The sequence below is a fragment of the Solanum dulcamara genome, chromosome 7 (assembly GCF_947179165.1).
Source record: "Solanum dulcamara chromosome 7, daSolDulc1.2, whole genome shotgun sequence".
In the NCBI taxonomy this organism is placed as follows: domain Eukaryota; kingdom Viridiplantae; phylum Streptophyta; class Magnoliopsida; order Solanales; family Solanaceae; genus Solanum; species Solanum dulcamara.
The window spans coordinates 22,992,018-23,064,106 of record NC_077243.1 but is presented as its reverse complement, the minus strand read 5'-3'; the positions used below and the strand labels follow the sequence as shown (position 1 = coordinate 23,064,106).

Genomic DNA, 72,089 nt, shown 5'->3' with positions numbered 1-72,089 from the left:
TAAGTTTATCTCTATGTTGAAATAACTTTTGGTAAATGTTCCTTTAATAGAGGCACTAGAACAAATGCGGGGATATGCCAAGTTTATGAAGGATCTTGTCACAAAGAAGAGAACGATAAACTTTGAATCGACCGATAACTTGCATCATTGTAGCGCAATTGTCACTCGCTCTCTTGTGCAAAAGAAAGAAGACTAGATGCATTAACCATACCATGTAACATTGGGGTATTCAAATTTTCAAAAGCATTGTGCAACTTGGGTGCTAGCATTAACTTGATGCCGCTAGCAGTGTTCCGACAATTGGGCTTAGGAGCCCCTAAATCGATGTCAATGCGACTCTTGATGGCAGGTCATACTGTGAAGAAGCTCGTGGGAATTATTTATGATGTTTTAGTAAAAGTCGAATTATTCAAACTCCCTGCTGACTTTGTCATTCTTGACTGCGAGGTAGACTTTGTTGTTCCGATCATTCTAGGTAGACCATTCTTGGCAACCGAACGTGCTTTGGTAGACATGAAAACTACCTAATTAAAGTTTTGACTAAAAAATGAAGAGGTGATTTTTGATGTACGGCGAGCAATGAAGCATCATAATGATATACGAGTTGTTTTCTTAATTGATGTTATCAACGATTTGCAACTAGAAATACCTATTGAAGAGAAGTTGGGTGTTGAAGCTCTAGCTGCCGTTATCATGAACTTCAATAAAGATCACATTAGGGAGTATGATGAGTTATTTGTGCACTAAATGGCCTTGGGACTTTCAATCACACACCAAAGAGACTCGACTTAGACTTGAAGAATAGAGCAACTCCTTCCGCGAAACCATCCAACGAGAAACCTCTAATTTTGGAACTCAAAGTGCTGCCATCTCACTTGCAATATGCTTGCTTGGGACCCAACAACACATTGCCGATCATAATAGCTACTGATCTTCACCAAGAGCAAGTGGAAGCTCTTACATCTGTCTTGAGGCATTTCAAAAAAGCAATAGGATAGTCTATAGTCGACATCATAGGCATACCACTGGGCATATGTACTCACAAAATCCAACTCATGCCGAATTCCAAACCCAACAATGAACACCAACAGCGTATCAACCCACTTATACAAGAAGTTGTCAAAATGGAGATCATCAAGGGGTTAGATGCTGGAGTTGTTTATCCAATTGCGGATAGTAATTGGGTAAGTCCTATCTAATGTGTACCAAAAAAATATGGTATTACTGTGGTTCCAAATGCAAAGAATGAACTCATTCCAATGAGGCCTATCACTTGTTGGAGAGTGTACATGTATTATCACAAGCTAAACTCATGAACTGAAAAAGATCACTTTTCAATGCCTTTCATAGATTAGATGCTCGATCGTCTAGCTGGAAAAAATGGTATGTTTTTCTTGATGGATATTCAGGCTACAATAAGATCTCGATAGAACCCAAAGACCTAGAGAAAACCACTTTTACATGCCCATATAGGACGTTCACCTTCAAAAGAATGCCTTACGAATTGTGTAATACACCAATGACCTTTTAACGCTGTATGATATCTATCTTTTCAGATATGGTGAAAGATACAATTAAAGTTTTCATGGATGATTTTTCAGTGGTTGGTGACTCATTTGATGGTTGTTTGGCTCATCTCCAAGATGTACTGAAAAGGTGTGAAGAGTGCAACCTTGTGCTCAATTGAGAGAAGTGTCACCTTATGGTGAAAGAGGACATAGTGCTGGGTCACAAGATTTCAAACAAGGATATTGAGGTAGATCGAGCAAAGATTGAGGTAATCGCAAAGCTACCCCCTCCCATCTCTGTCAAAGACTTCTCCAAAATAGCTCATCCTTTTTGCAAACTACTAGAGAAGGAGATGAAGTTTTTTTTTGATAAAGCTTGTCTAAAAGCGTTTGAAGAGTTGAAGAAAAGGTTAGTATCACTCCTATCATCATTGCAGCGAATTGGGAGCAGCCGATTAAAGTCACGTGTGATGCAAGTGGAGTAGCACTTGGTGTAGTATTGGGACAAAGGAGCAAGAAGATTCTACATCCCATATACTATGTTTGCGAATCCCTTAGTGTTGCTCAAAGAAACTACACCGTGACCAAACAAGAGTTGCTTGCCGTTGTGTTCGCTTTTGAGAAGTTTGGATCTTACTTGTTGGGAACCAAAGTCACTGTACACACAGACCATGCAACATTGAGATATCTCATGGCAAAGAAGGATGCCAAGCTGAGGCTTATTCATTAGGTATTGTTGTTACAAGAGTTTGACTTCGAAGTGAAAGATTGAAAAGGGACAGAAAACCAAGTTCCAGTCCATCTCTCTAGATTTAAAGAAGAGGCGATGTTAAAGTTGGAAGATAGAGTTGAGATTGATGACACCTTTCTGGACGAACAAGTGTTGGCAGCATCACATGACTTAATTCCATAGTTTGCCGATGTTGCTAACTATTTGATGAGTGATATAGTCCCATCCGATTTGAATGTTTACCAAGGCTGCAAGTTCATGTTCGATGTGAAGAAGTTCTTTTGGGAAGAACCATACTTGTTCCGTGTTTATGCTGATGGGATTATTTATTATTGTGTACCCAAAGTAGAGATGATGAGTATTTTGGAACATGCCATTTGTCGCCCATTGGAGGCCATTATTGTGGTATCTGGACAACATACAAGATTCTACAATGTGGGTACTACTGGCCAATAATTCATTAAAATGCTCATGATTTCGCCAAGTCTTGTGATTGTTATCAATGGGAAGGAGGAATTTCAAGGAAACATGAGCTCCCACTCACTCCTATTCTAGTCATTGAATTGTTTGACGTATAGGGAATTGACTTAATGGGGCCTTTTGTGAGTTCGAGTAGAATGAAATACATCCTCATTGCGGTTGACTATGTGTCTAAATGGGTAAAAACCGTCGCACTTTCCAACAATGAAGCAAGGAGTGTCATCGCTTTCCTTAAGTGTAACATCTTCTCAAGATTTGGTACATCAAGGGCTATAATCAGCGATGGAGGTTCCCACTTCTGCAATCGATTATTCAAAGTGTTACTTGAAAAATATGGGGTTTGACATAGTATAGCAATTCCTTATCATCCACAAACTAGTGGACAAGTTGAAGTCTCCAATCGTGAAATCAAGTAAATACTTGCAAAGGCGGTGAGCACAAATAGAAAGGATTGGTCAAGGAAGCTTGACGACGCTCTATGGGATTACCACACTGCAATCAAGACTCCCATAGGTATGTCGCCTTATCAACTTGTCTTTGGGAAATCTTGTCATATGGCCGTAGAGTTGGAACACAAAGCTATGTGGGTGTTGAAAAAATTGAACATGGATTGGGACACCGCATCTAAACAAATGATGAATCAAATAAATGAGCTCGAAGAGTTTCGCCTAAATGCATATGAAAGCGCAGCCTTGTACAAAGAGCGAATGAAGAAATACCACGACCAAAAGATTGAAAAGTGAATGTTTTCGCCTGGATACTTAGTCCTTCTTTTCAACTCAAGGATGCATTTATTTCCTGCCAAACTCATGTCGAAATGGTTAGGACCGCTCCGAGTGAGTCAAGTTTTTCCATATGGCCAAAGAATCAAAGTATACATGAGCACAGAAGATGAAATCAAAACTGTGGAAACATGGAAACTTAGTGAAGTCTGAGTAACTAAGCTTATATGCTTTGTGCCGCAACGTTAAATCAAGCGCTACTTGGGAAGCAACCCAATTTACTTTGTCATTCATTTAGTCTATTTTATTTTTATCTCTTTTTATTTTTACTTGTTAGTTTTTAGGATAGCATAGACTTTGTTAGGATTCGTGTCAAATTAGAGTCATAAAAAGTATAAAACAATAGGCCACAGGTTGAGTACGTGCCCATGTCGAATTGAAAATACTGGAAACTTAAAGGACTCATAGAGACACACAAGTCATTTTTACGTATTGTAGAAACTTCTACGGCTCATAAACGTGACTCGTCAAACCACAGATTTAAGACATGATGCAATTTTAATTTTATGAGTGTACTCTACGACCCGTAAAAGCTTTGATGACTCTAGCCTATACTCGTGGACTTAAGGTATGTTTTCTAAACTTATCTAATTGAAAAAGCTAATTACAAAGCATGTTCACGACCCGTAATAATTATTATGAGTCATAACTAGCCATGTACGGGTCCAAAATAATAAAACCAACCTGACCCGTACAACCAATACATAAAAGAAGTGAAAATTTGAAACAATTAACCTTCATGTTCCAACTTACACCAAATGACCCCTGTTCTTCCACCTTCTAACTAAAACTCTCAATATTCCACCTCCATCAACTTTCAGTTAAAATCAAACCCATTGTCAATTTACACCATTTGAGCTTCAAACAGTCAAAATTCAAATACCGTAACTCCTCAAGCATCTAGTAATACCAGTCCAGGGACAAACTAAATCAAAAGATTAAATACACACTTGAGGTAAGTTGATATATCACTATTATTTCATTTCATACATGCCTTACTTAACTCAATTGGATAGTGGGACTAGAAGACTAGTTAATACGAAATTAGGGCTTTGCAATTTGATCATTAAACTATTTGTGAATTGGGGATATTGAGAAGTGTATAAATTATGGTTAAACGAATTGATTGATATATTATGGGGTGATTGAAATTGATTGTTGTACTATTGCTGTAAGTTCACCCTAAGAACTTAAAATTTTCTTTAGACGGGGTTTTTTGATGAGTCGTAGATAACTCTACGAGGCGTAGTACCCCTCATCAAGGAGATTTCAAGTTTAGTTATGGAACCTTCACATGTAATGACATGTATGAGTCTACTTACGACTTGTAGATTCTTCTACGTCTCATCAGTTAGACTCGTCAATAGAATAGGCAAACTTCTAGAGTTTGGGTGTTTTGAGATTATGGTTTTAATTTGTTGAAATAATATGTAAATTGAGACATTGAGGCTATGATGCAAATGTTATTTAAAATCAATGGTTTGAAGTCCTTTCACTTGTGTTGTTGTGCCAATATTGAGATGATCACTGATCTTGAAGTTTGTAAATAAGGATTTTCTACGGGTCGTACACTACTCTACGAGTCGTAGTTACCCTCGTAAATAATGAACTCAAGATCAGTGTTCACAAACAAAGAAGTGTTCCGAGTCCAATTACGAGTCGTATAATTTTCTATGGGTCGTCAATTGGACTCATCAAAACTAAATGGTCAAATTTCAGTACCTTAGTGTTTTGTCACTCTACTTGTACGGGTACATCTTACGAGTCATAGACTTATCTACGAGTTGAAGGATTGACTCGTACAAGTCAAGTACCGAAACCCAGTGGCATAGTATTGAGTCTACGACTGAACCTTACGATCTATAAAAAGCTGTACGGGTCATAAGGTCCACTCACAGAAAAACTTTAGAGACTAAAAACTTGCAGGTCTGATTCTACGAGTTGAGTCTATGGGTCGTAGACTCTTCTACGACCCTTAGATCTTTCCTTGTAGAACCAAAAATTGTTACTCCCTAGTTATGTTTTGTTTTGGTTCTCTTTCTTTATTTCTTTACTTATTTTTTTTGTTATGTTTGGGTCCTAACTTTTCCTCTACAAGTATGATGCCTCCTAAACAAACACCGAAGAAGGGTGGTGGAAAGAAAAAGCCTTCAAAGAAGAAAGCCGTGGAAAACTTTAAGACGCCTCAAGGATTTTCCAACAGACGCCGAATTTAGTACATCCGAAGAGGAGTCTTCTCATGAAACAGAAACACCCTTGGTAAGGAAATCTAAACAAATCATCTCAGTGTCGGAGCAAAATAGAGGCTCTTCCCTTATGCATACATCAACAACCTCTACTCCCCTTCAGTCTTGAGAGGGGGGTTCAGTAGAGGCGGAGGGGAGAGATGAAGACTCAGTACCCCAATTCACTTCAAGATCTGTGTTCCTTACGGGAAAGTCGACGCCTGAGCATCCCTCCATACCAGTCCACATAGGAGGAAAACGTAAGTGGGGGTGTGTTCTAGGACTACTTGACTTCTACAGAATGGGGCAAGAGAGGAATGATCGCCATAACTTATAGAGGCCCATTATTGAGGAGTCACATGTGATCACAACTAGGTTGAAGGTAGTCCCAGAGATCCGTGCTTTACTTTATTGCCATAAGCTAGACTAGATGGCAGAGCACCTTGGGAGCTATAGCAATAATATGGTCCGCGAGTTCTATGCTTCATACGCGGCAACGATCAAATAGATGGCTCGTTCCAAGGCAAATGAGCTGGAGAAGCCGGTACTCTTGACCATGCTAGTACAAGAGATCTCAATTAGTCTATAAGAGGAGACAGTCCGATGGGTCCTTTACGGCCCAAACTTTCCAACGGCTGCCTCAATGGTCGAGTTTGATCAGAAAAAAAAAGTTGTGAGGATAAAAACATTATGCGAGACCCGGTGCAATATGGAGAGCTACTTATATGGGTAGCAGGTTATATAGCAAAGCATGGCATAGTAGCGGATTGGGTATCATACCCAACTCCGATTAAGAAGGCATCCCTGAATTTTACTTCAAAATTTTGGTGGGCTATTGTTTGACATCGCCTCTGCCCAACAAATGGAGACAACCATTTGACTCCAGACTGAGCTGTGATTATAGCTAGTTTGATGGCTAGGTTTGAGGTTGATTGCATAAAAATTATCATTCAGAGATACATGAGCGAGCTATTCGGCGAAACACCACAATACCTTTCCCATGTATTGTGTTTGCACTATATAGGGACGCCATAGTTCCGTTGATTGCAGGGGTTGACCCACTGATTAGAGTGAATAGGACTATAGACCCAAGGCTTATTAAAGATGATATAAACCCCATCGAACAACAGTGTGCTCCCTTTCCAGCAGTGCAACTACCTGAGTTTGAGCATATTCAGCCACTTGTGCAAGCTAATTCAACATCTACTCTGAACCTTGAGACTCCTCCCATGAAGCCATCTGAGGCTGCCCGACTGCCTCAGCAGTCTCATCTACTAGTATGCCGTGTTGACAGCATATAAGCTTGGTCACCATCTTGGTCGAAGCCTTACACACTTTGATACAGTGGCAAGCACAGATTAAGTCCCAATTTGGTCAATTGATTCAGCAGCTAAAGCCATGGGTGAGAAAAGCCATTACTGAATTAGAGATGTGTGTGGCGGCAAAGTTTGATGTTGTATTGGCTGATTGAGAGCGATAGATTCAGGCGTGTATTGATGTTTTTGAGTTGAGGGTGAATGCGAGATTGCAGTCCTCGTCTAGTACTTACATTTATGTCATTCGGACAGAGCTTGGAGCACTATATGCTGAGGACACATCTTTGGCTACACCAGCCCCTATACCATTCACTTTGCCAGTCGTTTATCCTCCACACTAGTTTTATTTATTTTTGGTTGATGAGTCTGATGTGGTCCAAGCCAAACGGCCACATACTGAGGATGACACTTTGAACAGGGATGAGTCAAGGGAAAGAAAAAGAAAGGAGTGCCATGATATTGAGGAGGCCACTCAGGTATCTAAAGTGACCGAAGAGATACGACAAGAGAAGGAGAGGCAGCGTGCTATTGGATCTTTGAGATCACGAGTTGACGCTCGTGATGATTCATAAACTTCCATAGAGACACATGCTGCTGCATTGAAATAATCACCTATGGACCCGGATTCCACCATATTGACTTTGACACTTATGCGCCACATGTTTTTTTCTTATCCTACGTACTTTTTAATTTTTGTTTTATTGCATGGAGGACAATGCAAATCTTTTCAAGTAGGGGTGATGTGGTTATGAATGAATGCATGGGTATCTTGGCAAAGTCTGAGTACCCTAGATACTCAATTAAATCCTTGGAGTTTTTTGCCTGTATTCTTTTTCCCCATAGGACCTTTTTAATTTATGTTGAACTGGCATGTTTAGGATGTAAATGTGAAATAAGAGTAGGGATCTATGGTATGATGGCTAGAAGGTTTTTAAATGAAAACAAATAGGCCCCTCTAAAATTTACTTGAAATATTATGACTGGTTCTTTGATATATTGACTATGTAGGATCTTTGTGTGACATGATGTAAACCGGTATATTATAACACATGATTTAGACTGAAACATGAACTAAAGATTGATGACTGACAATGAAAATTAACGCCAAGTGTGTGAGAGGTATTTGTGTGTTCAGACTATTTTGCCCCGTTGGTCATTCTGTGATAATTGAATTGTTGCTTAAGAAAGGATCATAGGCCATTTTTTGAATCAGCCCATTTAGCCTTAAAAGAACCAACCAAACATTTTTTTTATCCTTTGAACCAAAGATATGATCTTTTAAAAGACCTTTTTTGACCAAATAAATGCATGTTTCAAAATATCCCTAATCCTAATTATAATCTCTTGTTTGGTCCTGGTCCCTCTTAGGATAATGTGCACCTTAAATCAGGACAAAAATCTAAGTTGAGGGTCGCTACTATGAGAGGAAAACAAGAAGAGAAGGGCCATGAGAAAAGAAAACCAAAGAAAGAAAAGATTTGAAAAGAGATATGGGAAAAAGAAGAAAAAGGTGTTTTGGCTAAGATGAATAAATGGTTTAGTAAGATTTAGCATTGAAAAGTACAATACATAAAGAAAAAAAAGGAAAAAGCCACACCTAAGGCAAAAGAAAGAGAAGAAAAAGAGTGAAACAAAATGTGGCTTGTAAGATGTGGATTCAAGGTTAATGTAATGTTTGAGGAGGTCCAAAAGTCACTAAAATCTAAATATACCACACCAATCCCCGATCCTACATTACAAGCCAAAACATTCCTATAGTGATCCTATTTCAATGGTTCAAGAGTCTAAGTATTGAAAATTAGGGTAAGCCTATGGTATTGTGCATAAAAGTCAGAATTTCTTTTGTGAGCGTGAGTGTTTTCCACTTCCCTGAGTTTAAAGAATATTTTTAAATCATGAGTGAAAAAAAAAGACTTCTTTTCAGTGAGACCACAAGTGGCATTGTCAAAATAGTCATGAAAATGGTGAATATTGTTTTTGGTATGTTAATTAGTCTACTGGTGTTGAAGTGTGTAGAGTTGATCAACATAAGTTAGTTTTATTTGAAATAATGGTTGCAATGGTATCATGAATGGAAATTGGAAAGGGTCGGGAGTTAATAAGCCTATGATTGTTGTACATTCTTAATCCTTTTTTATATTGTGTCGTTGTAGTATAGTAGTGTCGCTTGAGGACAAGCAACCATTTTAAGTTGAGAAATTGATGTACCGTGTATTTACGGTACTTTTAATTCTTTAAACTTAAGAATGTGCATGTCTTCTAAGTATTTATTAGCATATTTGATGTTAGTTGTGCTTATTTTGCAGGAAACTAAGTCGGAGAGTTGGTTGAGGAATCACAACACTAGAGGAAGATATTTTTGGTGTTTACGAGCTCACACTATGACTTGTCATTGTTTATAATCAATCGTCAAAAAATAGAAGAGACAAATAAAAGTTGAATTGAAGTTTATGACTGAAGTAAACGACTAGTTTTCATCCTGACAGATCGTCAAGAGAAGTCATTAAAGTAGAAGTAAAAGAATGAGGGAAAAATGAAGAAGACGAGTAAGTTATATGGATCTTCTATGTTTCTATGAGTCGTAGATCACACTCATAGATTGAAGTTACAGATGATAAAGCAAGGAATTGTAGAGAGTGGTCGTAAAGAAGAAGAATTCCTCAGTGCATAGTGAAGGATTACGAGCTGGATCTACTACTCGTCTGACTTGTTACGATCCATAGAAATAAGACGTAGACCTGAACTGAGTTAAAGTTTCCTATGTTCTCCAAATTCATATTTACTTAGGATTTTTTGTCTATAAATACACTTCTTAGATTTAGTTTAGTTTATGCACATTTTTGGGTTTGAAAATAGAGGTGGAACTACTTTTGGTCTTTTATTCTTAAATTTCGGTTTTTGTTAGCGATATTTTACGTTTGGATTTTATTGAAGATTTTGGATTCTCAAAGTGACTTTGTAAGCTCATGATTGCTTTTAACATTAACATTATTGATTGTGATCACGTAGTTATGAGTAGATAATTCCAGGTTGTGGGAACCATGAGGAATAAACGACGTATAACTTAAAAAAATTCTTGAATAGTGTGCATGCATATATTGTTTTTCCCTTTATTTTGATTGTTTTTTAACAATGGCTAACATTAGAACTCACTTTATCCTTACTTGTCGGATCAAAGACGTAACATATGAGAAAAAGGATTAAACAACGAGATTTAGCGCTAATCATCCTTATCTAATTAGCTTGAACGGATCAAGGGATAGCTAAATCTAGGATCATTGGTAAGGGTTAGTAAAACATACATTCATAGACGGATCAAGTTGCGTAGTGAAATTCACTTATTTGTCGGAACAAGAACTCAGGTGAAATTAACTTACCGATTCTACATGTAACACTCTAGTAAATGATTACTAATAAAAAAGGTCTACTTAGTTAAGGATTCATGGGGAACACATAAAACCCTAGTTTCACTTCATATTGATTTAAATCACATTAATCCATATTTTTTTCGCTAATGCTTGTTATTTGATTTGTTCATTAGTTTATAGAAATCTCTCCTTTCTTTACGGAAATAAATTGATTACTAAAGCAAATAATAAACGATTGATCTAAAGTCTAAATCATATTCCTCGTGGGATCGACCTTAACCTTTGTTAGGTTCTATATTTGGTCAACGGTCGCTTTATACTTCTTTTGGGAGGTGTAATTTGAACGTATCAGCCCGTCAGGATGACTGGGCTCAATTTTATGCATTTTCAAGCAAGATTAAGGCAGAGGTGTCTGACACCGTTATCACAAGTACTATTTTATTCTGTGACCAGATGGCTACTATTTTGTTTGATCCAGGTTCCTTTTATTCCTATATGTCTGTAAAATATGTCTTGGGTTTTGATGCACTGTGTGATCTATTAGATGCCACTGTTCATGTTTCTACCCCTGTTGGAGAGTTAGTCATAGTCACTTATGTGTATCGTGCTTGTTCTGTTGTGTTTATGGCATACCAGACTTGGGTTGAATTAGTGATATTAGACATGACAAATTTTGATGTGACCTTAGGCATGATTTTATTGTCCCCTACTTTGTTGTACTTAATTGCAATAAAAAAACTATGGCTCTGGAGATCCCGGGAGGAAAAAGTTAGAGTGAAAAAGGGTGTATAAGCCTAAGCCATCTAAGGTTATATCCTTTCCCCATGCTAGAAAAATGGTGGGACAGGGATGTTTGGACTACTTGTCCCATATCCGAAATGTGGAGGTAGAGTCTCCTTCTATTGAGTTTATTCCAGTAGTGAGTCAATTTTTGGAAGTATTCCCTTCCGATATTCCTGGTATGCCTCCTGACCGAGATATAGATTTCTAGATTGACTTAGACCTGGGTACTCATCCAATTTCCATTCCTGTCTATCGTATGGCTCCGACAGAGTTGATGGAGCTTAAGGCTCAGAATCAAGAGCTTATTGACAAGGGGTTCATTCATCCTAGTGCTTCTTCTTGGGGTGTTTTAGTGTTGTTTGTTAAGAAAAAAGATGGTAACTATGAGAATGTGCATTGACTACCTACAACTGAATAAGGTTACCATCAGAAATAAATATCTTTTGCCTCATATTAATGACCTTTTTGTTCAGTTACAATGTACTTCAGTCTTCTCCAAGATTGATCTCAGGTCTGGGTTTCATCAATTGAAAATTAGGCCTGAGGATGTGTCCAAAACAACCTTTAGAACCAGGTACGGGCACTATGATTTTTTTGTGATATCCTTTGGGTTGACCAATGCACCTGTAGCCTTTATGAGTTTGATGAATGGGGTATTAAAGTCATTCCTGGATTCATTTGTAATAGTGTTTATACACAATATATTGGTATATTCAAAGAGTGAACAGGACACATGCAGATCATCTTCGAATTATTTTAGGTGTTTTGGGAAAACAAAAGTTGTATGCAAAATTGTCCAAGTGTGAATTTTGGTTGCCTTCAATTGCCTTTTTAGGCCATATTGTTTCAAAATAAGGGGTAAGAGTGGACCTACAAAAGATTGAAGTAGTTAAGACCTGGGTAAGGCTTAGTTCTGTGGCTGAGGTTAGAAGCTTTGTGGGACCGGCTAGTTATTATCGCCGGTTCATGAAAAACTTGGCTTCTATTGCTACTTACTTGGCTGCTTCTATTGCTACTCACTTAACCAGACTGACTAAAAAGGAGGTGTCATTCGAGTGGACTGATAAATGTGAAGAGAGCTTCCAAAAGCTTAAGACTCTTATGACCACATCACCAATTTTGACTTTGTCTGTCGAAGGTAAAAACTTCATTATTTATTGTGATGCTTCACATTCTGGTTTCGGTGTTGTGTTGATATAGGATAAGAATATTGTAGCATATATTTTGCGACAATTGAAGATGCATGAGAGGAACTACCTGACTCATCACTTAGAGTTGGCAGAGGTAGTGTTTTCACTAAATAACTGGAGACATAATCTGTATGGCGTCAAGTGTGAGGTGTTTACTGACCACTGTAGCTTACAACATGTGTTTACCCAGAAGGACTTGAATTTGAACAATGAAGGTTGATGGAGTTTCTTAAATAGTATGATGTCACTATCCAGTACCATCCAAATAAGGCTAATGTGGTAGAAGACGCATTGAGCTGGAAACCTGTGAGCATGAGTAGTTTAGCTTATTTGGGAGCCCTTAAGCAACCCCTAGCTAGATAAATTCAGGCCTGGGAGTCTAGGCATCTTAGAGAAAGGTGGGATAATGGACGGAGTTGATCTAAGACCCACTTTTATAGAAGAGATCAGGACCAAGCAGTTTGAAGATGTTAACTTAAATGAAATTAGAGGAAAAATGTTAATGGGAAAACTCAAGACTCAACACTTGATGCAGGTGGGGTGCTTCACTTTAGGGGAAGGTTTTGTTCCCCGGACAGAAGGACTAATTCAGAAGATCCTGTCTGAATCTCATGGTTCACAATACTCTATTCACCCGGGAGTGACTAAGATGTATCAAGACTTGAAACAGTTATATTGGTGGCCTGGTATGATGAAACACATAGCTGAATATGTAGTCAAGTGTCAGAACTGCCAATAGGTGAACTATGAGCACCAAAGACCTGTAGGCTTGCTTCAAAAAATGCTCATTCATGAATAAAAGTGGGAGAGAATAGCCATGGACTTCATGGTGAGACTTCTCAAGACTTTGGGAAAGTATGACTCCATTTGGATGGTGGTTGATAGGTTAACAAAGTGAGCACACTTTATCCCGGTTACAGTGGACTACAATGCACAACAACTGGTCAGGATTTATGTGAATGAAGTAAGGCTGCACGGGGTGCCTCTTTCTATCATTTTAGACCTTATGCAATTCACTTCCAAAATTTGGGGTAAGTTGCATGAAGAGTTGGGTACTCAACTCACTTTCAGCACAACTTTCAATCATAGATAGACGAATAGTCAGAAAGGACTATCCAAGTGCTGGAAGATATGTTGAGGGCATGTGTGATAGACTTTGGGGGACATTGGGACAAGTTTTTTCCTTTGTGTGAGTTCTCCTACAATAATAGCTATCACTCCAGTATTGATATGGAACCATTTGAAGCCCTGTATGAGAAGGGATACAGGTCTCCCATAGGGTGGTTTAAAGATGGGGAAGTGGAGCATTGGGGTAGACTTAGTGAAGGATGCTCAGGATAAGGTAAGAACATCCAAGTTAAGCTCCTAACGGCTCAAAGTTGTCAGAAAGTGTATGTTGACCAAAAAGTAAGGGATATGACATTCGAGGCTAGTGAGAAAGTACTTCTAAAAGTGTCACCCATTAAACAGGTAATGAGGTTTGGCAAAAAGGGAAAACTCAGTCCTCGTTATATTATCCCTTTTGAAATTCTTGACTATGTAGGGCTAGTGGCGTATAGATTGGACTTCCACCTAGCTTGTCTGGGGTACACTCGGTGTTTTATGTATCCATGCTGGAAAAGTACCACGGGGATAGGGACTATATCATTAAATGGGACTCGGTGTTGTTAGATAACGAACTCCAATATGAGGAGGAGCTAGTTACAATCTTTAATCGTGAGGTATGGAAGTTGAGGAATAAGAGATAAATATGGTCAAAGTGCAATGGAAACATCGATCTGTAGAGAAAGCTACTTGCGAGACTAAAAACTACATGCGAGATAAGTATCCTCAACTGTTCACCAAAATAGGTACTACTTTATCTCTACTTTAGCTCTGTTTTCCCTAGTTAGTAACTTGGGTACGAGTGATGGGTAAATTGGTATCTATTGTAATGGCCTATCCCCTTTTTTAGGAATAGGACAATGGGGAAGGATTTTGGGCCAAAAAACTTTGGGTAGTAACTTCGGAAAAATTTAGCCTAGGCCAGACTTAGACGAATTCAGAGTTAGGTAAAGTCTAGGGTGATTATGTGAATAATGGAAGATCAAATACCTAATTTGATTGGATAGTCTAATATTCAATATGATATGGAGCATTTACGGCTTCGCAGAATCGCATTCGGGCGAGTAAAGTCTAGGGTGATAATGTGAATCTTGGGAAAAAGGGTATGTCATAAAAGGGGAAACTTGGAGACTCTTTATGGGCTCTCTGTCTCCACTTATCCCGCCATAGTGGCATTACATCCGTCAGAGCAGGATGGGTCTCACTTAAGCAGGACAGTAGCGACTTAAGTCGGGAGAAAACCCCAGAAATGGTCTTTTTCTACAAAATCAGTTTCTAAGACTTCAGGAGGTGACCTAGGGCGAATTCCATTAATTTTTTATGGATTTCAACACTTAAGGTAAGGATTATACTCCCTAAATTCAACCTTTGATTCCTAGAACCTAGAAACTATGATTGGTAATCATTGGGGGAGGTTTGAACTGAAAACTAATGGTGTGAAATAGCCTTAAGGTGGGGTTAGGACTATGAGTTTGGCCTAGGATGAGAATTGTGTTATTTTTCATGATAATTAGGCCATTGTGTTAATCTTTCATATGTATTTACTGTTTTCTAGACCAAGAACGAAAGGAACGAACCCAAAAAGGGAAAGCTCTTGCATTGTAAAGTTGTTGAAACGTGAATTTGAGGTAGGTGATGGTCTTGTTTTCCGTATGTGTTTCATTTGCTTGTTAAATTGCTTCATGCTATGCATATGTGTATGTGAATGGGGAGACATGCTAGATTATAGGTGAAAGGATCACTTGCTAGCCTGTTTTTGTGATGAACTTGTTCTTGGTGATATAATGTTGTAAATACTAAATATATTTGTGATTGTGGTATATTTGGATCATGTGTCACATTCTTACACATAAAGTAGATCAGGTGTCACATTCTGGCTCATATATTGATAGGGTGTCATGTTCTGACACAAAGTTAATTGTTTGTAGGTCCCCTGCAAGGATCCTTGTGTGAAGTTATAGTATGTTAAAGATATTGAGTTGTGATCTTACTGAATATGGTTGAAGATGAGCCTGGTTAACTTATTCTATATATATATATATATCTTATTGTGTTGAGTTTACTTATTTATGATCCTCTTACTGGCTAACCGCGTGATCCTACCAGTATACCATTATTTTTATATACTGATACTACTCTTGCTCTACCTTTTGTTGAGTACAAGGCATATTTAGCCTATTACGGAGAGACCTTATTTAAAGGAGTGACAATTGGTTGAGTTCAAGGGTGAGCTATTCTTTCAAGCTGCCGTGGACTCTCTTATTTTCTACTCCTTTTTTCCAGGACTTAGATTCAAACATTGGTTTAATTCATGAATATATTTCTTCTTCTTTTGGGGTTGTAACCCTTTGTTTAGTTTAGAGTTTTGGTACGAACGACTTTCGATTCCTAGAATGTGTTTACTTTCGCATATTTTAGGTTAATAACTAGTTGTTTTATGAGGTTATGGGAACTCAACATCTATTCTTGTTTTACACATTTTTGCATCCTTATATTTGCGATTTCTTTGCGATTAGGGTTGTTGGGATGTTTACAATGGTTCTCCCACCGGAGAGTTAGTGTTGGTGCCAGTCACGGCGGGTCGAAATCATGACAATCTATGATATATAATAAATCATAACCTACCTCCACCGAAGAACCAAAATTAAGTAAGCTAGTTCACTAATGCTTTTCCTTTCTTAAATGCCTTGGAACGTTTTCAATCTATCAAATATATAATATTCGTAAGCAAACGAGTCTGTAGACACTCATATTACTATATGACTAGCCTAGACCCAAAAACTTACTCAATTCTATAATAAATTTTCTAAATTCTAAGGCTAGGATTAAGTCTTAATTCCTCTAAATAACATAATTTAATGGTATTCATATAATACAATAATCCTATTATTTAATTACCTATCTCATATATCAAAATACAAATCATAATATGATAATTAAAAAAATAATTTAAATTGAAAATTAACTAAAAATTAATATCGCAGCAAGAAAACAATTCTTACCCTATATTATATATATATATATATATATATATATATATATATATATATATATATATATATCAAAATAACCTAATCATTGCCTCAATCATTAGGCCAAAATTGCCCACTAACCATTATCCATATAATTCCAATCAAAAGAAATTTGAGAGTGGAAATCTTTTTTCCTCCAACTAATAATATAACATTCCTAGCATCTAATTAAAAATCACTTTGCAATTGGAGGTTTAGTTATAATTTCACCTGAAGCAATGCTTCTCTTGTCGGCACCGCACGAGGTATTTTTCTCCTTTTTTCCCCCCAAAATTCTTATGTATTAAAAGTAGCAAATGTCCCTACCTTATTTTAATAATATGAGACAAGTTGTATATGGTATTAAGTAAATTACCACTTTAGCCCATTAATTAAATTAGTTATCTAGGTTTACCCCTCAACTAAATAATTGTAGTTATCAAATAGTCCAAAATACTCATTAAACATTTACAAGATGAGTCTTTTATGAAATAAAAGCTCTACTACTCAAAGCGACGTAATGGGTCATACAATAAATACCAATTTACCCACCGTTCCTCCCAAAATGATCAAAAAAAGAGCAAGGGTAACAAAAGGTATCTGATTCGATGAACATATGTGGATATATTTCATGAATATCCGCCTCAGTCTCCCAAGTTGACTCCTCAACTGAACAATTCTTCCATTGGACCTTCACAGATGCAATCTACCTTGACCTCAACTTGCGAACCTCCCTGTCTAGAATAGTTACATGATCCTCCTCTTGGAACAAATTCTCATCAAGTAAGACCAAATTCCAGCGAATAATATAGTTTTCATCACCATGATATTTCTTTAACGTAGATACATGAGACACTACGTGCACTCCAGAAAAAACTGGAGGTAAATCCAATTCATAGGCCACCTGTCCAACACGCTTAAGAACTTCAAATGGCCCAATATACCTCAGACTGAGTTTACCTCGCTTACACAATCTCACCACATCCTTCATGGGTGAAACCTTCAACAACACTTGCTCTCCCTTCATAAACTCCATGTCCCTGAACTTTCAATCTGCATATTCCTTCTGCCTGCTCTGAGATGCTAGAAGCTTCTCTTGAATAAATTTCACCTTTTCTAACGATTCCCTTAAAAGATCAGTTCCCCAAGGTATCACTTAAAATGCATCAAACCAACCAATATGAGACCTATATATCATCACATACAATGCCTCAAACTAAGACATATCAATACTCGAGTGATAGCTATTGTTGTATGAAAACTCTGCCAAGGGTAAGAACCGATCCCAATGACTACCAAAATCTATCAAGCAAACAAGAAACATATCCTCAAGCACTTGAATTATCCGCTCAGACTGCCCATCGGTCTGAGGATGACATGTGGTACTAAGATCCAATCTAGTACCTAACTCGGCATGCAAGGTCCTCCAAAGGTTAGAAGTAAATTGCTTACCTCTATCTGATATGATGGAGATTGAAATTTCATGCAATTGAACAATCTCTCGAATATAGAGTTTGGCTAACTTTTTTGCATTTCAAGTCACCTTACCTGGAATTAAGTGTGAAGACTTAGTTAACCTGTCCAAATTCACCCATATCGAATCAAACTTACCCAATGTCTTTGGAAGACCAGCCAAAAAACCCAGTGTAATCATTTTCCACTTTCATTCAACAATGGGCATTCTCTGAAGTGTCCCTCTAGGCTTCTGGTGACCATATTTTACCTACTGACAATTCGGACAGTGTCAACGAAACCAACAATGTCATACTTCATTTTACTCCACTAATAATATTGTTTCAGATCACGATACATCTTGGTTGCACCAAGATGTATAGAGTACCTCAAACTATGAGCCTATATAAGCATAATCTGAATAAAATCATCAACACGGGGCACACATACCCGACCCTTAATCCTCAGGACGCCTTCTTCGTCGATCACAACTTCCTTGATCTCTCCCTGCAAGACCATATTACAAATTCTGTTCAGCTTCTCATCATCAAACTGCTTTCAAGAAAAGAAGATCTTGCCTTCACATATGCGAGTAATCCTCTCATCTCAGTTACCTCCAGCCTCATAAAATCGTTAGCCAGAGTTTGAACCTCTCTAGCCAACAGATGTGTAGAAACCTGCAAATGGGCTAAACTCCCCATTCTTTCTACTTTTCTACTTAGGGTATCATTCGCCATATTAGTTTTTCTCGAGTATTAAAAAATAGTAATATCATAGTCTTTCAACAGTTCCATTCACCTCCTCTGCCTAAAATTCAAGTCTCTTTGAGTGAACACGTGTTGTAAACTATAATGATTTGTATACACTTTAAAATTGACCACATATAAATAATTCCTTCACTGCTTCAATGCAAATACAACCGCAACCAACTCCAAATCATGAGTGTGATAGTTACATTCATGCACCTTTAATTGCCTTAAATCATAGGCAATTACATACTTCTCCTGCATTAGCACTGCACCTAAACCAGAATAAGATGCATCACAATAAACAATAAAATTCTGACCTTTTACTGGTAAGGAAAGAATAAGTGCAGTAGTAAATAAGGTCTTGAATTTTAGAAAACTCTCTTCACACTCGTCTGACCACATAAATGGAACATTCTGCTTAGTCAGATAGGTCGGCTGGGAAGCAACGGAACCAAATCCCTTGACAAACCGACGGTAGTAGCTAGACAAACCAACAAAGCTTCTTACATCTGAGACATTAGTGGGTCTTTCCCAACTCTTTACTGCTTTAATCTTCTGGGATCCACCATTACTCCATCCTTACAAACCACGTGCCCCAAGAAGGACACTGGATCAAGCCAAAACTCACACTTAACAATCCCAGAATAATTCTCAGATGTTCTTCATGTTCTTTTTTGCTCTTTGAGTAGATCAATATATCATCAATAAAAACAATAACAAAGAGATCCAAATATGGCTTAAATATTTCATTCATCAATCTCATGAAAGCAAAAGGCCATTTGTAAGATCAAAAGACACTACCAAGAACTTATACTGCCCATACCTGGTTCAAAAAAATAGTCTTCGACATATCCACTGCCCCCTATTTTAAGCTAGTGGTAATTGGACCTCAAACCAATTTTTGAGAAAATACAAACACCCTACAACTGATTAAATAAGTCATTAATATGAGGAAGGGGATACCTGTTTTTAATAATCACCTTGTTCAGTTGCCTATAATCTATGCACATACGAAGACTATCATTCTTTTTCTTACTAAATAAAACTAGAGCACCCTAAGGAGAGGCAATGGTTCTAATAAAGCCTTTACCCAACAACTCCTGAAATTGGGCCTTCAACTCCCTCAACTCAGCCGGGGTCATTCTATAGTATGAAATAGAAATGGGGCGAGTGCCCGGCTCCAGTTCGATACAAAAATCAATATCCCTATCTGGTGGCATACCAGGCAAATTCGCAGGAAAACCATCCATAAAATCACACACTAATAAGATAAACTCAATCTAAGACACTTCAAAACTATCATTCCTGAGATATGCTAGGAAGGTTAAACAACTCTTACTTACCAACCTTTTGACACGAGGAAAAGAGATAATCTGAACTGGGGCAAAAAAATAGTCATCCTCCCACACTAACTGATCCATACCAGGCTTGGCCAAGATCATTGTCTTAGCTTTGCAATCTAATATAGCAAAATTTGGAGAGAGCCAAAGTCATACCCAGGATTACATCAAAGTCAACCATCTCTAGAATAATCAAATCTACATAAGTTCTGCTCCCCCACAAAAGTCACGAGGCAAGACCAATACATATTTTCAACTAGCACAAACTCACCAACAGAAGTAGAAACATGAATAGACATGTTAAGTAAATCACAATGCAAATCAAGTCCATCAGCAATTATGGAAGATACACAAGAAAAGGTGGATCCAAGATTAAATAATACAAAAGTCATGCGATCCCAGACCAGAAGAGTACCTGTGATAACATCATTAGATGCCTATGCCTCTGACCTCCTAGGGAAAGCATAATAATGGTTCATGTCGCTCGTTTGACCATTACCCTTGCTGGACTGTACTCCAGTAGTTCTAACTTGCTTGCCACCCCAGTCGGACTGGCGATCCCCACGACCTTGGCCACCACGTCCTCTAGAATGACGACCCCTACAATAGCCGCCTCCACCTCTAGATGTTAGGGCTCTATAACCGTGATCATACCAAGACTGACTCTACCTCAGATAATATTTTTTGATATATCCGGGCTCACCACATTCGTAACAAGTCTTGAGGTCAAGAGTGGGTCTTTATGAAAATAAAGAAGATTGAATAGAGGAAACTTGTTTGTTCCCAAGGACGCATTCATGCGGGCAGCCACAACAACTGCATATTATACTCCTAGAATATCAGGTATTGGGGGCTCTTGTCCTGGATCGGATAACCTACAAATTGGATAACTTAATCCATTTTGAAATTATTGATAAGTGGGTTTATAATTCAAAGGTACGGATAAAAGAGAAGGTGTTAGGCTTAATAAATTGGCTATAACTATAATTTTAAAGGGTTTTCATTTGTTTGATTGAGGGATAAATTTATTATTTTCTAGAATCAAAGTATTCTTATTCTTGTGGAAATATTATGGATTAACTATCACACAATCACAAATAAAGAAAATAGAGCAGAAAAATAACACAATGATTTAATGAGGTTTGGTTATGCATACTCCTCCCAATAAAAGCAGAGAGAGTTTTCCACATTGAAAGAAAGAGAACAAGTTTAGAAAGATTTAGGATCCCTTAGGACTACATTGAGTATCATGTACCACCCCTTTAGAATCATCAACTATATACCCTATGTGTAGATCCTAAGTAGTCCCAAACCTATAAGAAAAATGTTTCTCAATCCTAGAAGGACAATATGTTCATTTCCCAAATCTATTAGGACAATGATCTCCTAAATCAATAGGGATTATGAGTTTCCTCAAGGAAAAAATTCAAGACATAATTAACAAATCTTTCCCTTGGCTTGAATTTCTTTCATTAATTAAAATAACGTCTCTCTGTCATGCTCTCAACCCTCCAAAGGGCTTACTGAATACAACTCACACCAATCAAGTCTAGGCAATGCCTAAACTTATTGGTCCGGACTCTCTTGGTCATCATATTTCCTGAATTATCATGTGTAGACAATTTCTTTACCTCAACAACCCCTTTAGATACGATATCTTGGATAAAATAATGTTTTCCTATCATATATTTTGTCCGCTCTAAGCCTGTAGCCATGTAGCCTCTTTCACGGCCTCTGTAATTTTTATATAATCAGCCTCTGGTGGATAGAGCAACACCACATTCAAAGTTGTCTTCCAATTGATGACATTACTAGAAAGAGTAAAAACTGTCACGATCCAAATGGGTCATGAGTGATACACATACTTAATCTCCTAGATGGGCGAACTAATGATATAAACTCCAACATATATTAGTTGTTTAAATTATAAAATACGATAATAATACGGAAGCTCAAATCTTATTAAAGTAACAAATAAAAATCCACTAAAATCTATTACATATAGTTTTCCAAAATCTGAAAGTCATCAAACACCAGAATAAATAAATAGCATAGTGTGTATGAAAATTAAGGACATCATTCCATGGTCGAGAGAATCCAATAGGAGATAGAAGGAATAGCTCACCTTGGAACCTGATGTTATGGAAACTAGATAGAGCTAAGGTCGAGTTAAAGTTATTGGTACACTCGCTGCACTCCACAAAAGGAAAATAAAGAAAACTACAAGTAGGGGTCAGTGCAAGGCAACATATACTAAGTAGGTATCATCGGCCTACTCGAAATAAAAATCAATATGCATAAAGTAATAGCAAAAAATCAACTATAACACTTAACAGGTGGTAAACAATAAGATCAAAATCATGTGACAATACAATGAAACAATTACGTAATTAGGTAACAATAGCAAAAGTATACATTAGGACTAAGTCTCCATACCACACTCTTTTGGGAAATGATTAGTTTGAGTTTGAATAGTATTAATTCATTTTTTTTAACATTATCATGTCAGAACGTGGACACCAGATCCAATAATATCATATCGGCTCATTACATCCGATCCAAATAATATTGTGTTAGCTCGTGACACCCGATCTAAATATATCGTGTTGTCTCGTGACACCCAATCTAAATATATTATGCTGGCTCGTGACACCCGATCCAAATATATCGTACCAGATCGTGGCACCCGATCCCATAATATAATTATTTCGTCATTTTTTATTATTACATTCAACTTTATTAACAATATTTCATCAAGCCTTCTTTTATTCAAGGCATCATATTTGATAGGGGCAAGTTAAAGATTATGAATTTCACGGTCTTAAGATTGCAGACCAATCACAATAACATATAAACCATTCAAACCACAATAATTAAATACATTGAAAACTTCACACATTATTCAACGACTATCAATCACTATTAAGAGTCTATCTATGATATAGAATAATTCATAACCTACCTCAACCGAAGAACCAAAATTAAGTAAGCTAGTTCACCAATGCTTTTCCTTTCTTCAATGCCTTAAAACATTTTCAATCTATCAAATATATAATATTCGTAAGCAAATGAGTCTGTAGACACCTATATTACTATATGTTTAGCCTAGATCCAAAAACTCACCCAATTCTATAATGAATTTTCTAAATTCCAAGCTTAGGATTAAGTCTTCATTCCTCCAAATAACATAATTTTAATGATATTTATATAATACAATAATATTATTATTTAATTACCTATCTTAATATATTAAAACATAAATCATAATATGATAATTATAAAAATAAGTTAAAACAAAAATTAACTAAAAATTAATATCGCAGCAAGAAATCAATTCTTACCCTCTATTATACATATATATCAATAGAAATAACCTAATCATTGCCTAAATTATTAGGCCATAATTGCCCACTAACCATTATCCATATAATTCCAATCAAAAGAAATTTGAGAGTGGAATGCCGCCTGAAGTAGTGAGAATGTCACTTGAAATAGTGTTTTTCCCGTCGCCACCGCACGAGGTTTTCTTCTGTTTTTTTCTTCAAAATTCTTACATATTAAAAGTAACAAATATCCCTAACTTATTTTAATAATATGAAATAAGTTGTATAGGGTATTAAATAAATTACCATTTTAGCTCATTAATTAAATTAGTTATCTAGGTTTACCCCTCAACTAAATAATTGTAGTTATCGAATAGTCCAAAATACTCATTAAAAATTTACGGGATGAGTCTTTTATGAAATAAAAGCTCTACTACTCAAAATGACCTATTGGGTCGTTACAAAAACATAACATGTTAGAGATCTTCTTTTATCCAGCCCATTGCATAGTCTGAATCCACATAACCTACTACAGATTCACTTAGCTTGTCTTTGAAAAAAGTCAAGCCCACATCTGTAGTACCCTTCAAGTATCTCAAGATTCACTTCACTGCCTGCCAATGTTCTTTTCAAGTACATGTCACGTATCTACTCACAACACTAACATGTGAAATATCAAGACGAGTGTAAACCATGACATACATAATGCTACCAACTACACTCTAATATGGAATACTTTTTTTTAAGTCTACTTTTTCTAATTCTTTCAACCTTTTTGGAAAATCCTCCTCAATCGGCTTCCATAACCCTTGTAACACAAACGATGATCTTATTCTAATCTTCCATAAACTGAAACTAGACCCCTCCCCCCCAATCAAATTTCTCTAGTTTATACTTTGTTGAAGATGATGAAAACATCTTAACCCTTGATTATATTTAGAAAATCATGTCCAAGCTCTGATACCAATTATTGTAAAAATATCTTGAATTAACTAGTACACAATCACAAATAAAAAATAGAGAAGAAAAATAACACAAAGATTTAATGAGGTTCGACTATGTCTACTCCTTTCAGCAAAAGCAGAGAGAGTTTTCCACTATGAAAAGAAGTGAACAAGTTTACAATATTTCAGGATACTCAATGTAGTCCTATGGGATCCTAAAATATTGTAAACTTATTCTCTTTCTTTAATAGTGAAAAATTCTCTCTGCTCTTGCTGGAAGGAGTAGGCATAGTTGAACCTCATTAAATTCTTGTATTATTTTTCTTCTCTATTTTTTTTGTGATTGTATGCTAGTTAATCCACGATATTTCTGCAATATTGGTATCAGAGCTTGGTTGGGATTTCTAGATATAATTAGGGTTAAGATGTCATCACCATCTTTAAGTAAATATAAAATAAAGAAGTAGGAATAGCCGAACCTCATTAATTTATGTGTTATTTTTCTTCTCTATTCTTTTTATTTGTGATTGTGTGCTAGTTAATCCACAATATTTCCGCAATACTTATTGTTTTATGTATGAATGGTCTTGACTAGTACTGCATTTATCCATTGATATTATTTTGTTATATTCATTAGTTTTTTGCATTTATCTATTGCTAGTAGTGGAAGCAGTTTTGATTATTGTAATTAATAATACTGTTGAGATCATGGTTCTTGAGAATATTATTAACTCTAAGTATGAAATTTTGGAGAAATTTGAATTGTGCAAAACTTGTATGTTATTTATTTTCTTTATTAATTATTGTATTGGAGAGGCCTAAGATAGTTTTAACTTTACCTTCATTTCTTAGTTTAAGAACTTGAGGTAGAAATAAGGAGATGCATGGGTAAGAATTACGTCTCCTTTTTAGGAGGCCACATATTTGGTGATTTAAATATTACCTTATCTCCCAAGTAAGTAATAAATCAGTCAATTAATTTTTCTCCAAGTTATACGTATATTGTATTTCTTTGATGGCAAAAAATAATTATGAAATGTTCTTGAGTTAAAGTTATTTGCCTAAGAATCCCCAGCCTACCTATAAATAAACCTGCGACTCCATTAGTCTGGCCCACACTTTGATAGGCATAGGCTAGAAGATTCTTAGAGTTCTTTTTTTTGTTGAAGTTCTAAGAAAGACAAACACATACAACACTTGAACAATAATGATTAAAGGTATGTTCCTTTGCTGATATTCAACATATGATATCAAGAGCCTTCTTTAGCCGTATTGTTCAGTATCTGATTAAAATCAAATAAGGGCAAAAACAATTCTACTTTAATTATCTGATACCCTAAAAAATGTGATTATATGCTTAAAACATAGTTCTATAATTGTGTGTAGATTGATATTCTTAATTGTTAGCTCATTGTTATTCCTTATTATAAATATTTTTTGACCAAAACAATAATAAAAGGGAAACAAGCCTATTATTATGAATCTTAGATAATTTATAATTTTGATAGGTTGGATTCATAATCTGTCACGAAGAGATAACAAATATTGATTATTATATTTATTTATTTAAGCTCTAACATAATGTGTCTTGGTCAGTTACTATTATTATGGCTTAAAATTTATCATTTTATAAGATGAGAGTAAATTTCATTTTAATTATAACAATCCGAACCGTCATTAAGTAAGAACTGAAGAATCATAAGGAAAATGCATCAACTGGGCCCCACTATTCTGCCAGAGTGGAATAGTCCCGCCATAGCGGTGCCGCACCAGTAGGATTCCTATTGCTAGAGCGAGAGATCGTAGGACAGAACTTAAGTCGTGAATTTATTATTTTCCCTCCTTTCTCTAAGTGCAAGTTAGAGGTGAGGGTTACCCCCCAAAAACTCTCAGAAGGTTGCTCTAGACTTGGGAAGGAAAGAGGAAGGAATCTTTGCACCAGAAGGAATCTCTTCACAGCTACTTGGCACCCAGGTAGGTTAGGTTTTCTTATCTAAGTAGTAAATCTATACCCATTGCTTAGTATACAGGAATTTAGAGAGAGGTTTCATGGTTAGGCTCTGATACACAGGTTATGCGTAGAAACAAGGGAACTTTTAGGGTCAAACTTAATGTGACCTGGGTACGAAAGTCTGGCTAATGAATTTGAGGTAAATGGCAGTTGTCCTCCTGTATTTATATATTGAATAATGTAACTTCCCTAATTGTACGTTCATTGGTAGAAAAATGGTAATGATAGAGCTAAACCCTATGGGTTGGTGACTTATTATAATTGTGTGCAAGAGCCTGCATAATTGTATATGTACTGATCATGTTTGTTTATTATAACTGTAATTTGTGGATTGTTATGGTTATTGGGATCGGGTATCATGTTTCGACATGTTCTTGGATCGAGTGTTATGTTTTGACACATATCTAAATTGGGTGTCAAGTTTCAACACATATTTAGATCGGATATCATGTTTCAACACATATATGATGTGATTCTAGGTCTCATGAGAGGGCCAAGTATGTGTGGATAGTCTTATGAGAGGACCAGTAGATATCTGTCATTTTACTAATATCGAGATTGATTGTGTAAGTGTTGAAGGGTAAGACTTCTATCAATAAACCCATCGATTTGGCGATTGTTACTATTTGAGGTCTGGGAGTAAGTATAGGCTCGTTCGAGGGTAGGATTGTGTGATCATTGTTTGACTTGATAGTACTGTCCATGATATGCGATAGAGTATAGGTCAATAACCCACATGTCAAGTAGCTAGGTTGAGTGTTAAGTTTCTAGGGTATTAACTCGGGACTAGTAGTGATCGGATTCTGTCTGGTGAGGAATTAGCTAGTCCAGAATGGTTGGTAAGGTCTTGTTTGCTAACGAAAATAGGTGGTGCCGAGTGTTGCCTTATGGACTTATGAAACTGTACGTCTAGCGGTTGTAAACTTAGTGGCGAGATAGTTTCGTAAGACTTCCCTAGTTTATGATGGACGCATTAATATATTGAGGTTGGTGTTGGACCAATAGCTACCAAGGGAGTGAATTACTCACCAGGATTTTGGGATGAGGTGTTGTGAGTTAGGGATGGTCAGTGTTCTATTCCTTATTGCTTATAATTCCTCATGTTATTTCTTATATATTATTGTGTGGGTATCGGGTTGACCGATGAAGACTATTATACTACTCATGCTATGCCACTTGGCATAGTCTAGTTGCAGATTCAGTGATGTTTTTAGGTGAAGATGAAGATGATTCTTCAGCAGCCTCTACTCTTCATTCATCATGGTTGGAGTTGTGTCATTTCTTTTATTTTATGCCCTATTTTTGTAGAGCTCTTGTACCTGTTTTAGAATAGTATCCTTAGGGGTGTTAAATGATTCTTGTAATAAGACTCGATTTGGTAAAATTATTTAAAAGGATTTTATATCTCTTGTGGTTACGAATGTTTCCTGTTAGATTTCCACATGTCTTTTCATTTTAAGGGGCTAAGGATTCTCCTACATGGGTGGTAGAGTGGGTATCCGCACAGCCCAGTGGGTTGGGTCGTGAAAAATTTATATCCGAGCCCAAGTTACCGATCTCCTAGTATAAGAGCGAGTGTGGAATAGAGTCTTGCGAATGGTGTGTTGACGTCCACAATCGATCTTCAGGAAGCTATGAAACATTTTAGGAAATCGTTTCCATTCTTCTCTCCTTTCGTCCGGTGTGTGGTTTGTGGTATGGGTTGAGTCCAATTGGTATCCCCGAATTCCAATTGGTATATCAACGAAATAAACTTCTTGTTGTTGTTGCGACGGAAGGGATACAAGCAAGGAAAGTTGGAATCGGGAAGGTTCCAATTGGTATCTGGTATCACAGGCTGAGTAAACGAATAGATGACCAACTAATGGTCATCCATGAGGTGAACTCACTTGATGAAATCAGTTTGCTTATGTAATGTAGCATGAATTCAAGATTTAAAGTATAGTACTTGCTTAAATATATGATATGATTAAATGCATATAATACTTGGCTAAATTATATGATGTGATTAAATTCATATAGTACCTGCCTGAGTTATATATTATGTGATTAAATGCATGGTGTACTTGCCTGTGTGATATAATGAGACAATGTGCATAGTGTTGCCGGAATTGCTTAGCAGGTTGTAAAGTATACTTGCCAAATACTTAAAATTATGTGGGACATAATTGTGTGGACCTCTATAAATCATGGTCAAGAAGGGGAATCATGGTTGGGTTATATTCAATAGCCTAATGATAAAAGGTCATGTGACTAATAATGTAAATTCCTGATAGGTTAAATGATGTACCTAATTGAGGAAATGTTATTCCTACTGTATAGACTACCTATCGCGAGTATGGTAGGGGAACAGAAATGATGAGTAACTGTAGGGTGGAATTATACCTACTAGACTATGATTATAAAGGAGTTCCCTAAAATATAAATGTGACTTATTCCTCCCTAGTAAGCATAGGCGTCTTGGGTATGATGTGCGCCAGTTGTTGTGCCAATATAATAGGGTGGGGGAAGAAGTATTCGAACGTGTAGTGCTGGGTTCGACTCTGGATAGACCATACCAAAAATTTCCTTAGAAGGAGTCAGGTTGGCTAAGTTATAACCCTGAGGATCATAAGGGGATAAGGAATAAGAAATACACTAAGAGAAAATCATCCTAGATTCTATATCGAAAGATTCTGCCCTAGTGGAAATATCCCGCCAGAGTAGGAATTCTCTCGCCAGAGTGTGATGGGGCAAGACAGAACCCCCACTGGAGATCCCATGTTTTTCTCCTGTTTTGCAATGAACTCCGAGGCATGGATTGGCTAAATTTCGTGGTCCACATAGTGCCCAACAAGAGTGAGAATGCTATAAATTGAGTTTCATATATATATATATATATATATATATATATATATATATATATGAGCTGCGATATGAAAGGAATTACTAGCATTCAAGTGCTTACAAAAATTAGAAAACAGTAAAGAAAGTAAGATATTGTCTATTACATGCTCAAACGGAGCAAACCCAACTAACAAAGTCTTAATTGGGGCAGTAAGGAGTGTCAACATCCGATTCGAGGTCCTCCGGGTGGCGCTCTCCTGTCCAGGCCTCTTCAGGAAAGGAAACTCAAAGAAATCCATTGGGTCCAGCCCGGAGAGCTACCTCTAAGGAACAACACATGAGAAGATCACCTTAATGGTCTTCCACATCCGGTCCATCAAGCGGTCTGTCTCCGTGTTCTTCCTCCTCTCCCATCGCAGTTAGCGGCGGAGCATCTCGACCCTTAAAGATGTGGAAGGTGGCACTGGAGATGAGGGTCCAGCAAAGGAGCCTAAAAGAAGGCTCTGGACTGTGGTTAAGTCTTCCTCCAAATGGGAAGCTGAAAGTGGCAGTTGCGACTGAGCGGGAAGGACCCCCTCATCATCCTCTCCCTCATCTTCCACCTTTACCGCTCTCGACATCGTCCGTCCTTCTCTTCTTCTACTCTCGAGAAGAGGCCCCCTTGATCAATAGCGGGTGAAATGGGGGATCCATGGGGAGTACCTCATTAGATTCCAAACGTGGCACCTTTGTAATTTTTCACATGGCGGTGATCGTTCCCAGCTGGAAGAACGCCTTCTTGTTGCCCCGATAGGAAATCTTCCATGTGGACATGATCTATGCTCCCATATTTAGGCCTATCCTCTGTAAGGTGCAAGACACCACTAGAGCCCATGGAAAGGTTACATCGGTACGGTTGTCGAAAGGGCGAATTCTCCTAGCCATCGGATGCACCCATCTCTTGGCATCATCTGGATCAATAGACCTTGTCTTGGCGCTCTGGAGCCATTAGAGTGTCCCATAATCACTCCAAGTCTATATTTTTTAGCTTAGCCTCATAATTAACATTGGAGGCGTCGGGTATCTTGAGCACAACATTATGTAGTCGGGACTTAGTGGGATGTCCACTCCTCGGATGCGGATTATGGGGTGAGGGTCATCCCAATGCACCTATAGAGTAGGGCGTAGAACTCTCTCACCCAGTCTGAGCACGTAGCGGGAAAAGTCTCAGTCAATGGGCCCCACCCAAACTCCTCTAGTCGGGCATGAAAGGTGGGTGATTTCTCCGCCTCTCCCAGGATGAAGAAGCCTCTCTCAACGAGGAACTTAGTGTTCCGATAGTCATGGTGCCTCTTCCAACTGGCGGCATCGAGCAAGTGGACGAATGGTAAGTTGTCATCATCAATGTGAGTCATAGTAACCTTACCCCACAGGAAAGTAACTAGTTTGGTTAGATTAATTTGAAGAAGATAGTAAATCTTTTAGTTGAAACTTATTTTATGCCCATATCTACGAATTATTTTCTAAATTTATTTGATTTACTAGTCTAATAAAGTTAACTAAATTTTATGAATGGGTTGCAACCTCTACTCACAGGAAGGTTTAAAATTTACTTAGAATCGATATTTATGCGATTCACTTTTGATGGTTATGTATTTCATAACTTATGTATGTGTATTTTTGTTTTGTAGTTAAAATAACTTTCTTACTACTTTATTTATTGAAAATGTACGAATTTCAATATTATCTGGTGATAATTTTATTTAATGGAAGGAAAAGATCCTTCTCACTTCAGGGTGCTCGAATCTGAATCTAGCCCTAAGTGTGGAAGAATCATCTATACCCACGGAATCAAGTACGCCAGCGGCTAAGACATTTTATGAACGATGGGAGCGATCCAATTGCTTGAGCTTAATGGTCATGAAAGCTCATATAATTCAAAGTATTAGAGGTTCTATCCTTGACAAAGATAAGGCCAAAGCTTACGTGAAGGCAATTAATAAATAATTTGTAAGTTCTGACAAGGTGTTGGCCAGCACATTGATAAAGAGGCTCTCAAGTATGATATTTGATAGAAGTCGTAAAATGTATGAGCACATTATAGAGATGAGAGATATTGTTGCTAAACTCAAATCCCTTGAGGTTGATATGTCTGGACCATTTCTTGTGCATTTTATACTCAACTCACTTCCTATGAAATATAGTTTGTTCAAGATATCTTATAACACACATAAAACTAAACAGTCAATCAATGAACTCTTGACCGTGTGTGTTCAAGAAGAGGAGTGGTTGAAATATGAGATATTTGAAAGCATTAATTTGGTGAGTCAGGATAAGAGAGAAGCAAAAAAGAGCAAAAGTGTTCCTATGAAGAACAAAGGCAGTCTTGATAAAGATACTCGCCGTTTCTACAGAAAGAAGGGTCACTGGAAAAAAAAGTCTAAAATACAAGAAATGGCTTGAGAAGAAAGGTGATTTAACCTTTGTGTGTTATAAATTTAATTTAATTGAAGTTTTTGATAATACATGATGGAAAGATACTAATTCAACAACTTTTATTTTTAAAATCATGCAGGGTTTTCCAACTCTAAGGAAGCTGATTGGAAGTGAAAAAAATATTTATTCTGACAATAGGACGACATCATATGTAGAAGGCGTGGGAACTTATAGGATTATTTTTAAAAATGATTTTTAATTAGATTTAGAAAACACCTTTTATGTTCTATCTTATTCTAGAAATTTAATTTCTCTTTTAAAACTATCATTAGTTGGTTATGATTTCAATTTTCGTTATTCTTCAATGAAGTTTTTGAAAGGCAATAAAGCTATTGATTTTGGAAATTGAATCAATGTCCACAAAATGCATTGGAACAACAGCAAATGAAAGGCATTCCATATGCTTCACTTGTTGGAAGCCTTATGTATGCATAGGTCTGCACTATATCTGATATTGCCTTTTCAGTAGGATTATTTGGTAGATATCAAAGTAATCCTAGTCTTGATCATTGAAATGCTGGTAAAATAGTTTTGAGATATTTGTAAGGAAACAAGGATTTTAAGCTTACATACAAATATTCTAACTCATTAGAAGTCATTGGGTATTCAGACTCTGATTTGGATGGATGTAAGGATTGTGGTAAATCTACTTCTGAATACATTTTTTTCATACTGGAGGTGCTATGTCTTAGAGAAGTGTTAAGAAACCCAGTGTTGCAATATTCACAATAAAAATTAAATTTATAGCATGCTATGAAGCTACATCACAAGCGTTATGGCTGAAGAATTTCACTTTAGGCCTTAAAATTGTCGATTCTATTTCAAGGCCTTTGAGAATATTATGTGATAGTCCATCTACACTATTCTTTTTAAAGAATAATAAGTGTGGCAAATAAGCATCTCTACAAAAAATATTTGATGATTAGAGACTATCTCAAGAAGCAAGATGTGAGTTTTGAACATGTTAGTATTACTATGATGATAGCTGATCCTAACTAGGGGTGTTTATGGTTCGATTTGGATCTATTATTAGTTAAAATAAAAACCAAATCAATTTAGTTGGTTTTTATATTTCTAAAACCAAGCGAAACCAAATCAAAAAAATAATCATCAGTTTGTTCGATTTTTTTTGGTTTTATTGATTTGAAAGTAATATTTTTTTAATACGCAAACAAAGTGATTTAGTTAAGCAATACTAAAGTTATTATATACCAAAATTCAAAAGATGAGAAAAACATAAACAAACCTTTTCCAACAACTGGATCATCACTTGGATCTACTTTTGATTTCCCGTCTAGAATAGCAAATATGGAAGCAGTGGCAGCCTTGGCCTTGCTTGAATCTGGAGCTAATGAGCTTGACTAGGAAATTCCTATAGCTGCCATAATCAGAGCAAAGAAAACCTACCAGGCTGCAAATACTCCAAAATTAGCCTCATAAGTCACAATAGACATTAACTAAAATCCAAAAAAAAAATGTAACACCAAATCCTATCCTACAAGACCTACACCCTTCTTTCCAAAAAGCGTTTCAAGAAGAGTTCTAACATAAAAACTGATTGCATATACACAAAACAACAAAGCGTATGATACATCAAATCCTATCCTACACCCTTCTTTCCAACTATCCTTACCACTTTCAGGTCCTAAACTACATTCTTTAATACATAAAACTAATACTTCTAATGAAAAGAAATCATATTTTGCAATTGCTCTTGATGCAACTAATTAACAAACACAAAATTAAAAAGGACAAATTAAAGTCAAAGAAGAGGAACTTTACATGTAGGTATAGTTTGTAGATTCCATCATCACCTAAGGAGCTTGAAACACTATTTCAAAATTATGAAAAAGAGATAAAAATGAACTAGAAGACCATAAACTAAATACTTAAAAGTTAAAAGTCACAGCTTGGAGTTGGAATTTCTGAAACAAAGCTCTGTGAACAGTGAACATAGACTTGAAAGATTTGACATCTTTTTCTTCTTCCTCAACCATATGGCTTGAACCTCCATAGCCTAAAATCACTCAAAAGTTCAAAGTAGTGTCCAAATATTCTGAAATAAATTCACTATACTAGGCATTAAATATCTACAAACATAAATATGATCTAGCTTATTTTTTTCTTTAAAAGAGACAATAAGAGATAAGTATAGACTTCTATCATGGAATCAAATTTTAAGAACCAAAAAAGGAATTGAATAAAGAATTCATAAGCCGTAAAATAGTATCTTTTACAATTATTTCAAAATTTTGAAATCAAATTTTAAGAATCAAAAACAGAAATGAGAAGAAATAATTAGTAAGTTGTAAAGTAATACCTCTTTCAACTATTTCACGCTTTTGCATTTCTTATAAAAGATCTTCAATCTTGCATTATGTAGATGTTGAACATAACCATTGTTGACTACAAACAAGAGCTTTAGCAGTCTTTGGTGACAAAGAACTCCGATAAAAATCAAGGATCCGACCACCAGTGCTAAAAACAAATTCTGAAGCAACAGTAGATGTATGAATATCAAGCACATCTCTTGCAATTTTGGAGACAATGATATATCTTTTAGATGAAACTTTCCACTAAATCAAGATATTAAAATTCTTAATCTTCTCTGTATCATCCTCGAAATACTTGTCAAGATCATATTTATCATCAACATTATTTTCTTTTTGAAGAAATTTCTCCAATTGAGATTGCCACACATCAGAAGTGTCCATTGCTCTAATTTCACTCACCACATCGATTTGATCTCCAACAGTTTCACAAAAAGTCCCATAAATAGAATTCTTGTAATGATTATACAAGCTAGTTAAAGTGTCCATTACTTTGATCGATTTACTACACCCCTCCACAAAATTATAATAATTCTTAAAAAGAAACTTTACATAATTCATTTTAAAGCGAGGATCCAACACAACGTCAACAAACAACAACATATTCATAGCATCAAAATCATTCCAATATTTATCAAACTTTTCTTTTATTTTTTTAGCCATAGCAGTAAAAAGAGAATCACCACACTTTGAATAGTTGACAATTATACTTTGAATATTAAAAAGCTCATGAAAAAAGTATTTGAAGTAACATGTAAAGTACTAGAAAACTTCAAAGTGGTTTGATAGAAAATCTCCAAAAACTTAAGAAATACATTGACATCCCTCCAATCTTTTGAAAATGGATGCTCTATCTTTCCACCTGAGTCAAGACAATATTTAAAATACTTATGGTAATCAATATAAATTTTTGAAAATGCCTTTTCAAATTTGACATCAGTAATTAACATCAAATATGTAGAGAGTTACACCTCGTCTCAACATCCAAACTCAAAAGGCCACGAGTGTCTAGTTTAACCTTCTCAACATATGACTTAAAGAAAGTAGTTATTGCACAAGAAGACTTAACATATTTCACAACATTTCTTACCTGATAAATAGACTTATTTTGTTCACTCAATCCTTCTTTTACAATCAAGTTTAGGATATAAGTATTACACATAACATGTAAAAATTTATTTTTCATGATAATACCTTTCCAATCACTAATTCTCCCTTTTCAAGTATGTAATTGTTGCATCATTAGCTGATGAATTATCAAGTGTCATTGTAAGTAGGTTCTCTATTCCCCAATCTAACAAATAAGAGTCAATGGCTTTTGTAATAATCTCACCCCTTTGATCTACAGTTAGAAAAAAATTCAGAATCTTTTTTTTTGTAACTTTCACTCATCATCAATCCAGTGGGCAGTAATAACCATATATGTAAAATTTTGGAGTGAAGTTCATGTGTCACTAGTAATACAAACACGTTGGCCTTTAACAAGTCTTTTAAGCTTTTGTTTCTCTTCTTGATAAATTTTTAAATAGTGTCTAGCAACAATAATACGAGGTGGTAACTCATAATTAGGAAAAATAATCAACATTAGTCTCTTAAAACCATCACCCTCAACAATTATAAATGATTATTCATCGATTATTACAAATTCTACAATGGCTCTCCTCACTTCTGTGACATTATAAACAACCTTTTCTAAATCTACTTGTCCCCCTCTTTTAGCAGGTTTGAGAGTTGTTTGTTTTCTATCAATATACTTGAAAGGATATTTCATACACTTCGTAATTAAATGTCCCCGAAGATTAGAAGTCTCAATTCCTACTAACCCAAGCAAAGTCTTTAAAGCAATACTTACATTTTGACTCACTTCACCCACTTTATTAGTAATCTGTGAATAATGATCCCAAACTTCAGATGTTGTTTTACCACTTCCCCAGAGCTAGGGTCTTGACTACACAAAGTTGTTCTTTTCTGTTTCTTGGGAGAATTGTTCGCCGAAGAAGTATTTGAAACATTATCTTTTTCTTGTGTTTCATCAAATATAGTTCCTTCTACTCGAGGTTGAACTTTCAAATTTTCATTTGGCTGTTTCATCTAAAAGTCGAACAAAAAAAGAAATTAAAAATAAATTCTTAATTTTCAAACTATGCACCTATTTTCTCACGCCAAAAAGTAAATATTAGACATGATACATTGTGCCTGCAGTGTCCAGAAGATGTGAATAGTTTAAAAGCATGCACATTAAGATCACAAGCTAGTCCTTTAATCTGAAAACATGTATGAGATGGTATTGGTAAAAGCAAAAATATATTTAATGTGATAATTCAGTAAGTCTTGCCATTTTCGATACTTAACTAAGACAGTTATGAATCTTATCTGCTAGGTCATTTTTTTCATAGATTATAAGACATGTTTAAAAACAAAGAAAATAAGGAAAATCTTAAAGAGCCTTCTAATATTTGCTAGTTCAATAGTAGTAGAGAGAAATTGGTGTTACAATTTAAGTATAAAATGCAGCAGTGATACAAGTAAATAAATAAATGATACACAAGTACATGTGAGATCTCATGTTTATTATTCATGAATCATAAGACATGTTTGAAACAACGACAAAAAGAAGGAAAATCATCAAGTCTTCTAAAGTAAATAAATAAATGAGAAAAAGATCAATGAAGAAATTAAAATAAGTCAAAAATCTTACTAGGCACATTAGAACAACCAGCTCAAAAAGAAAAAATCAAGCTAACTGTTGAGAAATAAGAAATTCATAGTTTTAAAACAACCGCACAAATTTGTGCAAGAGGGGAATGACTCCCTTACTCGATGCTTGTTCCCTCTGTTACCTAACCTCATAAAAAAAGAATCATTTGTTCCCTATAAATATAAAGCTTAGAAAAATATAATTGCTCAAAAATTATCACCGACTATATACACATCCCTAACAGTCACACCAAAAACATAGCGAGACAGATGCACACAGGAAAACTGCAATCAGAGGACTTTAAATGATTTTCTTTTTCAGTAAATTATTTGTAAAGATCAGAAAAATGAAAAAGATAAAATTAAAAAAAAATTACCTTCAATCTTCACTTTTCACTCTTCCTGATATGTGAACTTGAGAACTGAAGAAGATGCAGAAAAGAAAAACTTTTGAAGTTGAGGACCGAATAAAGTGAAGAGAAATTGCTTGAGACTTGCAAGAAAGTTGCGTTGGAAAGAAAAGATACTATCTGATGTGAGGTAAGGTAGGTAAAGATTAAAGTAATAAACTTTGATCAACTTAGACTTAGGTTTTAATAGTAAGGCTAAAATTTAAATGTTGGGTGTGAGAAAATGATAAAGTTAAAGACTTAAGTTTATTAAAACTTAACAAATATTTATATTTTATTTATGAATAATTATAAATATATATATATATATATATATATATAATTTATCGATTCGATTTGATTATTTTTGCGATTTTTTTTAGTAAAATCAAAATAAACTAAATTGTATCGGTTTTCAAAATTTAAAATCAAATCAAATCAAATATTGATTATTTGTAATCGATTTGATTCATATTACGGTTTGGTTTGATTTTTTAATCATAACGATGAACAGCCCTAATCCTAACTAAAGATTTACCAGTTAATATTTTTAAGAATCATGTAATCCGTATGGGGCTTAGTAACTCATTGTAGTGTTGATTTCATTCTTTAACACTTTATCTAGACATTATTGTTTTTTGTTATACATGAAAGTGCACATTTTTATTTTCATGAATTAAATTGTGATCATTGAATCAAATAAATTTAATCTCTGAATGACTTATATTAAGCTCATTCATAAAATTGTTGAATACTTTGTTTAGAACATATTATACATCATAATACCTGAAAAAAAGTGTTTGATTAAAGCATGACCGTCATGATTCTTGTTTCAATATATTGTTAATATAGTGATTGTTGCATAACTATTAAGTGAAGTAAATATGCGTTTATGGCCATATTTCTTATTTTCACACATAAAGAATCTTTTGATTTTGCTATGTGGTCCAAGCGGGAGAATGTAAGAATTATGTGTTCTTTTTAGTGGACTTTAATGTGGACCATATATTTGATAATTAAATATTACCTTGTCTCTCAAGTAAAGTAATAAATTAGTCTATTAATTTTTCTCCAAGTTATGCATATATGGTGTTTCTTTGATGGCAAAAAATAATTATGAGAAGCTCTTGGATTATAATTATTTGCCTAAGAATCCCTAATCTATCTATAAATACACATGTGACTCCATGGCACACACTTTAATAGGCATAAATTAGAAGATTCTTAGAGTTCCTTCTTTCTTGTTGAAGTTCTTAGAAAGTCAAAAACAATTCTCTACAACACTTGAATAATAATGGAAGAAGGTACGTTCCTATTTATTTTTTCGTTGCGTTTGGCTTTGTAATATGTTCGACAGGATTATGTTAAATTTGTTTTCTTCTTATGTTTCATTATTTTTTTTCTGTCTACTATTTATTTTTTCAGCAAAGTTAAATCATATCTTAGATGCAAGAGTTGCAGCATAAGAGCCCTATCCTACAATTAGTGACATGATTATTGTCTTAATTCGACACCATCTGATGCAGCTTAAAACCTCTTTCTAATATTCAAGCTTCTATTCTTTTATATCATTTTAAAAAAAAATTAATATCGATCCAAAATCAAGAGTTGAAACAAAGATCAAGTGCAAAAGTGACCGTACCCTATCCAACAAAATAAATAAAACTAAAAAATGATTTCCAAATTGAGACCCTAGTTGTTCTTGTCGTCTCCTTTATATGTGGTGACAGACTGACAGTGGTGCCATATTCAAATCAATATCTGAGGTTTCTCCTTCTTTGGGTGATCGATCTGCATGGTTCTTCTGGTGGTCTAAGAGATATGGAAGGTACTATCAAAAATTGAAAGTAGAAAAGTTCATAAGTTTGGGGAAACCAGTTGATATTAATACACAGAAATAAAAGTCTTAAACGCATGGCAGGAAAAGGTACACATGTTGAATTGGGATGGAGTATATTTAAGAAATACTATATAGTAATGAAGTTAAATTACCAAATCATCCCTTAAAGAGTTGATAATCTTGAGTCATGATAGTACAATTTTTATTGCTTTTTTTATAATTGAGAGAGCAGTGTTCGTACTCCTCTTTAGAACAATTTTCACAGCTTCTTGTACAAAGCATAGAGCAGTGTTCATACACTAATTGTCACTTTAAAATAGGATAAAAAGAATTTAAAGAAATGTAACTTCAATACACCAACATTACAGCTTAGAAGAAAATATATGTTGGAATATATTGAAACATATATATATGAATGTGCTAAAGTACCAGATGATGTCATGATAGCTTGTGGTTTGAGGGTGTTTTGGGCCTCATATATCAGATATATTTGTTGGCCCAACGATTATTTGAAGATTTTTTTATAACTTTTTTAAAAAAGTAGATCGTATCGTGCTAGTGCACCGATGGGCCAACTATCGATCTACTACTAGACCGCTCTATCAAGCTCCAATGCCTGAATGACCCAGTGTAACACTCCAAAAAAAATTTTTAGCTAAGATCGAACCATCCTTCATAGGTGTATGAGGTTGTACCGGATAATTCATAATTATATGCATGTGTGGAGGTTAATTCTTTAGTGTGAAAAAGTTAATAAACTGTATATAAATAAATGATGAAACAGCAACAATAAATTCTAAAATAAAAGACAGAACTATAACAGAAAATAAGAACAGTGTTTGGAAAAATTATGTAAGAACAATAAACCGAGCCCACTGAATGCACAGTGTGTCCTTAAGAAAATTATTCCCCTCAATGTACCCAAGATTTTGGAATGTTTCCTCCCAGGATAGAACGATTTACTCACCAGAATAGCGGTACAGCAAATTATGGTGACTTCGAACCACTCGAAGGCAGTATATCACACGAGTTTTTAAGAAGTGCAGAAAAGAAGAAGAAGAAGATGTCTATCAGAATTTTTTCGTAAGGAACAATTCTGAGGATATATATAGCCTGTTTTCATCCTTTTTGAAAAGGTATCTATTGGAAAAAGGTTTGCCAAAGGTTTGCAACTTTTCAGACAAGGTTGCAACCTTTCAGAAAAATTCCATTGGAAAAACGGAGGGAAATATTTTAAATTAATCCGAGAAAAAAAGAAACGGGTTGGTTCACGGGTCAGAATTTTCAATTAATTAATTAAATAAATAAATAATATTAAATAAATAAATAAATAAATAATATTAATTAAGTAAAAAATTAAAGGAAATTTAGTCCAAAAAGATTATCAATCAAATCAATTGACCAAATCCGAATTCATATCCGTAGCCGTAGCCGTAGCCGAAGCCGAACAAGCGACGACGACGACGGCGCGAGGGGAGACCCTCTTCTTGACCCTTTAGCAACATGAAGGAGTGCTTCTACTTTTAAGTAGAAGACTTTTTCTTTCCACCACCTATGTGGACAAATGCTTATTTCATAAAGCAAGAGAGAACAAATCATTTTTTTCCTCCACTTGTTTTCCCTCCATTTCCCATTCAACCTATTAATTAAACCCAACAATCCCCCACATGAATGGGGAATGGCTATAAGATAAAGAAATGCACAGATAAGTGTGTGATATACAAGGGAAGATTAATTGCATCTGGATAAGTAGATTTCCCTTTGAACTTTCCATAGTGAACTTATATAGAATATACTCGATCAATCGGTAGATGCGATATCTTTGAACCATCGAACTTTGTTATGTAACTAGACAACATAAGTCACACAATTAACCCTCAACCATTTATGGTTCTCACGGTTGTGTTCATTTCATCCATGAACACCGCCTGGTTTCGTGAATGCATAGCGAATGGGCCTTTACTGTCATTCTCCTTGAAACGGTTTATACTTCACACTCACATAGGTGATTTCTAAATGTGTAGTCCTATAGATACACTATCTAGTCATTTTCTGTCAGACTTAGATAATCATTAAAAAACTTTAATGCTTTATTAACTCATTAAAAAGCCTTAAGGTTTTATCCTTGTTTATGAATATTGTCATCATCATAAGAATGGGTTGAGTTATTTGACAATGTTGAACCGCCATTAATAACTTTGTTTGATCTCTTTGAACCTAATTCTAGGGATCTCCAGTCTACTAGGTAGAGTTACCGCCATGATGACTTGTCCTTAGCCTGAACCATATTCTCTTCGATGATCTTTCAACCGCCTCTCTAGAGAGGCCTTTTGTTAGTGGATCCGATACGTTATTTCTTGACTTTACGTAGTCAATAGTGATAACCCCACTAGAGAGTAGTTGTCTAACAGTATTGTGTCGCCGTCGAATATGACGTGATTTTCCATTATACATAAATCTCCCTGCCCTACCTATTGCCGTTTGTCTATCACAATGTATACATATAGGTGCGAATGGTTTTGGCCAAAATGGAATATCTTTCAAGAACTTTCGGATATCTCTACTCATTATCAACATGTCATCAATATATAAACAAACAATGACTTCATGATTTGGAGTATTTTTAATGTAAACACATTTGTCACACTCATTAATCTTAAATCCATTTGTCAATATTGTTTGGTCAAATTTCGCATGCCATTGTTTAGGTGCTTGTTTAAGTCCATAAAGTGACTTAACAAGTTTGCACACTTTCCTTTCTTTACCAGGAACTACGAAACCCTCAGGTTGTTTCATGTAAATTTCTTCCTCCAGTTCTCCATTTAAGAAAGTCATCTTGACATCCATTTGATGGATTTCAAGACCATATATGGTTGCCAGTGCCACTAACACCCGAATAGATATTATTCTTGTTATCGGCGAATATGTGTCAAAGTAATCAAGGTCTTATTTCTGTCTATATCCTTTGACCACAAGTCTTGCCTTATATTTGTCAATAGTGCCATCATCTTTCATTTTCCTTTTAAAAATCCACTTTGATCCTAAAGGTTTGTTTTCAGGAGAAAGATCTACCAATTTCCATGTATGGTTATTTAAAATTGATTGAATCTCACTATCGACTGCCTCTTTCCAAAATGCTGAATCAGAAGAAGACATTGCTGCTTTAAAAGTTTGAGGCTCATTTTCAAGCAGGAATGTCATAAAATCAGGTCCAAAAAAAGTAGATATCCTTCGACATTTGATACGCCTTGGATCCTCTTTGATAGGTTTACTTTTCTTTGGTTCTTCTCGCGGTCGTTTAGATCTTTCACTTGAGGACTCACATTCTGTTTTATACGGATAAATGTTTTCAAAGAATTCAGCATTATCTGATTCAATTACCATATTAATATGAATTTTGGGATTGTCCGATTTGTGAATCAAAAATTGATAAGCTTTGTTATTTGTAGCATAGCCAATAAAAACACAATCCACGGTCTTTGGTTCAATTTTTACCCTTTTTGGCAAAGGAATTTGGACTTTTTCTAAACACCCCCACACTTTGAAATATTTCAAGTTGGATTTTCTTCCTTTCCATAGTTCATATGGAATAGATTGTGTTTTTCTATGGGGTATCCTGTTGAGTATTCAATTACTTATAAGGATAGCTTCCCCCCACAAGTTTTATGGTAAACCAAAACTTATTAATAAAGCATTCATCTCTTTTAATGTTCAGTTTTTCCTTTCTGCAATTCCATTTGATTGTGGTGTGTAGAGGGCAGTAGTTTGATGAATAATTTCATATTCTAAACATATCTCTGCAAAAGGAGATTCATATTCACCCCTATCACTTTTAATCATTTTTATCTTTTTGTTCAATTGATTTTTCACTTCATTCTTGTATTGCTTAAATGCATCAATTGCTTCATCCTTGCTATTAAGCAAATACACATAACAATATCGAGTGCAATTGTCAATAAAAGTTATAAAATACTTTTTCCACCACGAGTTGGTGTTGACTTCATATCACAAATATCTATGTGAATCAATTCTAAGGGACTGAAATTCCTTTCAATAGATTTATAAGGATACTTAGTATGCTTAGATTCAACACATCTTGACATTTTGATTTATTGCACTCAAAGTTAGGCAATATATTTAAATTAATCAGTTTTCGCAAGGTTTTATGATTGACATGTCCTAAACGTGAATGCCATAAATTATTTGACTCAAGTAAATAAGAAGAAGTTTGAACTTTATTATCATCAACAACCATTATATTTAGTTTGAAAAGACCCTCAGTGAGATAGTCTTTTCCTAAATACATTTCATTCTTACTGACAACTACTTTGTCTGAAACTAGAACACACTTGAATCCATTCTTGATAAGAAGACCGGCAGAAACCAAGTCCTTTCGCATTTTTGGAACATGATAAACTTTGTTCAGCGTCACCACCTTGCCGGATGTCATTTTCAGAAATACTCTACCATATCCTTCAACCTTAGCTGTTGCAGAATTTCCCATATAGATAGTCGCATCAGGTGCAGCAGGGGAATAAGTAGCGAAGGCTTCACGGACTGCACAAACATGCGACGTAGCTCCTGAATCAAGCCACCATTCTTTGGGATTTCCTACCAGGTTGCATTCCGATAGCATTACACACAGATCATTCATGACTTCGTTATTCTCCACCTTATTGGCTTGTCCCTTTCCCTTGTTTTTTTTGGGAGACGACAATCTGGGGCTTTGTGGCCAGCTTTCCCATAATTGTAATAATTGCCCTTGAACTTTTTCTTGTTCTGCTCCTTATTATTTCCAAAAGGTTTCTTCCTTTTCTTATTCTTTGGAGCAATATCTTCAATGATGTTCGTTCTCATAATCATTGAATATCCACGTGACTTCTTTTCGGCAGTTTTGTTATCTTCCTCAATCTTGAGATGAATCACAAGATCTTCCAACTTCATTTTCTTGTGTTTGTGCTTTAGATAATTTTTGAAATCTCTCCACGAAGGAGGCAACTTTTCTATCATTGCAGCCACTTGAAATGCTCCATTAACCATCATGCCTTCAGCAATAAGGTCATGAAAAATAAGTTGAAGTTCTTGAACTTAGGTTCCAACGATTCTGCTATCTATCATTTTATAGTCTAAAAACTTGGCAACCACAATTTTTTTCAAGCATGCGTCTTCAGTCTTATACTTCTTCTCAAGTGCATCCCACAGTTCTTTAAAAGTTTTCATAGCACTGTAGACATTGTACAAATCATCATCCAAAGCACTTAGTATGTATTCCTTGCATAGAAAATTTGCCTGTGTCCATGCCTCAGTAATCATAATTTTTTCATTGGCTGGCATATCAACAGCAGGCATAGGAGAGTCTTCGTTGTTTAACTTCTGCATACCAAGAGTGGTAAGCCAAAAAAATACCCTTTGTTGTCATCCTTTGAAGTTGGCTCTAAAAAATTTCCCTGGTTTTTTCGTCGGTGGCACAACAGTCCGGCTTGTTGCAGCAACAGTTGCAAAAGTAATAGCAGTTTCACTTGCCATTTCTTTTCACAGTCAAAATAGACAAACTGTCTTAATATTTTAGAATATCAGACCTTTTACAACAATAACGATGAAGTTTTATACTCTTCAAATCGTTGTACAAGTATGAACTTTAATATTTCAATGAAGTTTTTATACTCTTCAAGTCAGAATATTTATTTCATACGGAGTAGAAAACCACACAGGTTTTAGTCTCCAAAACAGAATACTGTTTAATAAAAAAAATGATAATAATTTCCTTAAGATTGTTAATAAACTGTATATAAAACAAATAATGAAATAGCAATAATAAATTCTAAAATAAAAGAAAGAACTATGACAAAAAATAAGAACAGTATTTGGAAAAATTATGTAAGAATAATAAACCGAGCCCACTGAATGCACAGTGTGTCCTTAAGAAAATTATTTTTCTCAATGTACCCAAGGTTTTGAAATATTTCCTCTCAGGATAGAATGATTTACTCACCAAAATAGCGGTACAGGAAATTATGGTGACTTCGAACCACTCGAAGGAAGTATATCACATTAGTTTTTAAGAAGTGCAGAAAAAAAGAAGAAGAAGATGTCTAATAGAATTTTTTTCGTAAGGAACAATTCCGAGGATATATATAGCCTGTTTTCATCCTTTTTGAAAAGGTATCTATTGAAAAAAGGTTTGCCAAAAGTTTACAACTTTTCAGACAAGGTTGCAACCTTTCAGTAAAATTCCATTGGAAAATCGGAGAGAAATATTTTAAATTAATTCAGAAAAGAAAGAAATGGGTCGGTTCATGGGTCAGAATTTTTAATTAATTAATTAAATAAATAAATAATATTAATTAATTAAAAAATTAAAGGAAATTTGGTCCAAAAAGATTATCAATCAATTAAATCAATTGACCAAATCTGAATCCGTAGCCGTAGCCGTAGCTGAAGCTGAAGCCGAAGTCGAGCGAGCGAGCGACGACGACGGCGCGAGGGGAGACCCTCTTCTTGACCCTTTAGCAACATGAAGGAGTGCTTCTACTTTTAAGTAGAATACTTTTTCTTTCTACCACCTATGTGGGACAAATGCTTATTTCATAAAGCAAGAGAGAACAAATCATTTTTTCCCTCCACTTCTTTTTCCTCCATTTCCCCTATTAATTAAACCCAACAGAAAATAGATTTGGAGATGAATTAAGGTTATAAGGACCCTCTAGCACAAAGTCGAGTTGAAAGTTTTCTTACCGATTGAGTTTCGGTAAAAGATTTTTACTTGGGTTAACTTCAAATGATTATATCTCCTAGAATATAAAAAATTAGGTGATCAATTATGCTCTATCAAATAAAAGATCTTTGAATCCTCTTTCCAATGCCACCAAGTTTGCCTCATTTCGAGTTTAGAGTAAAACGTTATGATCGTTAACTAGAGGTTGCCAGATCATCAAAAGTTACGACTCAACACTATGACCCATAGAGTTTTCTATGAGTCGTAGGAAGGATTAGTAGAAACCATGAACACTTAGAAAAATTTCAGTCTTGAGGGTCTTTTTTACGAGTTTTGATTATGACCAATAGAAATTCTTACGACTTCGTAAGAATGAGTCATAGACATTAGTGTCACATTTCAGTAGCTGCTGGAATGTGCACAAAGCTCCTACGAATGGTTCTTACGACCCGTAGAAACTTGGTCATACACCCAAAATACTTTGAACCAATGAGGTCCAATTTTGGTGCATAGTTTCTACGAATGGTCTTCTACGATCCGTAGAATGATCCGTAGACGACCAAAAGTCAATTTTAGTGGAGGATAGTTTTGTATTTTCCCACCTTTTCAAACTAAAACCTTGACATTTTGGGTCTATTTTGAGTCCCTTATCAGTACCCTATACGCCTAAACTTTCATTAACATTTAGAATTATTTGAGAGCAGGGATTGGAGGGGAGAAAGTACTAGGGTTCAAGATTTTCAAGCGAGGTCTTCGAGTTTCGATTGTCCTTCAATTTCCAAGTATGTAAGGCTACCTATAATGTGATTGAGTTCATCCACGTGTCCTACATCTCCAGTTCTTCGAGTTGAGTTGAGTTTTGAGGTTCCATGAATTGAGTTCTTGAGTTTATAATAATCCCTATTGAGATTATTATCCTTTCAATTGGTGTTACAAATTTAGTTTCTCTAAAACTTCATCTTTTTGTCTTCGACTTTGTCATTTGCATCTCTATCTCCTTCGTGCGCCATCGATTTTCTAAACCTTGTCACCTCCCCAAGTGCCTTGAAGGTGTTCGATGAAATTCCTCAATGAAATATTGCTTCATTAAATAGTGTTTTCTGACAGCAACCAAGTTTATTTCAACTGGAGTTGATACCTACGGTTTCCATACCTTTCCATATCTATTCTTTGCGCATACAATTGTAGTTACATTTTGCTGACTTTAAACCTTTGAATATTTTATTAGTTCATACGCATTTTCATGGCTTTGGATTGTGATGGTAGACTAGGGTCATATTCTCGCTCAGGGACAGAGACGGGGACGAGGGTAGGGAGGGGTAAGTAGGTTAAAAAAGCGTCTAGACTGATAGTAGGTTCTTGGAACATTGGGATGTTGATGATAAAATCGATAGAGCTAGTTAAGATTCTAAAGAAGAGGAAGATTAATATAGCTTGTGTACAAGAGACCAAATGGGTAGGTTCTAAAGCTAAGAAGGTAGACGGGTATAAGCTTTGGTTCTCTGGTAGATCGAAGTATAGAAATGGGGTAGGCATTTTAGTAGACAGTAATTTAAGGAATCAGGTGGTGGAGGTTAGGAGAGTCACTGATAGGATGATGTCGAAAAAGGTGATCATTGAAGGGATCACGTTGAACATTATTAGTGCTTATGCGCCGTAAGAGGGCTTAGGCGAGGAGGATAAGAGGCATTTTTGGAAGGATTTGGACGAGTTAGTGGGAGGCATACCACCTACTGAGAAGCTTTTCGTAGGAGGGGATTTCAACGGATACATCAGGTCTATTTCGAGAGGGTATGATGATGTGCATGGAGGCTTTGTCTTCGAGGACAGAAATGGAGGAGGAGTTTCACTTTTGGATTTCGCAAGAGCTTTTGGGTTGGTGATAGCCAATTCGAATTTCCCAAAGAAGGAAGACCACTTGGTAACCTTTCGGATTGCAGTGGCTAAAATTCAGATAGATTTTTTACTCCTTAGAAAGGATGATAAAGGTCTGTGCAAAGACTATAAGGTCATCCCAATCAACAATCTTACGACCCGATATAAGCTCTTGGTGATGGATTTAGAGATCAAGATGACGAGGAAGAAGAGGGTCGGGGATGACCGACCTAGGATCAGATGGGGGAGTTTGACCATGGCTAGTGCCCTAGAGATGGGAAAGAAATTGAAGGATATAAGGGCTTGGGATAGTAGTGGGGATGCAAACACTATGTGGGATAGGACAGCTAGTTGTATTAGGGTTGTAGCAAGGGAAGTGTTGGGAGTCTCGATAGGTAGCCATGGCTGGCACTGAGGGGACTGGTGGTGGAATGGAGAAGTGCCAGGGAAGATGGAAGAAAAGAAGATAGCGTATGAGAAGCTGATAGAAAGCAAAGATGAGGTAGAGAAATGGATGAATAGGGAACTTTATAAGATAGCAAGGAAGGAGGCAAAGTCGGTTGTTTCAACGGCAAAAAAGGCAAATTTTGAACGCCTTTATACTGAACTAGAAGAGAAAGGCGGGGATAGGAAATTATTCAAGCTAGCCAGGGGGCAAGAGAGAAGGGCATGCGATGTGGATCAAGTAAAGTGCATTAAGGACGAGCATAGAAAAGTATTAGTAGAGGAGACCCTTATTAAAAAGAGATGGCAGTCGTACTTCCATAAACTCTTGAATGAAGAAGGGGACAGAGAAATTGTGTTGGGAGATTTGGAACATACAGGGAGGCTTCACGATTTTGGGTGTTTTAGGAGTATTACGGTCAAAGAGGTTAAGGGTGCTATGCGTAGGATGTGCTGGGAGAGAGCGATCGTACTTGACAAGATTCCTGGGAATTTTGGAAGAGCGTGAGCTCGGTAGGTTTGTAGTTGCTGACTAGGTTATTTAATATCATCTTTAAGACGGAAACGATGCCCGAAGAATGGTGGTCAAGTGTAATGATCCCTCTATACAAAAATAAGGGGGATATTCAGAGCTGCAACAACTATAGAGGTATCAAGCTTCTAAGCCATACTATGAAAGTATGGGAAACAGTGGTGGAGATGAGGGCTAGGAGAGGCATGTCTATTTCAGAGAATCAGTTCGAATTTATATCGAGACGCTCAACTACAAAAGCCATCCATCTTATGAGGAGACTGGTGGAGCAGTATAGGAAGAGGAAGAGGGACTTGCATATGGTATTCATCGATCTAGAAAAGGCTTACAATAAAGTTCCACGAGAGATACTATGGAGATGTTTGGAGGCTAAAGGTGTACTTGTGGCGTACATTAGGGTGATCAAGTACATGTATGAGGAAGCCAAAACCAGGGTAAGGACAATAGAAGGGGACTCAGAGCACTTCCTAGTTGTGATGGGGTTGCATCAAGGATCAGCCCTTAGTCCATTTTTATTTGCCTTGGTGATGGATAGATTGACGCAAAAAATTCAAGGTGAGGTGCCATGGTGTATGCTTTTCGCGGATGACATAGTCCTGATCGATGAGACTTATAGCGGAGTTAATGCTAGGCTGGAGGATTGGAGATATACCTTGGAGTCTAAAGGGTTTAAGCTGAGTAGGACCAAGACAGAGTACTTAGAGTGCAAGTTCAGTGAGATACCTCAGGAGGTTGGTGCGGAAGTTAGGCTTGGTGACCAGGCCATCCAAAAGAAAAGTAATTTCAAATACCTTGGGTCTATCATGCAAGGCAGTGGGGAGATTGACGAGAAAGTCACACATCATATTGGGGCAGAGTGGATGAAATGGAGGCTCGCTTCTGGTGTATTATGTGATAAGAAGGTGTCACTAAAATTTAAGGGCAAGTTCTACAAAGTGGTGGTTAAACTGGCTATGTTATATGGGGCAGAGTATTGGCCAGTTAAGGTCTCTCACGTTCAAAAGATGAAAGTAGCTGAGATAAGAATATTGAGTTGGATGTGTGGGCATACCAGGAGTGACAGGATTAGAAATGAGGCTATTCGGGACAAGGTAGGAGTGGCCTCGGGCAAATACAAGATGCGGAGAATGCGACTGAGATAGTTTGGACATGTGAAGAGGAGAGACACAGATATCCCAGTGTGGAGGTGTGAGAGGTTATTTATGGATGGTTTTAGAAGAGGTAGGGGTAGGCCGAAGAAATATTAGAGAGAGGTGATTAGACAAGACATGGCACAGTTACAGCTTAATGAGGACATGACCTTAGATAGAAGAGTGTGGAGGACCCATATTAGGGTAGAAGGCTAGTACATAGTCTCGTTATTCTTCCGTATTAGTAGGCGCATTAGTGTACTATAATTTCTTGTGCTCTGACTTCTGTTATTATCTCTCTATTACTTTCTATATTTTGATTATTCTATTTTATCTTTGTCGCTTTCGTTATTTGCATTAATCGTTATTTACTTTCCCATATCGCTTTGAACCGCTTAGGTTTATTTGACCTCTTTTTATGCTTCTTTTCAGTCAAGGGTCTCTCGGAAACAACCGTCCTATCTTGGTAGAAGTAAGGTCTGCGTACACTTTACCCTCCCCAGACCCCACGTTGTGGGATTTCACTGGGTTGTTGTTGTTGTTGTGTTCTTGCATATATTACTATATTCCTTGATGAGTTATGTGAGTTAAGTCTTGTTGAGAGTGAGGATTTGTGTTTGCAGTCACCTGAATCCTAACTGAGATTTCAATTGTATTCTATGCATTGAAGGAGTTTGTACAAGAATGATTTATGAACATTTCATGTTAATTTTTATTATGCACTATTTTGAGTTTAAAGAATAACTATTTTCGCCTTTGATTGAGAAAGAGATGAGTATGAGGTGAGTTTGAGAAATCTTTTAACGATTGTTTTAGCATGAGCATTTTGAGTATAAACGAGTTGAGCATTATTACATTAAAACATCTATTTTGAAGTTGAGTTGAAGAGTTAAATTATGCTTTAAATGCATTTCTTGAGTTGACATGAGTTAAGTTTTGAGCTAAGTCCAAAAGAGACTAAATGAGTCAATTGAGTATTTTATTCATTATATGAGCATAATAAAGTATTTTGAGAGTAGTATTGAGTACCGATTTGGATAAGAGTAGAGGCAACTCAAATTCCATAAACTAGGTAGTCAGCGTAGGTAGAGGCCATGCCTCTCAAGTGCCAAAAGACGGACATTGACTAATTTTGGATCCACTGAGTTGAGCGTCCTTTACTTTGGCAAAGTATTGGATGGTTGCAGAACGGCAGTTCTTAAGCGTTGTATCATCAATAGGTCATAAGTAATGATTATCGGTTAAAGAATCTCCCAAAGAGTGAACTATCAAACTTTCATATATTGAGTTGTGTCTCTTATTGCATATTATTTAAAGCATTGTTTTACTTTACTTCATGCTTTATTGAGTTTAGTCATTTCAGAGTAAGTCCCTTGAGTTGAGTTGCATGAGCTTGAGTATTGTTGATTATGTTCCTACCAACAATTTTACATACTCGTACATTTCATGAACTGACGTCATTTGGCATGCATAATCTTATGATGCAGATACATGTGATAGAGGTCCTCAATAGGCACATCGTTAAAGACTAGATCCAGTTCAACTTTTGGTGAGACCTCTTTGCATTCGGAGGACTTCAATTTATTCCTTTGTCATTCTTTTGATAGTCATTTGAGGTAGCCTTGGACTTGTCTTGGCACCTTTCTAGTATTGAGTTAGGATTCATGGACCGAGTATGAGTCAAGTTAAATGATTTCTTTCAGAGTCTGTTTCAGAAACCAAATTTCATTATTGAGTTTATGACGTTGAGTTACACTACACTTTGAGTATTTAAATTCATTATCTATCTATTGATGAAGATGTTTTAAATGTCCACTTGAGTTAATTATATATTGAGTCGAGTCTTCTGCTGAATGATCAGACCAAGTGGTTCGCTTGGGACAACAATGATTTCTGAGTGCCGACCATGCCTAAGGTACGGGGCGTGACACCCAGCCCCCGACGTAGTCCATGAATTGAGTTTAGGGAGTCAGTCTTTGCCACATCAGTGGCAGGCCATTACTGGATTGTGTTTATTGGGATGAAATCGGATTGACCAAACCTACTTGATAGGTTTAATTTTATGAACCTCTTTAGCGAATAAAATTATGTTTTATAGAAATTCATAATGATCGGCCGTTAGGCATGATTGACATTCTGCTGACTCCTTTAGCACACTATTATACGTGTTAAAAAGTAATATTTGTAAATTTTATTTTTAGTCATTACTTTAGTTCATTTAGAGTTTTTTCTTGTCATATAAGTTTTAGACTCAAAATTCATTCAAAAAAAAAAAACAAGAGAAAAGGAAAAATTGATAGAAATAATGAGGCTACATCTCACCTCCTTTTCTTCTTCTCTCATTCTTTTCTTCTTTTCTCCACATTTACACAAACGCTTTCTTTTTCTTTTTAACTCATCTCACTGCCCTCTATTTCTCTCTTTCTGTTATCCTCTTTCACAATTCTGATCCTCTTTTCAAGAATACGTATGTACCAATTCTCATATTATAGTTCTTACTTACCCATTCAAACTCAAAAGGGATCAATATAAACCTAATTTGTATTAACATATGCAATAGAAAGTGGTGTTTACTTTGAACCTTGCCTCTTGAATTTAAGGAAAAAATCTATTTTAAAAAAGTACAAAATGTATAAAATAGGTCAAAAAAAATTAACTTCATAAGTAAAAAAAATAAAAATAAATAAGAATTACCCAAAAAAGGAAAAATAGGGGAAAATATTTTTTCAAAAAAAAAGGAAAAAGAAGAAAGGAAAAGATATAAGGAAAAAACAAGAGAAAAATGAAAAAATAAAAAGGAAAAATATATATTATTTTTTTTAATTTATTCATTAAGACACAAATAGTATTATAATATTGTTAAATTTGGAGGACAATTTTATCAAAAAAGGAAAAAAAATCTGCAAAATAAAGGTTTTTCTTAGAAGTCTTTTATTATGGAATTAGTGAGAAAAGGTGTATCAATATTTATCTCCCTAATAATAGAGGTACAATCTCCAACTTTCATCCAACAAATTCTTTCTTTTTCTTTTGAATCATTTCACTGCCCAGGATTCCCTGTTTATCCCATATTCCTCCCCCCCCCCCCTCTCTTTCTCTCTTTCTGTTATCTTCTTTCATATTACTAGCCCTCTTTTCAAGAATAAATATATAGCTCTATCCATTCCCATTTTATAGGGAGTTTACACAAACCTAGTTTCTTGATTTTCTTTGTTTTGTATAGCCTTCCCATTTTACGTCTCTCAGAATGAATGTTTGTTACCATCAACAAGCATTTCTTCTTCTAGTTTTACTGCAAATTTAGCCACCCATTAATCAACATGGACAAGCATCGGAGATGGACATATTCAATTACCAAGCTTGTTTTCTGGACCACCATTTTTGCAACTACCCTTCTTTTCCTATGTTTCCACTCTTCTCCTCCATCTCATTCCTCAACTCTGAAATGGGATAGTAATCCACAATGGGAAAAGCGCGTCAAATTATCTGCCCATTCCCATTCCGATCATTTTTCCGTTCTTGTAACCGGTGCCGCCGGTTTCATCGGGTCCCACGTCTCCGCCGCTCTCAAACGCCGTGGTGATGGTGTCGTCGGAGTCGACAATTTCAACAGCTATTACGACCCATCGTTGAAAAGGGCCCGTCAGAAATTGTTGGAACAGAAAGGGGTTTTCGTTATTGAAGGCGATATCAATGACGAAAACCTTCTGAAAAAACTTTTCGACATTGTTGCATTTACGCACGTGATGCACCTAGCTGCACAGGCCGGCGTTCGTTACGCAATGAAGAATCCTGGTTCTTACATCCACAGCAACATTGCAGGCCTCGTTACCCTTTTCGAGGCCTGCAAATCGGCTAATCCACAACCTTCAATTGTTTGGGCATCATCCAGCTCTGTTTATGGGCTCAATTCCAAAGTACCCTTCTCGGAAAAAGACCGAACAGATCAACCAGCGAGTCTATACGCCGCCACAAAGAAGGCCGGTGAAGAAATTGCACATACGTACAACCATATCTATGGTCTTTCCATTACAGGGTTGAGATTCTTCACTGTTTATGGACCTTGGGGTCGGCCAGATATGGCGTATTTCTTCTTCACAAAGGACATACTAAAAGGAAAACCTATTTCAGTATTTCAAGGTTCTAATAACAAAAGTGTAGCAAGGGATTTTACCTACATTGATGATATAGTGAAAGGGTGTTTAGGGGCTTTGGATGCAGCAGAGAAGAGCACAGGAAGTGGAGGAAAGAAGAAGAAGAATGCACAATTAAGAGTGTTTAATTTGGGAAATACTTCACCAGTTCCAGTGACCAAGCTAGTTAGCATATTGGAGAAATTGCTCAAAGTAAAGGCCAAAAGAAATGTGTTGCCATTGCCAAGAAACGGAGATGTGATGTTTACTCATGCTAATATTAGTTATGCTCACAAGGAATTTGGATATAAACCCACTACAGATTTGCAGATGGGGTTAAAGAAATTTGTCAATTGGTATCTTGATTACTATTCAATAAGTGAAAAGAAGAATTATTGATTGAGAGTATACGGTGTTCGTTCCACGACGAATATATCAAACGCTTGTATAGATATTTTAATTTTTTAGTGTCTGTTTTCTTGGATCGGCTGTATTAATTACTTGCAGTTGCAGTTAGGAAGATTTATTATGCTAATGATCTCACATACTGTTAATGAACTGAGGTTCCATCAAAATGTGCTTCCAATTTTTCATGCTTTCTATTGCTCTTTAAATAATTGTGCTAAGGGTGCATAGTGCATGTATAGTTTCATTATTTGTTTGTATACTCAACTGCCTTCTTTTCTTCGTCTTTTTGTTACTTTTGGGAAACAAATTCAATTTGTTGGTAGATGATAAATTGTGTCAATATAAAGCATGGTCACTCTAGAATTTGGATTCTTCTGTAGGTGAGTCAATCATAACTCAATAGATGTTTGGTGTTTAGTTATTTTAGCAGATAGACACCTTTTGATCACATTCCTTTTGCAGCAAAATATCACCAAATCAGCCAAGGCAGCACTTGGATGTTAAAGAAACCTGAAAGTGGTTCATCTGGTAGTAGGACTACATAAAATTCCCAATTACTATTTTAGTGCTCAAATAAAAAATGTTCGTATTATTGGATTATATTTTCAAAAACAACTTCTCTACCTCCTCGAGGTAGTGGTAACATCATTATTGTTGTATTACTGGATTGTATGCATTTTGGTAAATTAAGCGCACCAACTATTGAGAAAGCCCGGGGTAACAATGTCAAAGAGCTTGAGTTCGGTTTTTTGTTTTAACGTATGCGATATAAAGGTAGTATTTGCCCAAAACTATCTCCTTGAGGATTCTTACTGGATATAAAGTTCTTCAACACGCTCGCAGTGTAAATTATAGCAGCTCCCTGCTGGGAAGACATTTCAAAATGTAAACTTTTGACAATCAAATAAGAAAAATTTGAGAGAAGCTCGAGTGTGCAACAGTCAGGCACTTGAAGAGTGAGAGTAGAAAGTTGTTCACTGCTTCTTCGGACGAGATACTGAGAAAGTTTAACTTGATTAAAGTGTACAAGCAAATATCGCCAGAAATTTTAAAGGTCATCATAACTCAGTTATAAACAAGAAGGAACAGCACAATACAGGAAAAAACCAAGAGAAGGTGCCTACAACTGAGCTTATATCATCTCCGCTCGCATTAATCATGCAATACTATTTGTGACATGACAAAACTACTATTTCCTGTATAGAATTCTAATCATTTTGGGCAAAAGATCTAATCATTCAAATCAACAGTTGCACAGGAACATCTGAAATGAGAGAAGCCCGACCAGGTTGACACACTTTAAGGCAATCTGACAAAAAATGGTGACGGCCTAGTGATGACCATTTTTGCTGTCACTGTCCATTTCCTCCGCATCTTCAAACCTTTGATCATTAATTTGAAGCTGCAGTTCAAAAATGCAAGTCTCAATTTTCCAGCCACAAATAGGCAATAAATGATAGAAGTTCCATGTGAAACAACTAAAGCAGAAAGCCTATTGCTCATATATGTTCAGCCTACGTTACATGAAAGTTACTCAAGACAAAAGTCCCCAGAGAGGAGCTCTAAATGCTTCACAGTGCTTGTAGAAAACATCTTAAAAAACCAATTGACAAATGACAGTGAAGGATAACCTAGTGAAAAATATCATCCACCTCCAACCTTGAGGTTGGCATTAGTCACCAAAGGAGCAGTCATTGTTCACTACTGGGTTTCGGTGCATGGGTTTACTGTTTACCATTACAGGTGATTCGGCCTCTGTTTTACATGATATGCATGGATGCAGAAATTCAGGTAGAGAGTCCTAAAACACTCTACAACTTATCTCCACAAAAGGAAATATTGAAAAAGAATGACAATGCAGATTATTCATATAGAAATACACATAGAGATCAAGCATAGTGAGGCTATGAAACTTGACGTTGTGTTGTTGAATATATACTACAAACTAATCTACGATTCCCAAATATGTAACAACTGACTGTGCGCTTGTTACTTTAAAAACTAGTATTTAATTTGTTCCAATTGACTACCCAGCCCCAACACCTACCAAATGAGCCAAAGGAAAGACAGAACAAGATTAATCACAATTCTGAATGTCAAGTGTCAAATCAAATCTACAATCACAGGCCTACCTGAAGCACATTATGAGCTAAGTCGTGATCCCCATTTGAATGACCAATCGGATGTGTAGAATTTTGAGAAATCATCCATTCAGAATCTTCTTCTAAAGCTAGACCAGCAAGAATAGAAGTTAGTTGACAAAATGAGAATTGGTTTCAATTTTAAAAAAACAGCCAATGCCTATCCATTCTTACCAGCTTCCTGATTTTCCAGCTGATCTGCACTGAAGATCCAATTATGCTCTTCTTCCTCCTCTACAGAAAGTAACAGCAGACTTTAGCAAAGTACAAACAAGACATGGGCAGAAAAATGCGAGTAGAAAGCGTGTTAATGAGTATGTACATAGAGGAAAAACACTACCTTCAATTGGTTCAGGATTAAGCTCAGCACACTCACAAAAGATCTGGAAGAGAGTATCCACTGTCAACATAGAACATACAAAGCAAATTTTTATCTTTAGGAGCTAGAGTAGCAGAAGGTATTTATCCTAGATGAAAAACAATGAACAAGAATGAAGCACCTTGATTAGGATCTGATGGCACAAGTCTCAACTCAGTGATCCTTGATAAATCTGTGGACTCATCAGCCTCATCACTGGAACCTTCTGATTGGTCATCCTCCACTCCATTGTCAATCTTCAGGAATGAAGTAAGACATATCTTTTATTTTCATACCCGTTAAAGTTAAATATATTTCACATTTGTAAAAAAAAGACATAAATGTTTAACCAGCACTCAGGATTCCCTTCAGTGGGGTAAACACAGAAAGAGTGATCACCCGAAATATTAAACAAGCCTGAAAGAAAATAATTGCTCTACCAGAAAGATTCATTAATTATAAAGCCAAAGACTTGTTGTAACAGAACAGACATGCATAATCATGCAACTAATCCATCTGGTTCAACCATACATGATTTATCCAGCTTCAGTGAAGAAATTGCATACACTACACAATCCTAACATAATAAATAAAAGAAATTGCATTTCATTACGTCATGTTTATCCAACTATATAATAACCGTGTGAGATAGCTTACTGACAAATGTAAAAATACAGATAATAGCTGGATGAACTCCTCCAAGCTCAATTAAGCAGTAAATACTCCAATAAATTTTAAAATAAAAACTAAACAGAATGAATCGCCCTATTGAATATGTAGTGGAGTTCTATACTGTTCTACACCTGTCAATAGCATTAAGTGATAGCTCTAATAGATTTAGCCTCAGAAATATTGAAGGTCAGGTCAATCCTCATTATCTTTCTTCTCCCCTTGCAAGTTCATCTAAAACTGACAATTGACCCAAGACTGAAGACATTATTAACCAATCCATAGTTTGTTAAATAACAATAAGATACTGCACACTAGTAATGGCTAAGACTTCAGTTGAATTATTAGTAATCATACTTCTAAACCAACTGAATACCCAGTTAAGGATCCAACCTACAACCTTATGCAAAAGAGTGGACACGGTATCCAGAATCATAAAAGACCCAAGAACCTCTAATTTGTCGTAAAGAGATTGTACCTGAGCATATAAACAAGGATCCGGATAAGCCTCAGGGTCTCTAGAGACAGCATGAAGTGAAACAGACAGGAAATCAACAGCATAACCTTTACTCCTATCTGTATCGCTTAGCCATACCACTTGCCTGGTGAAGAATTGAACGGCTGATTACGAAATAAGTAAGATACGTGAACAGAAACAAAAGTAAATTGAAGGCGGAGATGTTACTTGGTGGTGATATAGAGAGTGCCAGGTGACTCAGGAGGGCGGCTGCCGAGGACTATGGCAGTTCCAGGCTGAACATACATGAGTTCCTCGCCGTTGTCGGTGTCGAGGAATGGCTGTCCGGCGCTGTCACCGGTTCTTTCAGCAACGAACCTCAAGCCTGACATATTTTCCGGTTAATTGCTGTTGATTAGCTTCTAGCAAAAGAAAGTAAAGAGTAGTCTAGGGTTTTAGTTTAGGTTGGGCGCCAAAATTATCGTCGACAGCATTTTACACCCGTAAGAACCTTCTGGACTCTCAGTCGCCTCTTGACCAAAGTCAAAATCATTAGCTCTTCTCCTCTTTTTGATACATTGGAAAATTAAAAATAAGGAAAAATTAATTTCTCTGTTCAATTTATACATAATATGAGTTTAAAAAAATAAAAATAAATAATTTTATTACTTTAAATATATCATGTGAAAAGTTAAAAATTAAAAAATATTTTAAAAAAGGAATCATTTCTAAAAGAAAACAATTAAAAAAAAGTATGTCAAACAAATTAAAATAAAAAAAATACTAATACTTTTGCAAGCTACATTGCTTAAATCAATGAAAAGCAGAACCTCCACAGCTTTAACGAAAAGGGATTAAAATGTCATCAAATTATGTAAAATTCAAATAACAATGTCATCCATTTGTGAGGTACATTGCTTAAATTAATTGACGGATAATTTCTTAATCGGTCAATTTTAAGTTGTAATACATAATAGTAAATTTAAACTAAAATTTTCGTTTTTTAAATTGGGATTCATTGGCCATATTTATTATCCGTTTAAATAAATTTAATGATTAATAAAAGAAGAAAATAACATCTTACGACAGGGACCTATGGAAATACAAAATAGCAATCAACTATAATCATAAAAAATTAAACCAGTACTGAATCAATTCAAGGCTTAAAACAATTGCAAGCAACATTTAATATAGCAACAAGTTGACAAAATGGACAAGAAATAAAATAATGGAAAATAACATAATAACAACCAACTAAATAAACACCAAAATTATTCTATACATCAAAATGATAAAACAACAATCGACTCAACAAGCAAACTTTCAACTAAAAAATGAATAAAACAGTGAACAACGAAATTATGACAAGCAATCCGCCAGAAAATATCAAATCTGGACAGATCTATACTAGAAACATACAAAACAAAATAGATGGAAGAAAGTGTAGTACAAAAAAAAAGAGGAATAGCAGTTATTTGTTTACCGGAAACTAGAGGAAGATCGGCGGCCATTGCTGTTGGTGTTCGCCGGAGACGGAGCTCGGCGTTGGTTGCTAGTTTGTTGAGTCTCGCCGGAGTGCGAGCTTTGCTCGCTGGAGAAGAGAGGATGTTGGTCTGGTTGGAGAAAACGGATGGTCTGGTTGTTTATTTTGCCGGATTTCGGTGGCGCCGGGTTGCTCGTGGTCGTTTGGTTCGGTGGCTCGTTAGTGCTGCTGATGAACGACGAGAGGTGATATTTGGTTGGAGGCGGGAAAAGGGAAAGAGGAGATGAAGGTGGCGAGGCGCCGGTGGTTCTCGGAGGAGCACTAAGCTTTTTTTAGCTTATTCTGGATTTGCCTAATGCTAACTTTAAGTAATAAAATTCTTAAAGTCAGTTAAAAATGAAAAGTTAGAATCCTAACTTTTTGTTTCTAAGTGATTAAAGTGATTTTCTTTACCATAGAAATTATTTTTATATCCCTTATATTTTAACTAAATTCTCAAACTAACCTTTTTATTCTATTAACTTTAAAATTCACATCATTTTTCTCATTTCTTCGGCATAAACACTTTTATTCAAACACTTAACTGCTTATTTATAAAAATAACTTTCAGCACTTCAAAATTCTAAAAGCACTTCATACATAAAAGTTATTTTTTTTAAGCCCATCCAAACGGACTCGAGATCTGATGGTGAGCAATGGTGGGAAAAGACAACAAGAGGTCTTTGTGCGGGAGGTAATGAAAATAGGGAAGGAAAGTTTTTAGATTTTTCATTTCCATCGCTAATTCTAAAATTATTTCATTAATCCTATTTTGAAGGTAAATAAAAGGATTATAAAAAAATAGAAAATCACTCGTTTTACAAAATTATGTGTCTAAACTTATGGACATAATTAATTACCTGAGTAATTTAACATTTATTCGTGTTTCAACGTATTTTTAAATTGTGCTAAAAATATTAAAATAAATGCAATCAATGACATATAAAAAATATAATTTAACGAAAAATAATAATTTAACAAAATAAGACAATATTCAAAAATTCAACAGACTGTGACAAAATATTAATAATTAAAATTCAAAATAAATTAATGAAAAGTCCTAATATATTGACAAATAAGAATAATTATCGAAAAATTATTCTAAAATTGAAGAAAATGTATTTTGAACTATTTTAAAGAATAAAAACTTAAAAATATTAATTTTACAGAAGTCATGCCAAAATTGGGTGTCAACCACCTTCGTGGCGGACAAGATGAGGGAAGCGAGACTGAGACAGACACGTGAAGAGGAAAATGCGTAGACACACCAGTTAGGAAGTGCGAGCGGTTGTTTATAAAGGGTGAGATGAGAGACAAGGGTAGGCTGAAAAGGTATTAGGGAGAGGTGATAAGACATGATTTGACGTAACTTTAGGTTACCGAGGATATGACCTTAGATAAGAAGGTGTGGATGACACATATTAGGGTAGAAGATAATAGTATTGTTAGGAGCGAATCAATGTAGATCGGAGGGAGTGTCATGCCACCCCGTGATCTCAATTGAAAATCTGTATATACATGTATAATTGAGTATATATTTATATGAAAAGTAGAAATATTAAACGAGACACCCTTAGAAACAAGTTTGAGCCATGTGGGGTGTCTTTTCTTTTAAAAAAACTATTAGCAAGACATTGTTAGCTAATTTATTGCAAAAAGAATTGTGAATAAGTAGATCAGAACCCTAGATTTCTTGTAAGTAAAATCTTAACTAAATCAACGGAACATGTCTAAATTTTGTATGCAAATTTGCTAAGAAATATTAAGTATTATCTTGATCTATACTAGAGTTTTTGTCATAGGTTACTGTTCAAAGCAGTGTGGCACCTAGAGATTTAAAATTCTAGATCTTCCTCTAGGTGTTATTGTGTTGATTTGCTTAGGGTGGTTGGTGTCTGCTGTTATATTATTATAGCTCTTATTTTTTTTATATATATTTATCATTATTTTCAATAATCTATCTTAGTAAGTTAATTATTGTGCTTCAATTATCACACTATTTTGTTCTTGTTTTTGCTCTCATCTGATAGACTTTGCATTGTTTCCTTGTTACCTACTATATTTTTTCACCAAAAGGTATGTGAACATTCCACCCTCCCAAACCCACTTATGAAATTTCAATAGGTATGTTATCGTTCCTGTATTACCGACAAAGATATGTCTTCACCAAACTTCTAATAAAAGACATTTTTATACAATTTCACATAATTTAATGATATTTTAAACTTTTTCCGTAGTTTTAACTATATCTTCCCGAACCACCAACTCATCTTCAAATATATAACCTTCATTTACCATTATATATATACTAGTAAGCATGAACCCAATAATATTAGTTTTTTTTAATAATAATTGGCTATATCTTTTAATAATATGTGAAATAATAATTCATATTGAATGTAATACTATTTTAAAGTGAGTTAGAAAATAATAAAGTAAATTATAAGTTGTTTTCAAATTTGAATTGTAATTTCAAATTAACTTTTGAATTTTCACGACCACTGACTTTTAAAAAATTGTGAATTGTAATTTTCATAGCCAAATGGATAACTTAGAAGCGAAAGGAAATGAGCGACCGCAAGTAATTTTTTTTTATTTTTTCTCTGTCAATAAAAAGAATATGTAATTGCTACAACAAAATTTACTTTGTCCTTTGAATTTTTGCTAAATCTTATCATTAAAAAAATTAAAAAAAATTGTCAAATACTCTCTCTATTTATTTTTATCTGTCCACTATATTAAAAATAATTTTTTTAATTTTACTTTTCATTTTCAGCATATTAAGAGATTTATTTGTTCATATTTTACCTCAATATTATTTGCTCATTTCAAATTATTTTTTAAGACCTAAGACATTACATTAATTAATATAAATATTTTAATACAATATTTTAATAACTTTCATATTAAATCCAAACATCGAAGAAAATATAATGATGTGGGTCCGCTCTGTTAGAGAGGTAGTTCGAAGCAAAGCTTGTAATTACAATGCAAAAGGCAAAAATTATCAACTTATTTATGAAAAATAGCTATAGTTTCAAAAAATTATCAAAAAGAGCAATATTTTAGTTGTGTAGCAAATTATTTGTATCCTAATTTGATGCCTCTCTCTTGCCCCCCCCCCCCCTCTCTCTCTCTCTCTCTCCCGCCAATAAGAAGATATACATTCAAATTTATTATGTATCAATTGTATTCAATAAATATAGGTGAGCATTTTATATTTTATTTCAATTGTATTTGAAAAATTGTATTTTATATTTTTTTGTATCAATTGTATTTGTATTCATACAAATACAATATGCATTTATCCTTTCTGTCAAATGTATTTGTATCCAATCAAAGAGAGGATAAATACAGTTGTATTCGTTGTATTTCGAATACAATTGATACAAAATAAATACAAAATACAATGCAAAATAGGTGTATCAATTGTATTCAATAAATATATGTGAGAGTTTTGTATTTTATTTCAATTGTATTTGAAAAATTATATTTTGTATTTTTTGTATCAATTGTATTTGTATTCATATGAATACAATATACATTTATCCTTTTTGTCAAATGTATTTGTATCCAATCAAAGAGAGAATGGATACAATTGTATTCATTGTATTTCGAATACAATTGATATAAAATAAATATAAAATACAACGCAAAATAAATACAAAATACAATTTGTTGTATTTTGAATACAATTGATACAAATAAATATAAAATACAATGCAAAATAAATATAAAATACAATCTTCTCTTTGTAAATTATAATGACCCTAAAGGTTATTTTTGGTAATTCTTAAAAAAAGACCATTTTACCCCTCCCAATAGCTGCCTCGAATCATTTCTGATCAGTGTTGGTTGGTGATTTTGGAAAATTCTTTGAAAAATTGAGTTTTTGGAAGTTTTTGAGTTTTAAAGGCTTAAAGTGTTCAATAGTTGTATTTGGGACCAATCAGAGCTACGAATCTCGGAATGGAATTTCGTTGATTCCATCAACTCCAAAATGTGGAATTTGTTCTATGAGAGATAACGCAATTAGATTTGGAGTTGTAACGAAGATTTGAGGTTCTAAGTTGGAAATGTTTGAAACTTTGATCATAGGGTTGACTTTGGCCAATGTTTGGAGATCCGATGCTCGGAATTGAATTCCAATGACTTTGTTGAATTTTAGGGATGATTTTAGGTCTAAAGATGGACTTGGTTGAATTTTTGGAGGCCCCAAATTCGTTTTGGTAATTGGAGGTTCAAAGTTAGTTTAATTCTGGCTTATCGAATTCTGGGTCAAGGAGATTCGAATTTGAATTCTGATGGTTTCATTGAGTCCAAAATATCGAAATTAGTATGGTAATATATATGGTTTGTGTGCACGGGATTCTAAATGAATCTCGAGGATTGATTCCGTGAATTTGAGACTTGATGTGTTTGCTGTCAACTGGTGCGACTATGTACATTGCGTTCGCGGACTCCTTTTGACTGCATTCACGAAGAGTCACACTTGTTGACCTTTGCATTTGCAGAGGGAACGACGCGTTTGCGATGTGCAAGGCCTGCTAACCTTCGCATTCACGAAGCATTTTCCGTGTTCGCGAAAGGTCCCTTGACCTGGTCATCGCGTTCGCGGGCTTAATGAGCCGCGATTGCGAAAGGGTTTAAAACCCTTGACCATCAATTAATTCTTAATGACGGGAAATAGGCCATCTCCATCATTTTTGGGATTTTGGGAGCTCGGAGAAGGCGATTTGAATGAGAATTTTTGTGAAAAACTATTGGATAAGTGACTTTATGCTATAATCATGATTTTCCATTGAATATATCTCATTTTAACATCAAAAATCGTGATTTAAATTCTAAAAATTGGGGTTTTTTGTTCAACTTGGTATTAGTAATTTGATGATTATGAGTTGAATACAACCCCTTTTTCGAAATAATTTTCATCAATGAGTTTCAAATACTTCAAAACATTGTCATCCAAAAATTTCCAGATTTGAACCCCATTTTCCTAATTGGACTTTTGAACCATTTTGACGCTTTTACCCAAATTTTATGATTTTTGTGCCATTAGTTTCATATCTTGATTGTGAATCATAATTTGACTAGAATGTGGTGAGTTGGAGGCTATTCAGAAGGGAAAGGCTCAAATACTTATTTAATTGGATATTGATTAAGGCAAGTGAAACTCTAAACCTTCGTAAGTTTTGTAGAACTTTATATTCTTGCTACTTGCTATGTGAATTGATGTGTCTTTAGTTTGGGTTGATTATAAATCATGAATACACGTAAGGTTGATTATCGAAGATATGAAAAAGAAATTTGATCTAACGAATTGAGGTATTTGAATTAATTAACATTGTTGACTCCTTGTTGAGATTGCACTGTGACATACTTGATATGAATTGTATTTGGTATTGGACTTCATTATATTACCATTGATTGCATTAACATTTCATATGCATTTGGGTTGAATCTTATCATTGAAGTCCAAATTTATGATTATGCTGATGTGAAATGGTTCCGGCTAAGTTCTGATGAAAGAGAAAAATAAAGAGCATTCAAGGGACGTGCCACAAGTCGTGGTTGTTACTTTATTGCATACATTCAAGGGACGTGCCACGCGTCGTGGTTGTTACTTTATTTCATGTATTCAACGGAGCTACCACATGCCGTGGTTGTTACTTTATTATATGCATTTGAGGGACGTGCCACGCGTCGTGGTTGTTACTTTATTGCATGCATTTGAGGAATATGCCACACGCCATGGTTGTTACTTTATTACATTCGAGAGACGTGTCATGCGCTGTGGTTGATATTCTAGCATCTCATTGGGCACTCATTGCATTGCATTGCATCAGTTTGATCATCTGAGTATTTTCTCATACTATGTGTAATTGTGACTGATATACATGCGATATTGATGATATGTATCTGGATAGTTGAGACACACTTTGACTTATATGCTACATGAGTTATATTTATATATACTATTAGATTGGGTTGTTTTGCTTACAGGTTGTAGTTATAGAGGTTCGGATGGTGGGTCAAGAGCACTTGTTTCTATTTACCTGCGTTTATTGTATTACTTGCTAAGTACCGTGTTATTTGGTAGTCACCCCTTGCTATCTAAACCTGTGTAGATTTTGAGGTCGGATAGTGATACAAATTTCCCTTATTTTTCATCTGCGGCTATCGAGGATACTTGAGAAGTAGCTGTCGACGTTGGCGATCTCTCTTGTTTCCTTTTTATATGCTTTGTTCTGTTTGAGAGACAAACACATTAATGCTTGTATTTATCTTCCATTTCTATTGTATTAGAGCCTTGTACATGTAACAACCAATCCTTTAGGGTATGTAGATGACTAAGACTTTTGCTTTTACATAATTATCTATCTATTTAGATTATTTCCGCTTTATTTCCATATTTATTTGGGTTTTGGCTGACTTGTCTCAGTGGGTTGAAATTAGTGCCATCACACTTGGATTCAGATCGCAAAAAAATAATATTAGAGCCCCAGATTAATAGGTCTTACATGTACAAGCCAAGTCTAAGTAGAGTTTCAAGCATCAATACTTTTGTTCGAGAGGCTATGAAAACTGTTAGGAAGGATATTCACTTCTTGATTCTCTATTGTGTGTCCTTGGTCCAATCTAATTTATATCGCTTCACTCTGTCCTCTCACTTATAGTGATGACTTGTGCTTGGTCCTATGTGCGTGTACTTGAGATATTATCACTTGGTGTTAGTGTTAGATCTAGTATTGAGGCATAAGCGATATACTTATGGAAATGATATCTGGTCAGACTTGGAATATTCTACGATCCGAAAGGAATGAGTGATGTTGTGGTTCAGTGATATGTTTTGAGGATATGGTATTGGAAGGTGAACAATAATTGAGTGACTTTGTGAACGTCTTACCCTCTAGGTCAATTATTCAACAGCGAGAATAACGTTTGTGTGGCTTATACGATATCTGAAGTAGTTTCACAATGGAGAATGGTATACTTAAGGGAATGACTATGTTATGAGCACTGTGACCTTGGAGGCTACGACTTGTGAAGTTCGTCATAAAAGAAAGGTTTGAGTAATGAATGATGAGAATGATGTGGTGCCAATCAAGATTAAAATTTCTACTGCAGTTTCATGGAGTGGGTATATATCAGAAAGGTTCATGATACGACCGCTACTGGTGCATATCGCTTTTGACTGGACACTGAAATACTTTGGTAATATTTCGCAACTATCTGATGAGTATAAATATGCGGGTCATTTGAGTACGATCTTCTTAATTGATATGATATGATAAAGTGGTAAATCTAGCGGATGCTCACAGTGTGATACTAGTGATATATGGAAGTAGAGACATCTAAAGAGTCATCAACTATTTTACCTACTCGGGTAATGGGGTTTGAGGTTGCATTCTTGATTGAGAAATCGAGTTGCGATTACTATGAACGCTTGAGTTAGGTATGGTTTATAAGAAAAATTATACTGGTAGATCTTTGGTGAGTTATTAATGTGTTTAGATGGTGACGTTTATTTTGCGGATCTAATTGGGGGGTGATGATTTCTTTCTGAGCCAAAATGAGTGAATTGACATTGAAATGAAAAAATTATGGATAAAGGAAGTCCCAACGACCTGTGTGAAGGAAAGTAAGTGAACCAATCAGAGAGTACGTATGGAAATTGGTTAATTTATAGGATTAGACTTGCCACAACCCTGCCGTGACTGGAACCCACTCTAACTCTTCGATAGGAGAACCATTCTAAATAGCCTAACAACAATAATCGCAAGTATACACAACTTAAATATGCGGAAGTAGGTTTAAGCCAAAAATAAATACTAAGACCCCATAAACTCAGAAACCAACTAGTTATAAGCTCAAAATGTGCGAAAGTGAATAACCCTAGGAACTAAAAGTCATCGTACCAAAACTCTAAAAACTAACAAGTCTAGAACAAGAGTACAACTCCAAATAGAAACCAGTAACAAATAACCATTGTCTGAACATCTAAATCATGGAAAAGAAAATGACTAGAAATAACGATAGAGCCCACGACAGCCTGAAGGAACAGCTCATCCTTGAACTCAAAAACACAATCACTCCTCTAGATGAGGTCTCTCCGCAGCCAGATGAATATGCCCTGTACTCAATAAAAAGGTAGAGTAAGAGTAGTATCAGTACATAAAAACAATGGTGTAATGGTAGGATCATACGGTTAACCAGTAAATAGATCATAGACAAGTAAATTCAACATAATAGTCATATACATATACATAATAAGTCAACTAATCTCAATTTCAATCATATTCAACAATATCACAACTCAATATCTTCCACATGCTATAACTTCACGCAAGGGTTCTCTAAAGGGACCTACAAATAATTAACTTTGTGTCAAAATGTGACACTCAATCCCAATATGTGTTGGAATGTGACATCCGATCCAATTATGTGTCAAAACATGACATCCGATCCAAGCATACCACAATCACAAATACATTCAGTATTTATAATTTTTATATCACCAAGAATAGGTTCATCATAAAAATAGGCCAGCAAGTGATCATTTCATACATAATCTAATATGTTTCCCTATTCATATACATACATGCATGTCATAAAGCAATTTAACGAGTATATGAAACACATACGGGAAACTAGACCATTACCTACCTCAAATTCAAGATTCAACAACCTTACAATGCAAGAGTCTTCCCTTTTTGGATTTGTTCTTCTTGTTCTTGGTCTAGAAAATAGTAAATACATATAAAGAATTAACACAATGGGCTAACTATCAGGAAATATAACACAATTTCACATCCTAGGACAACCCATGATCCTAACCCCACCCTAGGGCTATTTTTCACCATAGATTTTTAGTTCAAACCCTCCCCAATGATTACTAACCATACTTTATAGGTTCTAGGAATTTAAGTATGAATTTCATAAGTAAAATCCTTACCTTAAGCGTGGAAATTCATACAAAATCAATAGAAATCGCCCTAGATCGCCTCTGGAAGAATTAGGAACTTTTTTTGTAGAAAAGAACCATTCTGAGGTTTTTTTCACGACTTAAGTCTCGCGACTGTCCCACTCTGGAGGGATCCATCCCGCTTTGGTAGCAAAAATCCCGCTCTGGTTGGATAGGTGGAGACATAGAGCTCGTAAAGAGTCTCCAAGTCTCCCCTTTTACAATATACCCTCTTCCCAAGACGTATTTGTTACGCCTCGAGAGGGTACCCTAGGCGTGGCCAGCACTCAGAAACTACCTCTGGCCTCCGAGAGAACCACTTGGTCTTATCACTCATTCATTCATCAGCGGAAGACTTAAGTGAAAATAAGAATACTTATGTGAGCTTGCCATCATCAACATCAAATGAAAGAAATAATCCTTAGAAGAAGTAGTTTCAAAGGAGAACTACTCTAATTACATCATCAAACTCTGTCTATGAAGCCTCTAACACTATCAGATGGTGCCAATGACATGTCCATGGCTACCTCAAAAGAAATATAATACTCAACAATAATAAAAGGATAAAGAGTTCCTTCGAATACAAGAAGGACTCACTAAATAACTGGAAAGTAATGATCTTCAATGATGCACCTGTTGAGGATCTCTAACAGTTGTATCTGCATCATAAAATGATGCAGATCGAATGACGTCAGTACATGAAATAAACGAGTATGTAAGATGATAGGAAAGTAAGGACAGATATTAAGAAATTCCTTTCAGGAAGACTCAGCTCAAAACTCAACATCAATATGTAATGTAAGTTTAAAAATAATAATAATAAGCAATGCTTACTCAGTTGGGAGTTTCTCTAACCGACAACCATCACTTATGAGCTAATGATGATATAATTAAGAGATGTCGTTGCTACATCCATCCAATACCTTGCCAGGGTAAAGGAGATCCAATCATCAAAGTCCTCTTTTTGGGACTTAAGAGGTATAGCCTCCATCCTACGCTGGCTATGTAAGTTTAGGATTTGAGTCAATTAAACTCTTATCTCGGTGCTCAATACTCCCAAAATATGTGCTCATATTAACATCATCATCTAGTATTATTGGAAAAACATCAAACTCATCTTATTACCTCGTCATCAATCATTGCACTTCAAAACATTATTTACATCTCATCAAAATATCTTGCTCAAAACATCATTTTACTCAAATTCATTTAAACTCAATTCTTTTGCTCTTTAAAAACTCAATAAAATACATATATAGTATTAATTCAAATCACTCTTTTTGTCAATAAATATTAAAAGCCAACATCTTTACTCAAACGCATGTAAAAATATTTATGAACATTAAATCAATTAGAATTCATGGAAAAATAGCCATGAACAATAATTTCAATAATATGAATGATAAAAATAATAATAATCTCAATGCATAAATATATCTAACTCAATAGAAGAAGAATTAATTCATTTAGAATTCAAGATTTGGGTAAATCTCAACTATAACTCAATTACGATGAATTTAAATATTGGGCGCATGGACGAACTCAATCCAATGCTATGAATAGCCTTACATACCTGAAATTTAAAGCTTTCCTCCAAATTGAAGTACTCAATGACCACTCTTGAACCCCTAGCCTTTCTCTTCGTCGGAGTATTTTGTGTACTACCCAGAGTATAAGAATCACCAGAATAGTATTTTTACACTAGTAAAAACTAAAACTATATTTGAGAATGAGTAAAGAAATGTATAGATAGAAGAGTTGCTTGAGAAAGTTTGATGAATAAAATGAGGAAATAAGGTGGGTATTTATAGTTGTGAAGGAGAGACCTAACAATAAATAAAAATAATTACAAAGGATGATCTTGAAAATTCAATGGAGGATTCTGATCTCATGGATGATATCAAAATGGAGGATTATTGATGTAATGGATAATGTCAAATGGATCTAGATCTTTCCATGGTTGGTGAGATGAACCTTCTTTTAACGGAAAACCCTTTTTCGGAGTTGCGTTTGAACAAGATAACTTCCTAATTAGGATTTGGTGTCTCATATGAATTGTAGATCTAGAAGTATACTTTCATGTCGTTCAAGAATCAACTGATTTGGAACATCTTACCGTGATATATAATTTTTCTTCTAGAAATGTTCCATTTTGTCACAGCACTATGTCTTGCAAAAAATAATTTATTTAACCTACGTATCCTCCGAATCTTAAGATATGGCTTCATGAAAGTTGTAGGTAATAACGTTGAAGTTATTCAGAAATTTGAATCACCTAATTTGGACTATTTTATGAAATATAATGCCCAAAATAAATAAGTTGTATCATTTTCGTTGAGAATTGAAATACCACATACAACATTTTAGGGGGTGTTACAATATTAAAATATACCTTCACGCCAACTTTGATTCTGAGAGTTTTACTCACCTGAATGCAATTATTCAAAACCATAAATGTTCCGTATCGTCCTGGCTATAGCCTATCCAATTAAATTGGAGGTTTGACCTCCCATAATTTACATGATCATCATAAATTTTACCTAACTCAAAATTTGTTCAAGTCTAGCCTAGACTAAGTTTTTTCAAAGTTACTACTCAAAGTTTTCTGACCCAAAATACTTTCCCATTGGCCTATTCCTAACAACGAGAATAAGTCGTTACAATAGATATCAATTTACCTATCACTCATCCCCGAGTGACTAAATTGGGAAAATAGGCTAAAGTAAAGACAGAGTAGTACTTGCCTTGCCGAATAGTTGAGGATACTTATCTCACATGTCTTTTTCAGTCTCCTAAGTAGCTTTCTCTACCGAACGATGTTTTCATTGCACTTTAATCATACTGATCTCTTTAGTCCTCAACTTTCAGACATCACGATCAAGAATTGCAACTGGCTCTTTCTCATACTAAAGCTCCTTATCTAATAACACCAAGTCTCATTTAATGATGTAATCCCCATCTTCGTGGTACTTTTTTAGCATAGATACATAGAACACCGGGTGTACCCCAACAAACTAGGTCTACGCCACAGGCTCTACACAGTCAAGAATTTCAAAGGGGCCAATATAGCTAGGATTGAGTTTGCCCTTCTTGCCAAATCTCATCACCCCTTTAATAGGTGACACTTTTTGAAGCACTTTCTCACTAGTCTCGAATGTCATATCCCCCACTTTTCAATCAACATAATCCTTCTAACGACTTTGAGCTGCTAGAAGCGTAGCTTGGATGCTCCTTACCTTATTTTGGGCGTCCCTCACTAAGTCAACCCCTAATGGATCTACTTCCCCAACTTCAAACCACCTTATGGGAAATTTATATCTCCTCCCATACAGGGCTTCGAAAGGTGTCATATTGATATTGGAGTGGTAGTTATTGTTGTAGGAGAACTCACACAAGGTCAAAAACTTGTCCTAATATCCCCTAAAGTCTATCACACATGCCCTTAACATATCTTCCAGCACTTGGATAGTCTTTTTTTACCGCCCGTCTATATGTGAATGGAAAGTTGTGCTGGAAGTGAGTTGAGTACCTAACTCTTTATGCAACTTACCCTAAAATTTGGAAATGAACTGCGTGCCATGGTCCGAAATGATAGAAAGGGTCACCCCGTGCAACCTTACTATCTCCTTCAGATAAATCATGGCCAGCTGTTGTGCATTATAGTCCACTCTAATCGAAATAAAGTGTTTGGACTTTGTTAACCTGTCCACCACTACCCAAAATGAATCATGCTTTCCCAAATTCTTGGAAAGTCCAACCATAAAATCTATGGCTATTCTCTCCCACTTTTATTTTGGAATTGGCATTCTTTGAAGAAAACCTACAGGTCTTTGATGCTCATACTTCACCTGTTGGTAGTTTTGACAT

At 35.5% G+C, this 72,089-nt stretch overlaps 2 protein-coding genes, 1 long non-coding RNA gene and 2 pseudogenes across 4 annotated transcripts; 2 read left to right on the top strand and 3 right to left on the bottom strand.

The window, feature by feature from the left end:
* The first annotated feature begins 276 nt into the window (after positions 1-276).
* On the top strand, positions 277-3,653 carry LOC129894613 (uncharacterized; annotated as a pseudogene).
* Positions 3,654-22,222: 18,569 nt separating this feature from the next.
* On the bottom strand, positions 22,223-37,178 carry LOC129896609 (uncharacterized). Its single transcript, XR_008768000.1, has 4 exons — positions 37,022-37,178; positions 33,938-34,108; positions 32,864-33,028; positions 22,223-22,233 (listed from the first exon to the last, which is right to left on the bottom strand). It is a non-coding gene; the product is annotated as an uncharacterized LOC129896609 (long non-coding RNA).
* Positions 37,179-42,504: 5,326 nt separating this feature from the next.
* Positions 42,505-44,399, bottom strand: LOC129894612 (uncharacterized; annotated as a pseudogene).
* An 8,490-nt stretch (positions 44,400-52,889) lies between these two features.
* On the top strand, positions 52,890-54,302 carry LOC129895422 (UDP-glucuronate 4-epimerase 3-like). The gene has a single exon (XM_055971138.1). It carries the CDS (start codon positions 52,890-52,892, stop codon positions 54,099-54,101), a length of 1,212 nt encoding a protein of 403 aa, XP_055827113.1. The 3' UTR covers positions 54,102-54,302.
* Positions 54,303-55,105: 803 nt separating this feature from the next.
* Positions 55,106-58,282, bottom strand: LOC129896506 (chloride conductance regulatory protein ICln). Of its 2 annotated transcripts, none has more exons than XM_055972425.1 (7): positions 57,964-58,282; positions 57,757-57,880; positions 56,752-56,866; positions 56,592-56,651; positions 56,426-56,485; positions 56,243-56,340; positions 55,106-55,512 (listed from the first exon to the last, which is right to left on the bottom strand). In XM_055972425.1, the coding sequence occupies exons 1-7, from the start codon at positions 58,125-58,127 to the stop codon at positions 55,441-55,443; spliced, it is 693 nt and encodes a 230-aa protein (XP_055828400.1). In that variant the 5' UTR covers positions 58,128-58,282; the 3' UTR covers positions 55,106-55,440. The 2 variants fall into 2 exon arrangements, with proteins under 2 accessions (XP_055828400.1, XP_055828401.1); XM_055972426.1 differs by having other exon boundaries at positions 56,243-56,334; positions 57,964-58,281.
* Between the last annotated feature and the right edge of the window lie 13,807 nt (positions 58,283-72,089).

Bases quoted from the DNA above. Each gene is read 5' to 3' on its own strand.
- LOC129896506 (XM_055972425.1), bottom strand. From the start codon at position 58,127: ATGTCAGGCTTGAGGTTCGTTGCTGAAAGAACCGGTGACAGCGCCGGA. The intron at 56,486-56,591 runs GTAGTGTTTTTC...TACTTTCTGTAG, and splicing joins TAATCCTGAACCAATTGAAG to AGGAGGAAGAAGAGCATAAT. The intron at 55,513-56,242 runs GTAGGCCTGTGA...TTTGAACTGCAG, and splicing joins TAGCTCATAATGTGCTTCAG to CTTCAAATTAATGATCAAAG.
- LOC129895422 (XM_055971138.1), top strand. From the start codon at position 52,890: ATGGACAAGCATCGGAGATGGACATATTCAATTACCAAGCTTGTTTTC.